This window comes from Monodelphis domestica, chromosome 3, assembly GCF_027887165.1.
Source record: "Monodelphis domestica isolate mMonDom1 chromosome 3, mMonDom1.pri, whole genome shotgun sequence".
Lineage (NCBI taxonomy): Eukaryota > Metazoa > Chordata > Mammalia > Didelphimorphia > Didelphidae > Monodelphis > Monodelphis domestica.
The window spans coordinates 385,927,383-385,995,248 of NC_077229.1; the positions used below are offsets into that span (position 1 = coordinate 385,927,383).

At 35.0% G+C, this 67,866-nt stretch overlaps 2 protein-coding genes across 5 annotated transcripts; one reads left to right on the forward strand and one right to left on the reverse strand.

Annotated features, from left to right (window-relative positions):
• Nucleotides 1-3,911: 3,911 nt before the first annotated feature.
• On the reverse strand, nt 3,912-45,667 carry MTRR (5-methyltetrahydrofolate-homocysteine methyltransferase reductase). Of its 3 annotated transcripts, none has more exons than XM_001363740.4 (15): nt 45,553-45,667; nt 40,735-40,891; nt 38,592-38,745; nt 35,224-35,341; nt 33,276-33,648; nt 31,681-31,803; nt 30,938-31,091; nt 29,389-29,477; nt 27,330-27,510; nt 24,947-24,989; nt 23,839-24,025; nt 16,601-16,719; nt 9,521-9,613; nt 9,233-9,415; nt 3,912-6,959 (listed from the first exon to the last, which is right to left on the reverse strand). In XM_001363740.4, the coding sequence occupies exons 2-15, from the start codon at nt 40,876-40,878 to the stop codon at nt 6,818-6,820; spliced, it is 2,103 nt and encodes a 700-aa protein (XP_001363777.3). In that variant the 5' UTR covers nt 40,879-40,891; nt 45,553-45,667; the 3' UTR covers nt 3,912-6,817. The 3 variants fall into 3 exon arrangements, with proteins under 3 accessions (XP_001363777.3, XP_007486865.2, XP_007486868.2); XM_007486803.3 differs by having other exon boundaries at nt 40,735-40,896; nt 45,553-45,666; XM_007486806.3 differs by having other exon boundaries at nt 45,548-45,650.
• Nucleotides 45,668-45,758: 91 nt separating this feature from the next.
• On the forward strand, nt 45,759-58,738 carry FASTKD3 (FAST kinase domains 3). Of its 2 annotated transcripts, none has more exons than XM_007486808.3 (7): nt 45,759-45,878; nt 48,663-50,138; nt 52,392-52,477; nt 53,772-53,946; nt 55,480-55,549; nt 56,541-56,655; nt 58,335-58,738. In XM_007486808.3, the coding sequence occupies exons 1-7, from the start codon at nt 45,839-45,841 to the stop codon at nt 58,422-58,424; spliced, it is 2,052 nt and encodes a 683-aa protein (XP_007486870.2). In that variant the 5' UTR covers nt 45,759-45,838; the 3' UTR covers nt 58,425-58,738. The 2 variants fall into 2 exon arrangements, with proteins under 2 accessions (XP_007486870.2, XP_056680292.1); XM_056824314.1 differs by lacking the exon at nt 45,759-45,878 and adding an exon at nt 46,158-47,028.
• The last annotated feature ends 9,128 nt before the right edge of the window (nt 58,739-67,866 follow it).

Consider the following 67,866-nt stretch of genomic DNA (forward strand, 5'->3'; position numbering starts at 1 on the left):
AGATTTGATATTTTTCCTTATTGTATTATTAGATTCACCCCTCTGAACTATCTAAACCTGTCTGCATCGTTGTAGCACCTGACTCTGTCACCCATGGTGCAGTCATCCTTCCTCACTTGGTACAATTTACAAATACAAGAATACAATGATGCAGATCCATCTATGCTTCTATCCAGAGATAAAATGCTATCACAGACCTAAGTACAGAGCCCGTACTGACCCTGAACTATTAATTACTCTACTTTGAGTCTGGTCAGGCAATACGATCTAAAGCTATGCAATTAATTTATTACTTAATTTATGTCTCTATTTTCTCCACAAGATCATCATAAGAGGCTTAGAATGCTGGAAATAGAGACAGGAAGCCCTGGGATGAGCTCATAAACTTCACAGCTGTGTGACTGTAGGCACATCACCCAAGCTTCTGGATCTTTGTTTCCTCCCCTGTAAAAGGAAGGGCTTGCTTGGGCTCTCTGGCCTCTAGAATCCATCCAGCTCTGCATTTATAAGGCAGGAATCTTCATATTGAGAGATTATATGAACCCAATTTTGAACAAAACACTTTTCACATAAAGAGGCATAAAAATGGAGAAATATTCATTACAGAAGGCTGCGACAATATAATAATTAAAAAAACAGTTCTGCATATGTTAACTTATTCTGTGCCCTACCAATCAATCTGAGATACCACTTCACAGCTATCAGATTGGCTAACATGGCAAAAAAGGAAAACGACAAATGCTGGGGGTAATGTGGAAAAATAGGGCCATTAATGCACTTCTATTAGAAAAAAAAACAAAACAACAACTTGGAACTATGCTCCCCAAACTCTAAAATTGGATATACTTTTGACTCAGTCATACTATTGAATCTGTATCCCAAAGAAATCAAAGGAAAAAATGACCTCTTTGTACAAAAATATTTCTAGCAGCTTTTGGTGGAGGCAAGTTGGAAATTGAAGGGATATCCATCAGTTGGGGAATGAATAAAATCGTGGTGTATGATTGGGATGGAATATTACTAGGCAATAAGAAATGACAAGTGGGAGGGTCTCAGAAAAAATCTAGGAAGACTTATATGAACTGATGCAAAGTGAAGTGAAGAGAATCAGAACACTGCAGAACAGTAACAGCAATATAGTGAAGATCCTCAATAATGAAGGTTTAGCCATTTGGCTGAAGGCAAAGATCCAAAACAATTCCAAAGGATCTATAATAAAAACAAACAATAAAAAACAAACACTATTGTCCTTCACAGTGAGGACTAAAGAACTCTTGAGTGCAGATTAGAACATACTTTTAAACTTTATTTTTATTGCTTTTTTTTTCCCCCAACAAGGCTAATGTGGAAATGTTTTATATGATTACATATATCTGCTATCTGCAAACTATGCAAGGAACTTTTACAAATATTATCTCATTTGATCCTCACAACAACTCTGCAAAATAGGTGCTATTATTCTCATTTTATAGTTGAGGAAAATGAAGCAAAGAGAAATTAAGTGACTTGCCTATGGTCACATAGCTAGTGGCTAAGATCACATTTAAGATCAGGTCTTCCTGACTCTAGGCCTAACACTTTATCTACTGTACCACCCAGCTACCTAAACAAGTTCTTAATTATTTTTGTGGACTCTCACCTTCGAGTGTCCAGGGAAGCCTATGGACTCCCCAGAATGTGTTTAAAAGTGCACAATACATAAAATTATGAAGGAAATAAATTTTGTTGAAATGAAATAATTTTATAAAAGCTTAAAACAAGTTAACAGGCCACAGGTTAAGAACTTTGCTCTATATTTGTGGAATAAAACTTTTTTTCTGATACAAAGTTCCACAAGAATTTTACAAATGTATATTACATTCATGAATAATGGTATAAAAGATATTTTAATAACTCTTTTCTCTAAATCTTATTACTATGTAATCATAATTAAAGAGATCCTAACAAATAACTTACAAGCCATTTATAATATCCAATATTTAACCATCACAAACTAATTAGAATCCTACTCGTTGATTTTGAGCTCTTCTCTGTGACAGAGGCTGGCACATATGAAAAGTGCCAGGCTGAAGAGTGTGTGCAACTGATCACCTCGATGGGGGAGGGGCCTGAGGAGGATGGAATCTTGAGGAGGAAACAGGAAGTTCCCTCAGAAGAGGAGTTGTTCTCTCAATCTGGAGAAGCTGGAGAGAGAAGGTGGAATGAGACTTTCTCCTGAGGGTTACCCAACTTTTTCCTGCTTGAGACTGAAAATCCTTCTCCCCAACATTTCCCAATTGAAGAGACTCACTGAAGAGAAACTTGAGAAAAGGCATTTTGAATCTCTGTTACACTTTACCTCAGCTCCTGTTGCTCTGGCTCTGAACTGTGGTCCAGGGATATAATGGTGAAAATGTGGTTTGCCAAGACTATGAATTGCCAAAACTGTAAAGGTTTCGGCCAAACTGTAAAGATAATTTTTAGTGTCTTGATTTAAAATCTAAAATTAAGTGGTCGCCATGGGAAAATTCCCAAATATGAAAATACCCAAGTCAGCTGGGTTTTATGGAGATTTTAATTGATACAAATGAAGGAATTAAGGGAAGGAGAAGAGAAAATAGTAGAAAGGGCCAAAGGGAGAGCGAGTCAGTCAAGCAAGCTCCAGTCCTCCAAACTCCAACTCCAACTAACTTCCAATCCAAAAACTCTCTCCAACTCACTCTTCCTTTTAAAGAAATTTTCTCTTATGTCACCTCCTCTAAATTTTCACGTCTACCAATCACAGTAGACGCTTTTCCCCAGGACTGCCCATTCTTATTTCTCATCTTTTGTTCTTACCTTCTCTGGTTAGATTATATCTTCTGAGTACTTCACACCTCTTTTGTTAAGCTTGCCTTTTGTAAGTTGCTTGACCTTTTAGGTACTAATTTAAGCTTTATAGGTACTTAGCACCCTTTTGTATTAGATCTAAAAATAGACCTAGCTTAAAGTTCTAGCTTCACTATAAGTATGAGTTAGGGACTTTTCATTGTTCATTCAGGAGTTTTCAACTTTATCTTCCCCTAAGGCACTTTCTGAGTAGGGTGGAGTAATTTTAAAAGTTCTCAATACATTCCTGACCAAGTACCTCCATTGTTAAAAATGGGGAATAGCTTAATCAAATCTTCTAAAGTATAGACTGAGTAATTTTAAGATTCACAGGGGCCAAACCCAGGGTCAGTCAGGGGGCTCAGGCTGCCAAAGTCTGAGTTTCCCCCAAACTCGAGGAGGGAGGGAAAAGGGTTTAGAGACAGGGACCCCATTTTCCCACTTTCCTTTCCCATTCTTTCCCCTGCTAGTTATTCCTTTGTATTATCATGATTTAATTGACATCAAAATAGTTATTTTTTTCCCCAAGCTGTGAATCAAGTGTGAGTGAACAGATCAAGGGGAGACCCTCTGATCTGGAGTAGTAGAGTGGGGACAAGAGGGACAAGAGCAAATCCATAGCTAAGGAGGGAAGACAGAAGAGGGAAAAATCTTCAAACCCTCTCTCCTCTCTCTGAGCCAACCCTAAACATCAGCTGTCCTCTCCTAGATCATGTTCCCTTTACTATCCCCAAACCTTTTCTCCATTACATCTGTTTTCCCTGAACCCCACTTTGAGAAGGGAGGTCTCCTCTCTTCTCCTCTCTCTCATTTTATTACAACTCTCAAACTCTTATGCAGAGAATAGAGCATGTTGGACCTTTCAAATAAAAAAGCAAAATTCTCTGTCACATTAACAGATCTTTACAACTATCAGTCCCCCTTGCCATCAAGTAGGGGTTCCAAACTTTTGTGTCACAGACCCCTTTGACTGTCTGGTGAAACCTATGGTCCCCTTTTTGGAATTTTTTTAGATACACAAGTAAAAAGCACAAGACAAGAAAGAGAACAAATTATAATGCAAGTTTTTTTTAAAATAAAATTTTATTTAATTTTTATATCAACTACATTTCCCAAGAAATGCTTCCTCCCTTTCCCTTCCAGATACCAAGTTCTTCAAGCAAAAAAGAGGAGAAATGATTGACCAACAACCAATGATATAAAAAAAAGTCTGACATACCATTCTTTTTATGGATCAAGCTTTTTAATTAAAAATTTGGATCACTTAATTTCGGTTGTTTTGTTGGTAGGTTTTTTTCCTCCCATTTACATTATTGTAGTCAGTGGGCATACTGTTTTCCTGGTTCTGCTTACTTTACTTTTAATCAGTTCATAAGGGTTCTTTCCATATTTCTTGGTATTCATCATTTCTTATACTACAGTAATATTACATTATTCACGTATAGTAATATGCTTATAGGGTCATAGATTTTGAGCCAGAATATATCATCGGCCATTAAATTCAACTTCTTATTTTACAATTTAGAAAATTAAGGCACAGGGAAGTTTTGACTTGCTCAGGGTCACCCAGTATCTGAGGCATGATTTGAACGCAGTTCTTTCTGAGGTCTATCTATGTCTAGGACTCTAACCGTTATCACAGGTCGACTTTCATCTAGCCACACCTAATTGATTGGCATCTACATCTATTCTAGTTCTTGAATAATATGGGGGGAAAATGCTACAATAAATATTTTGGTGGATATAGGACCTTTTTGTTACTGATTTTAGGTTAGATGTGTATCATTGGACTCTTTAGGTCAAAAGGTATATACATATTTTTGACGCTTTTCACCTAATTCCAAATTACACATTGTATTGATCAGTTCTTAGCTCTACCAACAAGTCATTAATATACTTGTCTTTCTATAACTATTCCAATAATCTTTTTTTTATTGCCTTTGACAATTTGATGAAGGTAAGGCAAAACTGAAGTTGTTCTGAGTTGCATTTCTCTTATTTTTAATGATTTGGAACATTCATTCAAACAGTTAATTTCAATCAAATAAATTCATGATTAGTTTATAATATTGTAATTAGTACAATATTATAATTAATAATTATATTAATTAGTATCATATATTAATATAATTAAATTAGTAGATTAAACTGACCTGATTAAAGTTAATTAAATTAAAGAACTTTAAATTCTTTTGAGAAGTGTGTTCATATTTATTTTGCCACCTATTTATGTGGGAATGACTAACTAGTTCTTTTACATGATGAAGTTATTTTAAAAAGTAATTAGTTTTTTTGGTGGATTGTACTACAGACCTAACTATTTTGTAAAATCAAAGCTATCCTATTTGCTTAGATAGAAACTGGTGATGTAACACCATGACTATGTTTTGATAAAAGAATGACTAGAGCAAGAAATTCTCTTTATCAATTACTCTATGGCAGAGGTTAATTAGATGACCCTTAAATTTTTTTTTTCTTGAGAATGGTATAATAGACATAATAAACAGAGTCAATTGTTTCCAAATTCAATTTGATTACAAGGCAATAGGAACTTGTGTTTTGAGCTCCATCTGTTTGGAAGGGAATTGATCAAAACTGACAGTTCTACTTAAGACCTCTGGTATTTGAGCTTTTACATCTTTATATTTTTAAAATGTCTCAAAAAGGTGCCAAAAATGAGAATAAAACATGCTAAATTTGTTAGTGACGTCAACAAATCTAAAGAGGATTGGTAAACATCAAGTTCAATCAAAAAAGATCTGTACCATATTCTTACTCCAATGAAACTATATTTTTAGAAAAAAAATCACAAAATATAACAGGCACAACTGACACAACTTCAAACATTCTTTGAAATACAACAATATACAATATATCACACACACAATACAAAAGTCTGACAAAGCATGATTGGCATATAACTTGGACATCAATTCTACCACTGATATAAATGATTAAAAAAAAAAACCCTTCCAAGGGATCTTTTTGAGGCATTTTACACAATATATATTATCATTATATATTATATATCTATACATATCTGTACAAAAAATATAAATGAATGCATACATAAATGATAAAAATGATTTTTTCTGTAAGTCTTTGGTAATGTTAGTCAAGTGATGAGTAAAATATATGGAAATGTAAATTTCTGCAATTAAAATACCAAACATTTCTAGAAATAAAAAGTATGAAGATTATCTTATACAAAAATCTAGAACTTATCAAAGAATGTAGGTAATATAAACTGACAAGAAAAAAAGGGAAGATTAATTCAACATTAATGCCAAATCTAAAGTGACTACCCTGCTCATTTTAATACACAGTTTCTAGAAATCAAGAGGCAAAGGAAAGTATATTTATTTACAAACTGTTTGGGATAGTTGAAGAATTCCCCTTCAAAGCCTTCATTTCTCAAATGTTTATTTGGTTCTAATTGCATAAAGAGAAAGTCCTATTTGCATGCTAGTAGTCTTTTATTTTTCTTTAATACTTATAATACTAAATGCAAGTGAAGTTGGCAAGTAATGTCAATCATAGAAATGTCAAGCATGCATTCCACAACCCTCCAGAGTATAGCCTGAACCAGATTAAAATGCAATTGGGAAATAGTAAACCAAATAAAAAATATAGTAACATGGATAATATTACATTTTAAAAACTAAGTCAATATGAAACCCATAGGGAACTGTCTGAATACATTAGTGGTATGTATGGCCACCATTTCTATTTGAGTTTGATAATACAGCACCTGCAAAAAATATCCTAAAAGTATTAGAGTTGATAGGAAATTACTCAAAATATTAAATGAGAGTTTCCTGCAATAAGGTTTTATTGTAAAAGTCCCCCTCTGTCCTACACCCCCAGAAATGTAAAAAAAAAAAAAGCAAAGAATATAAAAATGAAAAAGTATTCTAGTATTTTCAGCTCAAAAGATCTGAGTTTTTCCAAACACAGATAAAATATCTTATCACCAAATATCTTGTAGATAGCGTTTTTCTTCTCGTAATGTAGCCAACATTTTCATTGCTTCCAATTTTTCAACCTTGGTCTCCTTGCTTAAGATCTCCACTAAAGCATCATTGACATCTTTTGCCATTCCTTTTGCATCTCTGGGAGAGAAGAACATTTTTATTTTGCTATAAAATATTACCAAGTAACTATAGCAAACTTAGTAGTAGTCTAAGCCAAAGGAATCTAAGCAGAATCTCAGCCAGAGCAGGGCAGGACCTCAGAATCACCTGAATAGAACATATCACTAAAGAACTCTTTCATAGATAACATTGACGCAAAGTTATTTAACCCCTATAGGTAGAAGTGAGCAACCAGTTATGTTAAAACACTTCCTGTAGAATTCAGGTGTCAAACTCATGGTCAGTGGCCCCACAAAACCCCTTAATGTAGCCCGAACCAGATTAAAATGTAATTCGGAAATGTTTAATAAAATTTTTAAAATCTTTAATAAATTAAAAAAAATTAACTTAAAAAGTTTAATAAAAATACTTATACAACAAAATAGATAATGTTAATTTGTAGTTTTCCAAGTCAATATGTGGCTGGCAGGGATCTGTTACTATTTTAGTTTATAGTTCATATTTCTCTACCTTATCTGCAAGGAGGCTATGAGCGATTTGTCATACTTTCTGATAAAATTGTATACATACTCTATATATATTTTCCCTGACCAACTGGTATAGTAACTCTACCAAAAACATTCTTTTATCCCATAATTTGGATCTGACCATTCTGTCGTGATTAAAATGAATAAGGGCATTTGTTAAAAGGGACAATCATAAGACAACTCCAACTGAGTATGTTTGAAATGGCTATTCCTAGCTTCCAGGCCCAATTGTGTGACCAGAGATAGTATCTAACCATTGGTGGTTAGAACGGAAGGAAAGGCTACCATTCTAAGAGTTTTTATACTGAATCACTTAGACCCACAGATGATGGTATTCCTACATTTATATAGTACTCAATGGTTACAAATTCTTCCTACATATTTTATCATTTGATGTCCATAACTGCCTGTGAAGCAGCAGAGTATGTACCACCTTGGACTTTACATTCTCATCTCCTCCTGAGGCCCAATCCATTGCCAAAGGCTGTTGGTTTTATTTTATAACGTCTTTTTGTACTTTCCCTGACATCGCTGCTCCAACCTTACTTGGATTATTGCAATAACATTCTGGTTGGTCCTCCTGCCACAAGGGACACCCTCCAACCAGCTATTAAAAAGATATTCTTAAAGTACAGATCTGACCTTGCCATTCCCATACTCAATCCATTCTAGTGGTTCCTTATCATCCCCAGGACCAAATAAAAAATCCTCGAAATCATTAGAAGGTTAATAGACCAGTCATACATATATAATGATGAAAACTTAAGTTTCTTTTATACAACAGTAGAAGTACTAAAATTACACATTAACATTCAGACAACACCTAAATTAAGATGTCCTAATCAGGAAAACTAAGGTGAAAATTAACCTCTGATAAAAGAAAATCAATTCTAGGTTAGTAGTTCTAATCACAAATACTCTGCTTTAAAAAGAGGAGGGGAAGAATATTTTCCCCTTGACATTAGCAATAATTCAACTAAAACATAAGACCACATAGATATTCCTTGGTTTAATGGCATGAGCAAGACTAATTTAGCAAAATTAATCTTTATCATCATTTTCCTGTCAAGGATATTTTATTTGTGAGATTCTACTAATATAGGTATATAATTGAAAATCTGTTACCCTAAAAAAGAACTACATTTCCCAGGGGCCCACTGACTTCCTGTCATTATGTACTTCTTGTAGACAGGGGATAAATTCAGTGGGCAGTCCTGCTCTGCCTCTTTTGCTTCCTGACAAAGGATGGTGGTGGTAAGCGGAAAGGGGGTTTAAACAGGCTGATGAGCCATGGGCATGTGGTTTTTATCTTGCATCCCTTTTATGCCTTTATTTCTAATGATCATTAAAAAGTCCCTTAAAATATATTTCTATTATTGAGACTAATTTTAATTTTTACATAGGGAACTTTTGGTTAGTAAATATCTTTACTAATGCATACTGGAACCTTTTTTGAAACTGAGTTTTAGCAAGGTGTCTGGTGCCCTAAAAGGGTAAATGGTTTATACATTGACAGGGACCAGACTTGAACCCAAAGCTTCCCAACTTCAAGACCAGCTCTCTCTCCCCACTATGCCACAATAGCTAAGTATCAAATTTAGGCATCAAAAGTATATGTAAATATAATTTCAATACTTCCATTTTTTGCACTTGAGAAAGTATTTTGTGATTACGTGACCAAATTAGTTAAATATGGAAAGCTATCTGTTCACAGAATTACTCATTTCTTTTTCTATTTAATGTATCAATATCAAATCCACTCACCCACACACATAGATATAACCCTTTTCCTGGAGAAGGATTCTTGTCACCTGCTGGGCATAAAGGCGAATATTATCTTGCACATATTTCGGAGGGGGATCTTCCTTATCCAAAGGAATATCTCTTGAGAAACAGACTTGCAGCTGAGTTAAAATTCCTTTCTTAACGAAATGGCTTAGGTCTTCTCTGAAATTTAGCATACAAATAAGGTTAGTTTTTAAACACTGTACATTAGGTGTTATGTAATCAATGATCAGATATAAAATACTAAAATACTAAATGATGAAATACCTGAATAAATAATCTCTATCTCTATGTCTGCAGCCAAAAAATAGCCACATGGCTCCAAAGCTTCCATCTGGATGTTGTTCCTGGATCTTTTCTCTAAATGAAAAAGAAAAAATAATGCAAAAGCCAATTTTTCTCTGTTAGGCAGTAATATAAGCAATGCTGGCTAGTTTTTAAATTACTTCTTTTCAAGTACATGTTTAATGTTATACCTTGAAGTTCAATCATTTAATTAACTTTTGAATGCCCACTGATTTATTCCTGATCACAAGAGCTGGTATGATAAAGCCTACAGAGAGCTTGTCACTTATCAAATGAAAAGAGTTATGTAAATCTAATTTTTTAAAATGTGTAACTATATAATTTCTAACCATACAATGGAAGGGCTCAGCTAGGTTACTAAACATAGTATATGGAAACAGTATGTGAAATAATACACTGTAAAATAACATTTCACACTCCCATCTCCTTAATGTTTGACAGCTTTGAGGAAACAATGACATTTCTAGTCATAATAACTTAGAAAAGGAAATATCTTAATATAAATTTTAGTAATTTTAATTATAAAAGCCAACTTTGAGTTTGTGCCTATCCTAGAAATGAAGATATAACAATAATATAATCAAAAAATGCTAAAATCAATCTATGAAATGCAAAACTCTTTATTAGTCTTGCAAAAGTGTGAGAAAGAAAAAACACTGGAAGGAAAAATACTCTCATTTAATTGGAAATCATAATTAGAAAATAAACCAGGATGTTAAAACACGGAAAATTACCACTTGTTAAGTCATCCCAGCTTATCAAAAATTACCCCAAAATAGTAACAAAATTAGTCCCAAAGGGTGGGATATGATACAATTACTAATAAATATCTCTTTTCCCTTCCTCCAATTTAGTCAATTCTTTCCCTAACAGGCAAGGAAGCAATCCCCAGTACTTGAGAAAGCTCAAGACTACAGGCTTTTGGTGGTGGCTTTCTAATTACCTAAGGATATAAAACGTTCAATGCAGAAGATATCTGGGTCCTTCAGATGAGGTATATGCCCTAAGGTTACATGAGTCATCACAGTTGATCTTATAGCCCAGAGTCCAACTAAATATGCTATGGCTAAGTAAACCTCCCTTCCTTGATTATTTTATTCTAACATTAAACCTAAACTAATAAGGAATGGCTTGAACCAAACCAGAGGAGAAATCTTTATCTCTAACATTTTCTTCAAAGGGGAAAAAACACAAATCAATGAACTGGACATATAACTTAAAAAAAAACATACACAAAAAAAAATCTTATAAAAGCAACAAATCCACCCTCCTAATTAAAAACTAAGGTAGACATTTTGTAAATAAAAATTTAAATTAATGAAATTGGGAAAACACTAATAATAATTGTAGTAATTAAAAAGAGAAAAAAAATCCAAATAGTTTGTCAAAAAAGATGAGAATTTAGAACAAATGAGAATAATAAACTAATAGACATTATCTTCTCAATTATATTTCCATAAAATTGAAATAAGATGAAATTGGTGAAATATAAAAAAGCAAAATATTGAGACTAACAAAAGAAATAAATTTAAATAGTCCCATGTCAGAAAAAGAAATTGACGGAGCCATGAATGAATGGTAAAGAAGAAACCGGAGGGTCAGAGGTATTTATGAGAATTGATTATATCAAATGTTCAAAGAACAATTAACTCCAATATCGCGCAAACTTTGTAAGAAAGAGACCCTTCCACATTTTTTCTATTAAATACAGAAACGATCTTGATTCCTAAACTAGTAAGAGTTAAAGCTGAGAAAAAAAATTGAGACTAATATTTTTAAAGAAAGTGGACACAAAAATATTTGCAAATAGGGGGCAGCTGGGTAGCTCAGTGGATTGAGAGCCAGACCTAGAGATGGGAGGTCCTAGGTTCAAATCTGGCCTCAGACACTTCCCCGCTGTGTGACCCTGGGCAAGTCACTTGACCCCCATTGCCTAGCCTTTACCACTCTTTTGCCTTGGAGCCAATATACAGTATTAACTCCAAGACAGAAGGTAAGGGTTTAAAAAAAAATTTTGCAAGTAGGATACAAAAACAATTTAAAAGATATTATAAACAAGTGGATTTATATGACGTATAGAGGCTGGGTTCAGTATAAGGAAAAACAAATACAGAAGATCATCTTAATAAAAATAATTTTAAAAATACATGATTATATCAATAGATGACAAATTGGATTTTAGCAAAATCCTATATTTTCTTCTGTTAAAAACACTAGAAAGCATAAGAATAAATAATATAGTAAAATATCAATAAGATAAAGCATACACATAAAGGAAAAGGTAGATTTTTCTAATAAAATTACCATTGCTATTTAACATAATACTAGAAAATGCCAGGTATAGCAATAATGCAAGGGAAAAAGTCAAGGGAATAAAACATCAGCAAAAAGTAAAAACAGATGATAGGATGGTTTTTCTAGATAACTATAGCAAGAGAGAAATTCAATTCTAAATAACTACATAAACTATACTATAAGACATACTCAGAAACTATATGAAAGCAATAACACTTTTTACAAAAATAAACAAACCTTAAAAACAAGAGATATGAATTGCTATTGGGCAAATCAAGCCAATGTTAATAAAATTAAATATTAATTTACTTAGTTTACTTATTCAATGCCAAATCAATTAAACTATTAATGGATTATGTCATCAATCTAGAAAAAAATCAATAATTTTCACTGACCACACTGTGGAAATATAATTACATGGATAGTTCACTCACTCACACACACACACACACACATCTCAGGAAGTCCTGAATCCAATTTGACTTTGGATACTTACTAGCTATGTAAACCTGGGGGAAATCATTTAACCTGCTTGCCTCAATTTCCTTTTCTATAAAATAAAGATAATAGTGCCTTCCTCCCAGGGTTCTTTTTAATAATAATCAAATGAGGAAATTTGTGAAAAGCATTTAGCATAGTATTTGACTGATTATCACCAGTTCTATTCAATATTGTTTTAGAAATACTAGCTATGAGTGAAGAAGAACTTAAGGACATTAGAATAGGCAATGAGGGGAAAAAAAAACAAACTATCATTCTTTGCAGATGATATGATGGTACACTTTGAGAACCCTAGAGAATCAACCAAAAAAAATGAAATAATTAAATCATTATTTCATGATTATTAGAACTACTATACTGGCACATATTCATATATATATATGTGTGTGTAACATAACACACACACAGACTTGCACATAGAAATGAACAGGAGAGTAGTTTGTATTGAATTGAGGAAACTGCTTACCCAGTCATTATAACTAAAAATTCCATGTTATCTAAAGAATTCATGATGAAAATCACACAAAGGGCAACAAACACATGCAAGATGGGTACAATTAAGCAATAGCATATTCATAACAAAAAATGTGCAGATGATATCACAGAATCTCACAGAAATGTCTTCTGGGAACCCACAGTCCAACTCACAGCTGAAGAAAATATGTTCTACATCCATCCCCCAAAGTTTTCATCCAATATGAGAAAACTCCATCTTCTCCAAAATGGCCATTTTATTTCCCAGGTGGTAGCCCACCTCCTACTTCTTCCTCTCTCGGCTGTGCAGAGATTTCTCTTATCCAGACTCTCATAACAGAATCTCATGCATAAAGGAACTTCCCTGATATAACCTGTACCTAAACACCAAGTTCTTAGGCATGGGGTAGTACTCAGACCTCATGTAAATTTCCTTTTCTACGCTGATGTTCTATTCATTTTGTTAAGCCCTCAATCCCTGAGGTAAGATTTCTCCATCTCTTATCTTCTCTATCTCCTCTGCTGAAGAGTTGTGAGCAACCCAACTGGCCCAGGAAAGAATCTTTAAAAAGTTGCTTATGATCCTATGAGAACACAAAATATTTGTCCTGTTGCCTCCAAGACAAAATATAAACTCTTTTGGTCAGTTCTGAGAGCCCTTCATTATATGGCCCCAAATAATCTTTTTAGTCTCACCCTGCCATTCTTTGTGATCTAGCTGAGCTGATCTTTTCTCTGCTTCTCATTCCACCGTTTTCTATTTGTGTGCCTTTGCCCAGCCCTATGGCCTCTTCCTTACATATCATATACCTGGAATCCACTCCTTCCTTATCTCCTTCTCAAAATTACTCTCTTCCTTTAAGAGCCAGTACTTTTATAAGCATCATCTTCTGCTTTTTTGATTCCTTCCAACTACCAGAGTCTCAAAATATTTAGTATTATAGGTATGCACACACACATACCCAATCTTTATAGATGTACTTTGTCTCCCACATTAGAATATATGTTCTGTTATCTGATTTGCATCACCTGAATAAGTACTGAGCATTTCAACCTGTTGGATTCTTTCTTTTAGTCACATTTGAACTTGGGACTCAGCCTTCAACTTGAGGTTGTTAGCCTGTAGCCATAGTTTAAGTTTGAATAACATGTATCCCACTCAAAGAAATGCAAAATATAATATCCATAGGAATTATTGTAAAGAAATCCTCTTATAGTATTTTACACCCCTACTTAAAATGAGGCAGAAAGGAAAAGGATTATATTTGTCTTTCAACTAAACTTTCTTATGCTCTCCCAAAGAATTATATAACTTCCTCCTCTTCTAGTCATTTCAAAAACATTTTTTTAACAGCCTTTTTGGTGGTATTTCTATGACAAGAAGGTATTTCTATTCTACAATGACAGTGATCCATGAAAAGAATTAGTATAAAAATAATTTTGTTGAAAATATTTCAGTATATGACTTCAGTTCATTATAAATAGAATTATTGATCATCACTGTTATAGTTCAGATGCACAATTATCTTCAAACTACTGAAGAGTATTAAACATTGAAATTATACATGGATCACAAATGGATGCATAATTTCCTTTCTTTTTTTTGCAAATTAAATTATTTATTAAAACAAACAAAGAAACAACCCTCTTACTTCTGTCCTAAAACCAATATTGATTCTAAGACAAAAGAGTACTAAAGGGCAAGGCAATGGGAGTTAAATGATTGACCCAGAATCACACACCTAGAAGTATCTAGGCCAGATTTGAAATGAGGACCTCCTGTCTCGAAGCCTAGTTCTCTATATGCTGAGCCACCTAGCTGTCCCCATAATTTCTATTTTATGGCTAAAAAATAAAGCTGTGTTCCAGACAGAGAATTAATACTGCTTATCTGCTGAACATAAATACCAAACTTCCAGGATTAGGCAGAAAATAATAAAGAAAAACAAATCACAGATTGTTAAGAGCCAGTAAAATATAATGAGTTTGAAGTTTTCTTCAATTTCTTTTGAAAAAAGAGAGAGAGAGAGAGAGAGAGAGAGAGAGAGAGGAAGATTTCTTGGAGAAACCAGAAAGGTAACAAAAAAATTAAGGCCATCGTGTGAAAGAAATTAAAAACAGGCTGCTTTCAACTTTGTAATTGTCTATTTTGAAAGCTGTGTAATGTCCATGATGGTCATGTGATGTCTAAGACACTGAAAACCACTATTTAATCTCAAATAAAATCAGAAATAGAATTCATTTTGAAAAAGGCCCAAGCATCATGTTTGCACAATAGCTCAATATAAAATATCATTACTTCCTGCCCAGTGTAAGTTCACCTAGAGGCATTAATTGATGGAATATGTTACAAGGGAATACAAGTGGAGTAAATTTTCAATTACTTATACCAATGGAATTAAAGGAACACTAGGATAGATAATCCAAAAAATGTATTGGCTTTGAAGTATATTTTGTACTTTGGTATTGGGGAAAAAGCAACAAGAAAAAGAGATAAATGTATTCTTCCTTTTTTTACTAGGAGTTACTTAGCTGAATATTAAAAGTATTTTCTATGTCTTTATATCCCCAATAATAGAATGAAGCAGTTAAAATGTTGGGGTGGCAGGAAGATCTTGTTCTGGCATTAAGAATTTGTTCAATATATGCTCTAAATGCAGAAAATCAAGAGTTTAGTATATCATAACTTAGACAAATGCAATTAAAAACACTTTACCAGTAGATTTGGTATTTCTGCATTCCTCTCTTAAAAAAAAAGAAAGCAGAGAATGGAGCATTAAAGTTCACAAAAATAGATAGGATCTGTGATTTGATTGATACTGAGAACTAACAGAAGAAGGAGGTCCCTATACCAGTGCAGATCAGTATATTTTCTGCAATTTGGTTGCCTAAAACAAGTGTCAGTCTCAGGGGCCCTAGAGTGCAGCCTAAACTAGATTAAAATGTAATAGGAAATGTTCAACAAAACAAATAAAAATGCAATACAACATACAATATTAGTTTATGGTTGTCTAGGTCAATTTGGACTGCAAGGGTTATTTCTGACTTTCCAAGGGACACAAAATCAGTATGTATTCAAGTAGAAATTAGCTCATATTTTCTGAGTTCCCAGGGCAGCTCTTTTCCCACTATGCCAAGTTACCTCAATTTTTAAAAGAAGACCACTCCATTTATATATGAGCTATACACAGAATACAAGTTATTGCAAAAAGAGTTACGCATTATTAGTAGTTCTTAAAATTATATAGTTCTGTTTGGATACTCTTACAAAACTGTTATGAATGATGGAGATATTTCTATATAGGGTTGCTGACAAAATGAGATCTCATCCAGATGTAATTTATAAATGGTGTTAGGGGGCCTACAGACAACTTCTTGAATTCTATAACATGAATACTATACTGTGGATGAATATCTGAAAAGGGTCATTGCTCAACACTTACACCAGAATAAAAAAACTGAAATGCAGGGACAAGACTAATATGTTGACAAAATATATCAACACTGCTCATTAATTAAACAAAATTCTATAATGCATATTCATGGCTGACATTTCTGTGAGGTATTCTGGAAAGTTGCTATCCTTTAAAATTATTAGCATTTACTAATCATAAAGCATTGGGGTAATGCTTTATGATTATCAAAAAATGTTTTTTCAAGAATTTTGAAGAAAAGTACAATCTCATAAAAATTGCTGAGAGAAGACATTAGTTTTCCTCATTAATTAAAAAACATGGTTTCTTTTAAAATATCAAATAAGACAAAACATACCTATGTTGTAGGAAACCAATAAAAGGTGCAATTCCAGTTCCTGGCCCAATCATTATGATAGGTACTGAAGGGTCATTGGGCAATCGGAAAGAATTTGTGGTATGAGGAAAAATGGAGATCTGTAAAGTCAAGAATCATAATTACAAGACTGAAAGAATATCTTTGGAGAGAAGGAGAGGAAGTCTAAAATAATAATACATGATGAAATCTTGAATATTAGAATCACCTCTGAAAAACAATAGCATCAACCTTAAAACCAAACTTTACCACAATTGAAAGAAAACAGAATTAAAAATGAAGCTGAAAGGCTTTTCTTTTTTTCTCTCTAAATTCCCAATTCTGTTTTTAAAATGAGAATAAGTTATATTTTTAAATACTGAAAAAGTACTAAAAGAAAAAAAATCATGTTTTCTTTTTGTCAGCTAGAGTACAAATATTTATTGGAGTAGGAAATCCAAGTTCACAAAGGAAATGTGGTTACATGAAACCACTATTATACTATGGTTGGGAAAAGGATCTGTAACAATTTATTAACTTTTTAACTTTCAATTATGTTTTGCCAGGAAGAAAATAAAAAGTAATCTGGATAAATTAAATTCTTTCAAATCACACAGAAAGTTCTACTTAGTGAATAGTTTTAATGGACTTAACTAACAAAAATGCTGAACAACTAGCAAAAGCAATCTTGTTTTTTTAAAAATGAAGATAATAAAAGGCTAAAATTCAGGGAGCAAACCAAAAATCAAGAGAAGAAAAGGTCTAGGATAATTAGTACATGAAAATATTGTAGATTGAATGATTTTCTTTTTCATTAGTGTTAAGAACATCGTTAGATGCTTCTGCCTAAAGCCATATGAAGCTGTCTTAGTGCTGTCCTTAAATCCAGATAAAATAATGTATTAAATTCATTATCAGTCAGTCCATTGCATTAGCAATGCAAAGTTGATACTGTCAAATCCATGCACTGAATTCTTATTTTAAAAATTGAAGCTAACTAAAGATAAATATTTTAGTATATACCAATGTCTATGTATTTTATAAGAAAAATTATCATGGTTGTTATATGCAAAAATTATAAACAGTAAATTGATACTTGGTTCACGTTGCATAAAAACATAAATTGTGGTTATTACAAGTAAAATTTGTAAAATGTCTACAAAAATTTCTTCCTTTTCTTCTCTGGATTACAGGGACAACCTGATAAAATAGCATGTCCTGCCAATTAATTTTTTCTATAGACTATCATGTTTGTTAGGCTATATGTGATTTATAATTCCTTATTCACTTTTATACTTGTATGGATGGATGGGTTTCAGGAATCAAAACTTTCAGGGTCAGTTCTACAATGATATCTTTTAGCAAAGGGAAAATAGATCCTCAGATTCTTATCATTTCATATCAGCCTAATAGTACACATAATGGAACAATTTCTTTGGGGAAAAAAAAAATTACATTGTAAAACTCCAATAAAAGCAGTATGTCCAGAAAATAGAAAGATGAAGGTGAAAGGCATTAGTGTGAATTTTAAAAGTCTCCATTTTGGTCTAGCACCCAAAAATTGTGCACACCCACACTACACGGGCATGCGCTAGTCAATGACAAATCAGAAATAACTAACTGCCCACCTGGGCTGTCCTAAGCCAAGCTAGAGCCAACCATTGGATTTGTGAGACACAGGAAGTGAGGTAGGGAACAGCCTCTGAGATTCGCGGAACTTCCTGTGGGGAGAGCTAGAGAGGAGTTGGTGTTAGGAGCTTGGAGAGGGAGGACGCCCGCAGACAGCTTTCCTTCAGATCGGTCACGTGAGTTAAGGACTGATTCTTTCCACCTGGGCCTTTGGGCCTAAAACTCCCCCTGCCTTGGTCAGAGGTTGAGTAGCCTCTTTCCCTTTTCTCTTCTCTCCTTCTCTCCCTAACCTTTTCCCTACTCCCAGTGTGATTAAACCTTCATAAACCTCATTCTGACTTGAGTGTTTCATTTTAGGAATTTCATAAGTAAATTCCTTGGCGGCCATTGTTAAATATTATATAAATCTTGTAGCCACATTTGTAACCATTACTATATTATAACCTTCTCCCAGAAGCCTTAAATTTCCCCATTACAGTTTTGGCGACCACGAAGGGACCTTCTCAGCGCCCAATTGCCTATTATTCTGCCCAACTAGACCCAGTAGCAGCAGGAGCACCACCATGCCTTAGAGGAGTAGCTGCTACAGCCTTACTAGTAACAAAAACCGTTGATTTAGTATTGGGATGTCCATTAACAATAATGTGCCCACATGAGATTGAAGCATTATTGGTAAAACATAGAACACAGGCATTCTCGGATCAGAGAATTACAAGGTATGAAATAACCTTATTAAATAGTGAAAATATTACCTTGAAACGCTGTTCAACTCTTAACCCTGCCACCTTGCTTCCAGATTTACCTACTTCAGGAGAACCACTACATAACTGTGAAACATTAGTGTCCATGGCAGAAAAGCCTCGAGATAATCTCTTGGACACTCCCTTAGACAATGCAGATCTGATTTTATTTACCGATGGTTCCTCTTTTATGAGGGATGGCATACGTTACACTGGAGCTGCCGTAGTCTCAGAATTTGCCACTGAATGGTCAGCTTCACTACCTTCTAACATTAGCGCTCAAGGAGCAGAGCTCATAGCTCTGAAACATGCCTGTATAATTGCCAAGGATAAAAAGGCAACAATTTATACGGATTCTAGATATGCTTTTGGCATTTGTCACTCAGTCGGGATGCTATGGCTCCAGAGAGGATTTTTAACCTCAGCTGGAAAATCCATAGCTAATGCAGAAATTATTAATGAAGTTCTTTCTGCTCTCAAACTGCCTAAAGCCCTAGCTGTAGTTCATTGCTCTGCCCATACAGGAGGCTCAGACCCTGTCTCTAGAGGAAATGACCGAGCAGATGCCGCTGCAAAACTAGCAGCCATAGAAGGACCTGGATTAATTTTAACATTAACAACCACTGATAATTTAAATTTATCACTCTCCTATAATGAAAAGGAAGTGGAAAAATGGAAACAAAAATTTAAAGCAAAACAAATTAATGGAGTATGGGTGTCATCTGAAGAAAAACCCCTGCTCCCTAGAAGTTTCTATAACCAAATTTGCCAATCTATTCATAAAAATGGTCATTTTGGTACCCAGGGCATCGTGGACTCTGTCAAGAGAGTATGGATAGCCCCTGGCATAACTACCATAGCCTCTAAAGTGTGTTCATCCTGCCCTACCTGCCAGGCATATAACCAACATGCCTTTCGTGGTAAAGCCTTTGGTGGACGTCCTCTGGCTTACACACCTTTTGAGCACCTGCAGATAGATTTTATAACGATGCCAAAGGCTGGACAATATAAATTTTGTTTGGTCATAGTAGACCAACTGACCAGATGGCCAGAAGCATTTCCTACAGCCCGAGCCACAGCAGCTTTTGTTGCTAAGGTGCTTTTAAAAGAAATTATTCCTCGCTTTGGCCTACCAGCACGTATTGACTCCGATAGAGGGAGTCATTTTACCGATTCTGTCTTAAACCAGATATATTCTTGCTTGGGGATAACTCCCAAATTCCATGTTCCATATCATCCCCAGAGTTCAGGCCAAGTTGAGAGGATGAACAAAGAACTTAAAACTATGATTGGAAAATTATGCACTGAGACCCATTTAAAATGGCCTGAAATTCTCCCTTTGGCCCTATTTTATCTTAGAAGCAGGCCTAGAGGAGACTTACATATTTCACCATTTGAGATGCTTTTTGGACATCCGCCTATACAGGCTAAGCCTTTCTCCCCGGCTTATACATCACTATTAGGGGGAGATACTACTATTGCTTCCTATATACAGGAATTACAGCACAAACTGCGTGAGCTACATGAATCCGGAGCTGCAGTACAAGCTGGACCACTAGACTTCTCCCTTCACGACCTGAACCCAGGAGACAACGTGTATATTAAGAATTTCAAGCGTACTGGAGCAACTGAACCTTCATGGGAAGGACCATTCCAAATATTGTTAACTACTCCAACATCTATAAAGGTTGGAGAAAAGGACTCTTGGATTCACTGTTCTCATGTAAAGAGAGCATCTTCTGTTGAGACTGATTGACTCTATCCTATACATGCATTGGAGATAACTATACATTGACAAGTGGAACTGTTTTTATTCTGCTTTTGACACATTGAATTCCTAAATTTAATTTTTTTCCTTTTTTCCTTTTTTTCTCTTTTCCTTATTTTATTATTATTATTATTTTTACATTATTTTATTTTTTTCCCTTTTTCTCATTTCTATGTACTTAAGGTACATATGATCAATATTAATTTTTATTCTACAATATTAGTTTAAATATATATATACTTGTTGTTATTATTAATACGCACCCAAACAGCTTTAGACTATGGGAACCTGCCATTTATTGATAATTGTTGTGGGACTATGATTAATGTTTATGTCTGATTCTAGATATGAGATCAAACAAGGAGCACAGATATAACCTGGATAATGCCAAAAGAGCTCACAGGTCTAAAAATCAAAAGATCAATCCAGGTAGGATTAATGCATTTCTAAGCCAATACTAAGGACTTGAACCTAGTGTGAGACTCGGGGTTGCGACACTTGACAGACGTTAAGATGTAGGCCTTCCCTGTATCCACACTCTTCGTGAAAATACCTACAGACAAGTACCTAAGGTTGGCTACCATCCTGGCTCCATCCATCCCTGAGAACGAAGGTAAAATCAGACGAGGGAATGACACTTCCCTAGATATAAAATAAGAATCTGGTCCTTTTTTTTCTCTCCTATAGTATGGCAACTTCCTGTAGCCTTGGCTGCAAATGGGGAAGTAAAATATGCTGCATTCTGTCCTACAGACTTGTGGGATTAGAAATTACTTAACTGGACCCTAATACAGGGGCCTGTGAAAAAAAAAATTTTTTTATTGCTTTCTCAAAATTTGTATACATAGATTTTTTTTTGAATTTTGATACTAATTTTGAATTCTTATTTAATATAGATATGCATATATAAAGGGTTTATATTTTTTCCCTTAATTTTTTCCCTTTTTTTCTTCTTCTGATTTTGAATTTTTATTTTATTTTCATTTTGTTTTGTTTTTCTTTTGAATTAACTCACACACCCCCACAACTAAAACTTGAATCCTCAGCTGGACTCAGTGTTTTTTCAACACTTTCTTCAGGGGGGATTGTATTTCATCAATTCCAAGATTTAAATTTTGTTCGAGAGAGAAATCTCCAGAGAAGAAGCTTGCTAACTAACTGAATCCAGAGAATGAACTGTTTGCAGAAAGATATCTAAACCTTTTCACTACAGGAAGATCCAGAATGAACCTTGGGGTGTGGTTGATTGAACATTCTTTGAATGTACACTCTTATGCCAAAGGGGACTGCCCCCTAATTGGCTTTTGTCAATGCGCCCAGCAAAACATTGGTTTGCTGTCTTTCTCTCTCCTCTATTTCCCCATATTTACAACTATTATAATTTTCCTCTTAGTGGGTAAAAAAATTTTTGTATACACATATAGTTAGAAATTTTTGGGGTGCAGTATGCTTATGTTTAGTGATCAATTGGGGAGACTAGTCTCCCAATCATCATCAGGGGGGATTGTGAATTTTAAAAGTCTCCATTTTGGTCTAGCACCCAAAAATTGTGCACACCCACACTACACGGGCATGCGCTAGTCAATGACAAATCAGAAATAACTAACTGCCCACCTGGGCTGTCCTAAGCCAAGCTAGAGCCAACCATTGGATTTGTGAGACACAGGAAGTGAGGTAGGGAACAGCCTCTGAGATTCGCGGAACTTCCTGTGGGGAGAGCTAGAGAGGAGTTGGTGTTAGGAGCTTGGAGAGGGAGGACGCCCGCAGACAGCTTTCCTTCAGATCGGTCACGTGAGTTAAGGACTGATTCTTTCCACCTGGGCCTTTGGGCCTAAAACTCCCCCTGCCTTGGTCAGAGGTTGAGTAGCCTCTTTCCCTTTTCTCTTCTCTCCTTCTCTCCCTAACCTTTTCCCTACTCCCAGTGTGATTAAACCTTCATAAACCTCATTCTGACTTGAGTGTTTCATTTTAGGAATTTCATAAGTAAATTCCTTGGCGGCCATTGTTAAATATTATATAAATCTTGTAGCCACATTTGTAACCATTACTATATTATAACCTTCTCCCAGAAGCCTTAAATTTCCCCATTACATTAGCCAACAGCTGTCATTCCCAAAGGTTCCCACTCTACATAAGTCTTTTAATTCTCCCTAGAGGCTAAGAACTTCCCAACTCAAGTACCTTACAGAAACTAAAAGTCATGAGATAAAATTAGAAAATCTATCTCCTAAGGACAAGAAATTATGATAAACCTGAGAAAAATTCCTTATTGCAATGACCATACCATAGAAGACATACTTAAGATTTTCCAAAGGGTCACATCAATACATATACACAATCACAAAAGCCAGAGAGCAGATATGAATGTAATTTGTGGATTAATGAAATAAATGAATTTATTTCATTCATTCATGAAATGAAATATTAATGAAATAAATTCTTCAGGAATTTCACTTCCTTACATCATAAATTTAACAGAAAAAGGATAGGATAAAAGAAGGAGTAAAAAACCACAGTGATCCTTGTCAGGACACTAGCTAGAGTTTACAGAAGAATGCCTTAAAAGTTTAGCATCAGTTATATTACAAAATTAAAACTTAAGTATATTAGTGGTAAGGAAATAGGGGGGAGAAAAGGTAGTGTCAGTAGTAGAGGCAAAAGGATAGAAGCCCTTAAATATTTTGTTATAGCAAATATTCTGCTCTTCCTAAAATAATTTTTTTTGATAGAAAAAAATCCAAACTCTTAGACTATAAAGAACAAAAGAAAGCAGACTAGCAAATCATATGTGCAAAGAATATACACAAAGATTTTGCTAAAAATCTTAATCATAAAAGGTTCATTACAGAAGAGAGAAAAATATGAAAAAATGTTCTCCTAGAAGAGCTGGTATTCAAATAAATGCATATTTTTTACTTCGCAATTTGATAACACTAAAGAAAACATATTTCAAATATATATTCTACAGTTTCATTACCAAGGTATTACATTAAAAGCATATATTTTCATATTCAGAACTTGACAATAACAATGTAGAATAAAAAAGGAATCTTTCCCCCTAGAGTAGAAATAATTTTTTAAATCTTAATAATATTTTAAAGTACCTTTGGAGACTCAGCTTCCTCATTATTTCCTTGTGAGATATTCCCATTTCTCTGAAGCATTGAGTCAACCATCATGGCCAGCCAGCCTGTACATATTCCTTTTCGCAAAATCACAGGTTCCACACTGGACAGGAACTCTACAATGTTAAATGCAAAATGAAGTTTCCCTGGGTGAAATAAACAGGAGCTGCAAGGATACAGATATAAGAAAATCATCAGTTCTGTATTTAGACACAACATAGTTTAATTTGGGGGGGTAATATTTCTTATGGTCTCTTATCTGTTTGCCCACTAAAAATGAAAATATATATTGGTTTCTTAGATGAGTTCCTCCCTATTGATAACATTGAGAAAGATTTCCAATTGTCTAGTTTTCATCATTAGATGTTTATGAAAATGCTTTAAAAAGAAATTACAAGAAAAATTATTCAGAATTTACTAATCATATTTTTAATATGTGAATTTTATGGGTCCTCATAAGAAACTGGACATGGCTTTCCATTTAATAAAGACTACTGATATCTGAAAAATAAATGAAAGCCAAAATGTTCATAGGGGAAAGACCAGAAAAAATCAGAAGTTTCTCTTCCACTTTATAGGTCAAAATAACTAAGATGAAATAGTCCCTTCATATAAAGCCAAAATAACTGCATGTTCCCTGAATTCTTTGTCCTTTCTCTCCTCAATTTAATATGACTCTGCCTCTCTTAGCTTCTTGTGGTATTTTAGAAGTCAAAGAAACAGGTGAGGAAAAAAATTATGTTCAATTAAATAGTTCCTATTGTTTACAAACTGCAAGAGATCATGTAGAGTCAGTCAAAAATTAGCAACTGGACAACAACAAAATAAACAAATGGGGATCAGGTTATAGAGTGAGAACTTTATGCTATTAATGAGGAGGTTCTTAGATATTTGAAACTAGACTGGGATTTATTTATTTTTTAATCCTTTTTATATCTTTTTCATACAACTGAGCACCAAATATATTCTCTAATAAAGAGCAAGCACTCAAAATCTGATAAATGAATTTAAATCTTTTTATCCATACATTTGAAGAATGTCATAAATTCTTTAGAAGAATAGTGCTATATTCTATAAAGTACAGTACCTTGCACAAGAATACGGTCTGGCTCGGAGCTTGGGAAGATGTTCTTTAAAAAACCAAACAAACACCAAGTTATTGATAATAAAATAATTTCTTCAATACTAAAAAGGAATATCAATATTTCCTGTTAGAAGACTATAATCTACAGGACAGGTACTTAAGAAATACTTGTTGACCAACTAATCTTATTTTTATAAAACTTTTATCTAAGCCCTTGAGAAATGACATTAAAAGTCCTTCAATTAAGAACTTATGTCATAGTGAAGCACTGTTGTCTCAGCCTGTAAAGACCACACACCTTTATGTTCCAAAGTTGGTTAGTCTTGGTAAGGGGAGGCTAGAGCTCCCCTGGATCCTTTGATATGCATCAACTTATTTCTGCTAAATTAATTCTCCAGAGTTTTACTGTTTCACTACAGTATAATCAATCAATAAATCAATCAATATTTATTAAATATCTATTATGTGCCATATGTTTTACTAAATGTTTAAATACAAATACAAAAAAAGAAACAATTTCTGTCCTTAAGGAGCTTGCATTCTATAAGTAGAGATAAGATGTACACATATAAATATATGTAGTAGTTGAATACAGAGGACTTAGGAAGGGGCAGTGCAGATTAGTAGAATCAGGAACGTTTTCATGAAGAAGGTGCTATTTGAATTTCATGCTGCAGGAGGTTAGCAGACCCTGTAAAGCAGAAATAAGGAAGAAGTATATTGTAGGCAGGAGGGGCAGATGGTCCAAATGTGCAAAGGTAGAAGACAGAGAGCCATGTGTGAGGGAAAGAAAGCAGGCCAGTTTGGCTGGACCATAGACTACAAGAAGAGAAGTAGTAATATATAATGAGAGGTAAGTGGAAATTTGATTGGTTTTAAAATTTATTTCTTTTTCTTTTTTTTTAATTTATTTTTCTAGAAGGAATAGAAAATCTTTGGATTATATTGAGTAGGGGAGTGACAAGATCAGATCTTCCACTAAGGAAAACCATTCTGGCATCTGGGTGGAGGATAAATTGGAGAGAGGAAGTTCTGGAGGCAGTAAAATCAGTATATTATTATAATAGGGTAGGAAAGAGATAATGAAGACTTGAAGGTGCTGGATGAGGAGTAGAGAGGAGCCAGATACAAGAGATGCTTCAATGGTAAACAGCAAGATGTGGCAACTTATTGAATGTGGAGGGTGAGGAAAACTGAGGCATTAAGGTTAATGATGAAGACATGAACTGAGAAAAAAAATGTTGACATTGAAACATTTCTCAAATATTAAAATGACATTTTCTTTTAAACATTAACAAAGGTGGTGATAGGTATATAGTTAAAGCTATACAAATAAAACAAAAATGGGAATGTCAGCACCCTACTAGAAGGGGGAGAGAAACTAGATCTTTTCTAAAGAAAGACAATGAACATAAGGGAAATAAAAACATTTTTATGGAATTGCCTGTATTATAATGGTGATTAGCTAGGTGACCCAGTGGATGACGTGCCAGGTATGGAGTCATCTTCATGAGCTGAAATCTAGCCTCAGATATTTACTAGCCGGGTGACACACTTAACCCTGCCTATCTCTGCTTCCTCATCAGCAAAAACTGAGCTGGAGAAGGAAATGGCAAACCATTCTAGCATCTTTGCCAAGAAAACTGCAAATGGAGTCACAGAGAGTTGGACAGAACTGAACAACAAAACTATTATGGTAACATTGTTGACTTCAAATATTATGATCTATCAATTTGTCAATAACTGAAATTCAAGTTTTTCTTAACTGATAGTAATGCTGAAAAAGCAATATAAATCAGAAGAGTTAACTGTAGAGAAACTATTTTTTAAAATATTTGTGTACAATTTCTTTTTTTTTGGTAGCAGTGATCATTTTAAATAAAGTTCTTCATGTATCAAATTGTTCATAAAGGAGGTGTTACTATGCACACATAAACATGATTTGAAAATAGCTTTAAAATAAATATCTGTCTATTTTTGCAAAGACTAACTGTTCAAATATTTTTGAAGATTTGTCTAAGAAAAAGTTCTTCATAGAAAATTGGTAAAATAGAAAGGGCTAAGAATATTTAACAATTCAGATTCATCAAAAATTGAAACTTAAAAGAATGGTTATGTTAAAATGGAAAAAAGAGGATTTTTTTTTCTTCTAAAGTCTTTTCAGTTTTAGAAGTCTATTTTTCCCTTGGGTACTAATGATAATTTTGAGATAAAAATATAAAGATCTTTTCCTGATGATGATAATTTCTAATATTGTCCAATTATAAATCTTGAAATTCTAAGGACTAAGAAATAACTACAGTAATTTTCCCTTTCTTCTAAAAGGATTCACCTATATTGTAGTCTTTCAGAAACATAAACCAATTAAACCAAAGTGACTACTTACCTAGGAGCAGACTAAGCGGTGGCTTGCAAGTTGGAAAAGCTTGGAGTAAGTCTAACAAGCTGACATAGGAATCTCGTATGAAATGATTATAGTCAGAGGCCCCTTGTTTGCTGCAAAGTTCTTGTAACCTTCTCTTTTCAGTACTATCACTGGTATATTCTACAAGGGCTCGCAAAAATGCCTATGGTAAGGGAAGAGAGATTTTAATGAAGGTGCCCTCTGTGGCTTAGATTGTCTTGGTAGCTTATTCATTACTTATCTGGAAGTGTGCTCAATTATCCAAAAATAAACTGGATAGCCAGTAGGAATGCCCAGAGGAGAATATAATTCACTCTCTGCTAGGGAAATCCAGTTTCTATCTTCTAAGTTTTGGCTATAGCCTGAAGTAAACTGTGACATTATAAAATCTGAGTGCAAAACACAATACAAGTTGTCCATCAAGTTATGATTTGAAAGCCCAGTGGATGACTCTGAATTAAATCTTTATTATTACTAATACCAGCTTCGGTATATACATGATAGACACACCTTATATTTGAGTTAATCCAACATCCACTTTAGGCCACTATATCTCAGTTGCCTCCAGAGTAAACTAGAGCATGGGACTTCTTATAAATGTCCAAGTTTAAACCCCTGTGGGTTGTATTAACAGTTTAGAGTTTCATTTAAATTCCATTCTTAAGCATCTTAACTAAGGATAAGGAAGGTTCCATCCAGATATATAACTTGGATTTTTTATTTAATTTCAAATTTTAATTTATTAGTGAGGTGAGAGAGGTATCACTCCAAAGAAGACTATCATTGAAATACTGTACTCGAGTCTGAAGCTTTCATTCAAGTCCATCATAAGGCTTTACAGCATCTTAGAATCAGGCTGAGCTAAGAAATAACTAGGAAATAGATATGTCGAAGACCTACAAGTGACAGGGCAGCTTGAGACTGGCAACATGGGCCATAAATGGGGAACATATTTTTGGTTTAAAAAGAGTATAACCATGACCAAAATGAGATTTGCATAAAGAAAAATATACTTTAAAGCATAATAATAATCACTCAACATTGGCCCCATATCCCCTCAAATAGGAGAAATGTTTCCAGTAGTATGCCCTCCTCTCTCTTTCTCTATGTCACACACAGACACTCAAGAGATTTCTGTATTGCAAGTGGTCTAATTTGGATCATCTTTTATATATGTATACACACACATGATTATATATTTATGTGTATGCATATGTGACATACATACACACATGTATTTATTTACTATAGCAATTATTATAATGAATAATTAATAGTAAGTGCCAGTTTCATTGCAGAGGAGAGGTAAAGTATAGGCAATTGGGAAAAAATGACTTGCCAGGGTCTCACAGCTAGGAAAGATCTTGAAGGTCATATTTGAACCCAGGACCTCCCATCTCCAGGTCTGCTTGGTGCTCTATTCACTGAACCACCTATCTGCCTCTCGTTTTATTTAATGATGGACGTACCAAGAACAGGGTGATTTGGACTAGTAAGTTACATAATATAAAATGATTAATATGGAAAGGACTATTAGTATTGGGGAATATTCAGTAACCATAGCATGATTTACTTATTCTTGTTATCAAGAGATATCTGGCAAAATGTAATTTGATAAGTAATATTAATACAACCACTTGAAGCAGGATTGGGAAGAGAAATTAAATTAAGAATAATCTTCCCAGGAAGAATATAGAATACTGACATCTAGTGGATCTTTCAACTTAAAAAACCTACATATTTTCTGCTAAAAATAAATCCAATTTTGTCTAATGTCAACATGTTTTCATAAGGCATTATATCTAAATGCTTAATGATAAATGTTTTGTATCTGAAAAATTGGTAAAAATATAGACTAAATTTCCAATTCATATGAAAAAATATTTTCCTTTATTGGATCAACAGAATAAATATTTCAAATTTAATATAGGTCATCATGAAGAAATGATTATGTTGTTCATATAGACCCTTTTCTACCCTTAATAGTGTCAAGGGGCATAGAATTAAATATTAAAGTATAAAGATAAGAGAAAGAAAATACCTTTTTAGGAATTGCTCTTATTTCAAGACACCAACTAAGAAGGTTCTGAAGAGAGACACCTTCAGGAATGTGCTGTGGTATGGTGGCTCCTTTGAGAATAAAGAATAGAAGGAGGAATCCCACAAGCATTAGAGACATAACATAACAAATAAGCAAATGAATATTGTCATTTCTAAATAAATAAATGAATACTATCTATACTTATAGATAATATCACTATTGTTATCCAAGTGTCTAATATCATGACTAAGGACATAAAATTATTTAGTCAGAAAACATCCCAATATGAATGGAATAGAGAGATAAAATTCATCAAACAGAAAAAACAAATTATAAACATTGAAAAACTTTGTTTCCTCTGAAGTACGCAATTCTTATGATCAATTTTTCGAAAAAAAAAAAGAGAGAGAGAAGTAAGATGGCTCAGTAGATTGAGAGCTAGGCCTATAGAAGAAAGGTTCTGGGCTCAAATGTGGCCTCAGGCACTTCTAAGCTGTGAGACCCTGGGCAAGTCCTTTAATCCCCATTGCCTACCCCTTACCACTCTTCTACTTTGGAATCAATACATTGTATTGTTTCTAAGCTGGGAAGTAAGGTTTAAAAAAAAAGCAATGGTACAAGTCTGTAGACATATAGAATTTAATATACAAAAAGCTGGCTCAATAGGCTAAGTCAAAATAAATATAAAGAAATGTAAAAAATAATTGAGCCAGTTTCTCAAAACTAATGTAATTGTAAACTTGTAATGTTCTGAAAGAAAATCTTGCAAGCTTGTAAAAAGAGACTTTTTCATTCTTTTAAGCTATGATATCAGGTGAAAAGAACTATATAAATATAGAGGGGGGGGAAAGTACGTTAGCCCAAATCTGCCAATAAAGGGAGAAAAATATAGAAAACAAAATCGACACCTGCTTCTACCAAACTAATCATTTTCATTCTTAGTCTTATCATTTTTATGTGATTCAAGTAAACAAATCTGTATTGAGTGCCATTATATTTAAGTTCTGCACTCTTTCACCAACAACCTTTGAAACTACGAACCAAAAATAGAATCACAATATTTCAATTCCTCTTCCTCCTCTGCCTCTATACTCACATAGAAATGCTGCCCAAACAGTAGAAGTCACAGAATAGGTAGCAAAAGCAGCAAGTGTCTGAATCAGACCAGAAAACCGGCTTCAATCAAGACTTATTCATCCATATCTGTATGAAAACTAACAACCTGGCAGTTATTTTTTAGTATACTAGTATGCCACGTTATTTTGAAGTACAAAGATATCTCAATAAAATAATCTCTCATTTCCAATAGAATAACAATAAAAGATTGAAGGCTGCAGTCACCAAGGTATCTATTCCCAGGTAACTAGTAAACTATTTGAACTTTGAACAGTAAAGGTGATTCAAAGGAGATGAGATCCAAAATGAACCTCCCATTTTTCATATTTTTTTCACAGAAAACTCAAAGAATTTAAGTTTCCATTTATTCTCTCACTTCTTTTTCCAGTGACTAAATAATATTTTAAATTCATAGTGAACAAAAGTCATGTACCTTTCTTTTTATTGTTTTCCTTAATTTTCAAGACAATACAATGTTCTCTTTTCTCTGAAAGCTGTAGTCTTTGAAGTAATTCTTTTACTTCTGAAGCATTATTAGGACAAACAATATTGAAGGAATCTCCAGGCTGGTAAGTATATGTTGTATTCTGGATAAATATAAAACCAATGAATTAAAGAGTTTTGTGATGGAATGCTAAGCATGCAATCTTTTTTATTTCATGAGATTAGAAGTGAAACAAACTTTTTTTTATTCTGCTAAAACCCTGTTAAAATTGTTGTAATATGCTCAGCTAAAAGATATTTTTAGTAGGCTTTGTAAAAAAAAGTTTGATCATATATTAGCTATACAAAATGCTTCTAAATTTAGGCAAACATAAAATTGGATGAAATAAAGGTTTTTCTAAATTTCCTCCATGGAAAATTAATTTAATGATGGAGAAAATAGGATTCAAGACTGTGTGACTTGTCCAAAGTGTCACAGCTAAAAAGTGACAAAGGAGGAACTGAAATCCTCCTCTTCTGACTTCACATCTCATGTTCATTACCCTGGGTTTTATTTTTTCCCCAATATCATCACAGACCTCCTCCTCATTCACTCCCTATACACAAAATGGAATAATATAAGACCACATAGCAAAAAAAAGCACCAGTTGATCACTTCATTGACTTCCCAGGCTATCTTTAATATGCAATTACCAGAATGATATGAAAAGGTAAGTAAGGTCATCAACTCACTGAAATGTCCAATTCTAAAAGGAGAGTGGTTTTTATGGCATCTTCCTTAGTAAGCCGAATGGCCTTTGAAATAGGGACCTGGAAAACTGTATCCACTGGAGTAAAAGACACTTGGCATCGCTCCTGGAAAGAGAGAATTTCTCTCTGATGAATTGCGACCAACAATGAAACTTAAAACAATATTATTCATTTATATAAGGACATTTTTCAAAATTATCTCAATGCTTTGCAGTCATTCTCTCATTTCTCTGAAGGGAAGAGATCACAAGTTATCATTCTATGCTTTAGAAACACTAATACCACGCTGTCATAGGTATTCTTTAAAAAAAAAAAGTCCCATACATTTTTGACTAAAGAAATCTATCTGGTAAACATTAGAAACTTTAGGTGACAAGCTTAAAACTCAGGAGGCTAGTATATATTTCTTAATAAACTGAAATAAAAAGTAAAATATTTTCTGAATTTGTTTCAAGTTTAAAGAAAAGCTAGGAAAGTCGGCTAACTGGTCTGCTAAGAGGAGGGGGTGATTATAATTTAAGATGACAAGAACTCCAAATATATGCGTAAAAGCAATTTCAAGTCTCCTTATTTCCCTAATGGTCCAATGTATGCATTTTATAAGTCCTCTGTACCTGTGACATCATAAAACTGACAAAAATCATAAAAGAAGAAATGTGTATTTCTGCCATTTATAATGTAGTCATTCGTTTTTTGGACTTTTTCTTGCCAGTTTATTATTATTTTTTCTCTCTCTCTATAATGATAACTGCCAGTCTGTAAAAAAGTAGAGTCAGAGAATGACTGATGAATCCTTGATATCAGCACTAATTACCAAAGGAAATATAGCAACTCCTCTATGCATCCTAATCTAGGACTCATGACTGTGTACTTAAAGGAATATAGAGTATGCTTATCCTAGATAAGTCAAGGTCCCATGTGGAGGGACCACAAGATCGTTCTGAAAATCAGAACAGATTTCATCAGTTCTTGGTTGGAACATATAAGGGCCAGGAAAACTGGCAAAGGGCAAAAGGAACCCAGGTAACTATAGATAGGTAGATAGCTAGAAAGTCAGACAGACAAGATAAATGGACACACATCCCTGTTCTCCCCTTTGTTTTATCATCATTTCAGAATTAGATCAGAATCAGAATCTGTTTGAACTTGGCAAATTCTCTCTGAGGATAAATATTTTTCTTTCCTTAAAATCTCAAAATTGATTGAAACACTGTCCAATACTAACTCTCACTTCAACTTCTTCATTTCACATACTTTTGGCCTAAATTCTCCCTTCTTCTAAATTTCCAACTTTTTTTAATGAGGGCACTACTACCCTTCTGACTTTAACTAATGAATAAATCTTACTACTGACATTTCTAGAAAGAATGTTTTCTACATTGCTTCACATATATAAAGTGTTTAAAATTAAAGAGTAATAAATGGACTTATATGATTTATATAGATGGTATATTAAATAAGACTACTATGTGTTCTTAAGGAATCTAATCCTATTAATACAACCAATTTAAAAATTAAGACCATCTACCCAACTAGAATTTTAAATTTGTAATGAATAATAGAGCTATACTTCTTACCTGGCCAAGAGGATCCAGAAAATGGACATCTAAATATTCTGGGGGTAATGCTGGAATGTTAAGAGCAGACTGTGAAAGGGGTGGTATTGATTGAGTAAGTGAGGGCTCAAAATCTTCAATCAAAGTGTCTGAATGAGTGCTGGTGATATTTTGTGAAGCCTCAGAAACTTTTCTCCCTGAAGCATCCAATTTGAGAAGTGCAATTTGTGAGTCAATGGGTAATACTTCTGGTTTAACTTGATCAATCTGTAAGGAGATGTCAGGTGTGGTACTGAAATCACTGGCCATATCTGCTTTTCCTTCACTTGATACAAACTGCTTGTTGAGGGCAGTCCAAAGTCCAGCAATCCACGGTTCAACAACAAGTTCTAAACTGAAAAAATTATTACAGGAAAAGAGACCCATCAAAAATAGGGATATTTTCACATTACAGTAAATTTGAACTAGGCATAACTAACATAACTTGATAAATATTATCAATGAGAATTTATTTACATTAACTCTTATGAAAGTCAAATTTCTTCTTGGTTATAGAGACATAATGGGAACCTAAGGGAGAAATGATTTAGAAAGTACAAGAATCCTTTAAGGGATGCAGAGTTAACTAAATAAAGGGTCTGGGATTTTGTCAGTGCAGGAACTACTTCCACTTACACAGATTTTATCCATCTAATTTATAGTCTTAGAAATTAAGCTTATGCTCAGAAAGGTAAAGGTGAATTGATTTCTCCATGGTGACCGGAGGACTAATAAGTGTCAGGGGGTGAAGTAAACATAGGGCTTCCTAAAGAAATTTGCCCAATTCACAATAATGACTTTATGAATCAACTATTACATTAAAAGAAAGTTAAGCTATGCATGGGTAACTCATTGCAAAAAGAATGCCTAGGTGTGCGCCCCCCCCCCCCCCAAGAATAACAATGTCAATACTTTAGAAATATCACTTCCAAAAGGTTTAGTAATATTTTAAAACAAGTAATAATATATAAAATAAGTGATGTTAATTGACTATGTGAGACTACTTCTTTAATCTGAAAACAGGTATATTTAAGACATTTGCCTTATCAATGATATATCTGATTATACATCACTTCTATCACTGAAGAGTCTTGGAAGGCAAGATGGGAAAACAACAACAACAAAAAAAACAGCTTCAGCAAATAAATAAATACCTAAACAGACACACAAGATCTCTTTAAACATGTATACAGAAATTTTGGAAACTTTGAAATTACGTGAAGTATCAGAAGCAAATTCTTTCAGATGTTTTAATTTTTCAGGAAAAGGGTAGAATGGCAATAAAATGGTTTAGGCTGAAAAGCTAAGGTTTGTAGGCTGCTGAAATCTATGGAAAAGAATGTTTATACTTAGATTTCTGGGCAAGGAAACAAGAGGGTTTTTGAGGAGTATGACATAAGCCAAGAGAAATGCATGATAGAATTGTTTTGGAAGCAGATTTAAGAAAAAAGAGGTTTATGTTGAAAATCCGGCATCAAAGTAGCAATTAAGTTTATGCAAAAATGATTACTTGAATTTAGACAGGCTTTTCAAGGCAGAACTGAATGGCAAAATACAAATCAAATACAAATATTTTAAAGAGAAAATGTGGTATGACTTTGGGGTAAACTTCCAGAGTATGAAGCCTAGCACATAGCAGGCACTTAAAAAATGTTTACTTATTGATTAAAACAGGTCAATAAAATTCAAGGAGTCAAAGTCAATATGAGGATAGAACAGAAGGGAAGAGAGATCACTTTAATGTTACATGGTTTGATGAATAAAAACATGAGTTATGACAGAAGAGTGGTTAATAGGGTTTCAGTAAATGGAGAAGTGTGATTCTATCTGATTTGATTGATGAATGAATCAGCATTAAACTATCTAATAACAATATTTTCTGCTGACATGTAATATTAAAATAAATGTGGACAGATGAAAATCATCTTACCCTACACAATCATCTGCATGCCCAGTCCTATAGAAATGGCGGGCACCAAGTTCTTGAAGACGTTTATCAATTATTTTTCCACCATTACAGAAGTAAGTATATTCTGAATCACCCAGACCTAAAGAACCAGAATAAATAATTAGCGTGAAAATTTAAAGAGTTTGCTATCCTCTAAATTTTTATATTTCTACCAAATGTTTAAATATAAAATAATACCTATGCTAATGAATTATTCTCAAATATTGAAAACAAAACAAAAACATTCTATCAGATTTCTTTGTGAGTTGAATATGGTTATGTCTAAACCAGGAAATGATGAAGCAGTTATTTCACTCATGAAGAGCCAAAATTTTAAATAAAAATCTTTTAAAATATATATCCAAAAAATTAAGTTGGATTTCTTAGGCAGAAGTGAGAAGGAAGCACATTTTGGAATACACAAGTATATTCCAAACTTTAAAAAAATTGAAAAAATTTAGGAGACAAAATGGCATATATGGGAAATTGGTAGGCCAGTTTGACTAAAAAAAAGAATTATGTTGAAAAGCGTTAAGACTAAAAATGTGGAAGGGATCCAGACCTTAGAGGATTTTACACACCAGGATGTTGAAGATTTTTTACTAGGGAAATAGAATGATCAGAGTTGTTTTAGGAATATTAATTTGACAGATGATGATCAATGAGTCATAAAGAAGCAGTAACAGTACTTCATAGGGGTCTTAACTAAGGGGTAGAGACTTGAATGGAGAAAAAAAATCAAAGGTGAGAAAAGTTATAGCGAGAATTTACAACTTTGGCAGAGATTTTACAATTGACTGAATTTAGGAGTTGGGAGTGAGAGAAAAGTCAATGATTAATGAAATAGTGCAAAACTAGGTGACTAGAAGAAGAAAAAAGTGATCTCAAGAGAAATGACTAAATTCAAGAATTTTTCAATTCAATTTTTCATTTTAAGTCCATTGGATTTAGCAATGAAGGGATCAAGGACTAGATTTCCTTCACAAATGAAAATTTCCCAGTCCTCACATTTCTTTTGTTTTACAATTTTACTAAACAGCTATAAGAGACATATGGGGGGTGGGAGGGAGACACAAATATTTTCTTAACCCTAGGGCTCCAAGGAAGCAGAGGATGTGAGATGAGAGGGAGAAGAGAAGAAGTACCTTTTACTCACTAATCAGAGTGGATTTTGTCTAGTTAGGGCAGAAAGGGAGAAGAGCTATCTCTTCCTCAGCTTTATCTGAATTCAATTATGATCAAAGCTGGCACTTTTCAAAGAAAGAGCAAAATGGGATAGAACTAAAAACCCTTCCAGATTCTACCAATAGCATCTGATGGGGACAAACTTTCCAATATATATTTAATACTAGGCTACTTGATTCTGTATCTAGAAAATGCAAAACTTGAAATCAGCTTTCAGGGAGATAAAAAAAGCTATAGATAGTTCTTTTTGGTTCAGTCTATTTATTTTCTAAATAATACTTGCATTGAAAAATAATCACTTGCAATCAAGAGAGGGATATTCGTGCTGAAAAAGCAGACAAGAATGCTTAGCGGCACTGCCTCTGGATTTCTGGGCAAGAAGGAAGACTAAAGGGACAGCACATATTTTTATATTTAATCAGAGGCTTAGAATCCAGAAACCAATGACTGGCACATAGTAGACACTTAATTAAGGTTTGTTGATTCTAATTATGCTTATCTTCTTGACACCTGGGATAGTAGGAGACACAAGTGTGATTCTGGAAGGAAAAGAAAAGTCCCTAACTCTAAAATAACTCCTTTACTTGGGGATCTCAGCTGGCTTTGGTCAGATGCTCTTATCTACAATGTGAAAACTAATGGACAAGAGAAAGCCTTCAGTAAAGGCCCAACTCATTCTCAGGAGGCCTATTTTTCAGTCTATTACACAGACCTAGTTAAGTAGACAGGAGTATCTAAGACAAGGAAGTGACTGAACTATGTCTTCTTAAATGCACATAAGCAGCTCACTGGAGCCTGTATCTACATCAATTATGTATACTTTCAAGTGAGTAAGGAAAGTGATAATGCAGAGGAATTATTGTGCAGAAGTAACTGTTTTAGTTCATAAACTCCCAGAAAGGTAACACAGTTATAAAGCTTGATTTGGTCAGTGCTTAGCACATTATCAAGCATGGCTTACTTAGTGCTTTTCAAAGATAACAGGAGCTAGGTTTGAAGCTCTCACTGAAGATTTGAAATCTTAAATTTGGAACCCAGAGAGCTAGAAATCTGTCTTGTGGAAAAAATCTGAAGAAAAGTGCCTGGATTTAGGCAAATTAGCATGAATAAAGTAAAATTTGTCTTTCCTACAAGTTCCTAACTAATATCAACTGCAAGTTTTAAAATGACTAGGATCTGTAAAAGGAAATTTTTTGTTCTCTCTGAGTTTACACTTATGAAAGGGAATCCTTTATTCCCCTATTTTGAATTAACACTTTGGTTAACAAGAACTTAAGTGCCCCTACTTAGTATCAGATTGTGAAGACAGGATTAACTCTCCTTTGTCTACTTTTGAATTGAATCAACAAAAGTTTGAACACCCTACTTAGCACTAGGTGAAGGAGCTCTCCACCTTTTCAACTCAATCAGTCAGGAAATGAGAATTCGCACCTCAATCAGCCAGGAATCCTTGCACTCTTTTAAGGAATTTACCTCTTGAGAAGGTGAGAAGTAGTAGTTCCCATTTGCAGGGGCAAGAAGCCAATGTAAAAGACCCTGAATTTATGGGGCTAGGGAAGTTCACTTCAAGAAAAAGGAAGTCAACTTCAAGAAGGTCTACTCAAAAAAGAAAGTCAGCCTTAGGAATCACCTTCAGCTTGAGTCATCATCTTGACCTGCCTCTTGGAGGGATTAGCATTAAAAAAATGAATAAATAAATAAAGCTAAACAAAAATAAATGAATAAGTGAATAAGTAAATAAAATTTAAAAAACACTTTTAAAGGCATGTAATCCAAGATCTTAAAATTTTTTGACTTTAAGTATAAATTTTAATCTGTACCACATCTCAAAATAAAACTATATAGTATTGCTATCTCCCTTTTAGGAAAACTTTTATTTATGTAAAAAAAAAAACATGTGGTAATGTTTTAGTAATAATTAACACTAAAACACAAGTTCTTTATTACAATTTTATATTAAATATTTTAGAGTACATTAAGCCCATATACTTTCAATTGTTGCTTCAAATGTAAAGAAAACATTAATTTAGCTTAACTAGAAAAATATATTTTCTTTAATTTTTGTGTTCAACCTTTTTAAAACACAGAATTATGGCCTTTGCTTTTACACTTGTCTTGAAGCTAGTGTTAGTACAATAAATCAAGAGGAAATTATTTTCCATTACCCAGTAATCCATACCGCAGGTGAGAAAGGAAATCGGGTGGCAGAGTTTTGTCTTTAATTTTCTTAACAAACTTGACTGCTGTCTCTGGTGGATCTCCAGTACCAGTGGTAGAAACTATGACAACCAATGGATCTGTTTCTGTTTTTAAATCATACTAAAAACACAAAGATATTCTCTTAGTAAAATGTCTTACCTTGTCAGACTTTTTATTTGACATACTTGAAGGTACCAGTCATACCTTCTGTAAAATTGATAATGCATGGGATGATGCTTTATTAAATGAGGGCACTCAGTAACAATTATAAGGTTAATATATTAAATACGTTTTTCCTATTGTTTTATGTTTTAGGGACTTTTCTATGTTACAAGGCTCAAACATTTAAATAATATTTTCAAATGTATTTTCTAATAGCACAACCTTTTTCATAAGATAGAATTCAATTTAAGAATAGATCTATTAAATATATAACAAGTCAAGGTAGGGGCCAGCTAGGTAGTTCAATAGACTGAGAGCCAGGCCTAGGGACTGGAAACCCTCAGTTCAAATCTTACCCCAGACAATGTCTAGCTGTGTCAGCTTTGGCAAGTCACTTGATTATCCCTGATCATTTTTCTGCCCTGAGACCAATACAGTATTGATTATAAGATGGAAAGTAAGCTTTAAAAGAAAAAGTCAAGGGAGGCTAAAAGAATGAATAGACTTTCAGTCAGTTCAGGATCATCATGATTTTCCCAAACTTAATCACAAAAAATAATTCCCTTCTCTGAGTTTCTCAAATACCCTAAGCCAAAAAATATCAATAATACATTTGTTTACATTTCTCATTCATGTACATTTTTTCCCACTAGCAGTGCCACATAAAACTTTCTAGGGGGATTATTCAATCACACCCATGACAACAGGTGGATTGGATTCTCCTAACATTTAGGAAGCACTTACTATGTATAAAGCCAGAAGGCATGGCCCTTGTCCTCATGTAGCTTAGAATGTAGCTGAGGAGACATGACACAAACATAAAACATGCTTATGCAGACTAGAACATGAAGGTCCAAGGAAAGAAAGATCATTTCTAAAGTTAGCAAGACAGATAACAGAAAAGCTCTCAGGATAAGAAGCTGCAATGGGGAAATGGGGAGGGGGAAGGGAAAGACAAGAGTCACTTGCTGAAACATTGCAATAGTCCTTAAAAACACAGAGCATTTCTACCATGTAGTTGGCTTGGGGGATTTCAATCCAGTGCTAATGAAGGCACAAGAAGGCAAGGAAGACTACAAGTTATTTTTGAAATAATTACATTAAAAGAGAGAAAAACTTAAGTAAAAGTTCTAACCAGTTATTGAAGAAACTTGACTATTCAGAAGAACATATCTAAGAGCTATGATAGCCAAATTTTTCCTATTTTAAAGGTTGTTTTTTTTTTAGGTCCATTTTTTTTAAAGGTCCATTTAAAGGTTTTAGGCAAATTACTTTTACTTTCAATTAAACTTAACTTACATAATAGAATAAAGTTTTTAACAGTTAATACCTATACTATGAACAGGAAAATTTAACAAAGCTCAAAATTCAGTATTTACTCACTTTATAAGAGCAGAATCCATTAAGTTTTCATCTGTTAAAAATTCTTAGGAAGCTATATATTATAAAAGGTACAATCCATTGTTTCTAGTTATTTCAAACTGTCTCTAAGAACTCTTTTGTTCATTAATATCATTTTATTTGACATTAAAGAATTTAAGAAATTATAGCTTTTACTCTGTCTACCTACATAGTACATATATAGAATTTTCTTCCTCCAGCAAGTACATTTATTGTTATTGAAACACTTTAATACTTAGTAAAAAAATACTTTCGAAGTTTTTTGAAAAGCAATAAATGGAAATTAATTACCTTCCATTTACATCTGGATGAAAAACAATAAGCAATTTTTTTAAAAGCTAATTATTTTTTTAACAAAGCATATTCATTCTGACAATAATATTCTAAAACTTTTTGGGAATGCAACCTTTTAAAATATCAATTTATGATATAAAAGTCAAGACACATACAGTAGATTGATAAAACACCTTGAGAAAATCAGTATACTTGAGTTTTTCCTTACTCAGATAGTTATTCTCCAATTCAACAGTTACCTGATGATCTCACCTTGTCAGATTCACTTAAACAGTGAAGATCAGCAAAAAATCCATTTGCACCAGCTCTCTCACTTATTTCCTCTGCTATGGCTTTTGCCTGTCCATGCTGCGTAGCATAAAGCAACAAAAACCTCTTCATTGTTTCACAGCACATGTTAACATGTCAACTGTAATGAAGAAAGGAAAAATAAATTAGATTCATTTTTCCCATAAACTAAGAGCAGTTGACAAATGACTTAAAGTCTATGTTTGTCAAGAAGTACAAAAACATTCACATGTAATAAAAAAAATTTAAATTCAAATGGTTTATATTTGCATGGATTTTTGGGGAATCATGAAGTTTTGGCTTAGCAGTTGCCTTCAGAAATCATTCCATCTAATATCTCATTTTATAGAAGAAAAATTAAAACAAAATGAAGTCAAGAGGTTGAAGTTGTAAAGGTTAAATTTAATGGTTGGACTTAAATTATATGAACTATCAAGGTTGCCAAAATTATTATATCTCAAGTTGAAAGTTTGTTTTCCAAAACATAGATGAAATAATAAAGTAGAGATATGTGAATGAGGTTAGAGAAAATACCTATATTAGTCCTCAACCAGGAGGGTCAGTAGTGAATAACCACACTGCCTCCTCCAAGATGGAAGCTAGTCTCTTAAGAAACTAGGAAAGGAACAAGTCCTTTTCACTCACCCAATCAAGTAGCCCAGGAGTCAGAGCCTAAGTTGAAGTCAAGATACCAGCCACAGTCTCCAGAGACGTTCTTTGGATGACTATCTCCAGGTGACTCAACTACTGGAGAATGCTCCAGTATAAGGATTTCGTGGCTTTTATGGTGGTTTCCTGTTACTGTCCTTCATAGGGGCCAATCACAGTTTCCAAATTGGCCAGCATTGCCTAGGGGTAGTGTCTGTGGGATTGACTTGTCACCTCTCAAGGTGTTAACTCTCCTCCTAGGATTCACACATTTCTGAGTTATCACCCAGTTTAGCAAGTGGGTTGCAGACTTCCCCCCACTTAAGGTTAAGTATAGTATCTTCCTTTTGGAGGTATAAACTTCTGTAGTAAGAGTTTGTAGACTTCCCTTACTTTAGGATTAAGTGTGGGTGTATTCCCTTTTGTTGATTAATTCAAAAGTAGACAAAGGAGAGTTAATCCTGCCCTCACAATTTAGTGAGGTACTAAGTAGGGGTATGTAAATTATTGTTAACCAAAGTTTTAACTCCAACTAGGCAAAGAAAATAAAGGATTCCCTTTTCAAAAGTGTAAAACTCAGAATAGACAAAGAGAACCAAAATTTTCCTTTCACAAAGTGACTTTTCCAACACCATAGAAGTAGAAAAGAGAACCCAGTGTTGTTGGGTTTTTTTTTTTACTCCAAATCCAGTACTTTTTCCAAGATTACTACTACATTGCCTCCTATAGAATCTCCTAAAACCTTCCAGGCCCAACAAAAGGATTCTACAGTTTATAGACCAAGATTTTCAAGGACAGAAAGTAGTATACCTAGTCAAAGAAGTATGCATCAAAGAAGTCTTTTTTTTGCCCTAACCTTCCCTTCCCCATCCCCACTAAACTGAAATAATCATTGATTCTATTAAACTTCTAATTAATCTTTAAAAGTTGCCTTCTGATCTTCTCATCCTCCAATTAAAACCATATTCTTTTTTTTTAAACCCTTACCTTCTATCTTATAATCATTACTGTGCATTGGTTCTAAGGCAGAAGAGTGGTAAGGGGTAGGCAAGGGGGATTAAGTGACTTGCCCAGAGTCATACAGCTAGAAAGTGTCTGAGGCCAGATTTGGACCTCTAGGTCTCTAGGCGTGACTCTCAATCCACTGTGACACCCAGCTGCCCTCTAAAACTGCATTCTTAAGCACTAGTATACAAGATAAACTGGTTCTTATTCAATTTTCTGAGCAAAATTTTCTCGATATATTATATATGTATATATAAATAATATATGTTTGTGTTTCATGCTATTTAAAAACCATAAGTCCACAGCATTGTTTGTAAAACTAAAAATGGATTAATACAATTTCTGCAGGAATCTAATTTCCAAACACCATTGTTTCTATGGATAAGCCAATTAACATTTATTGTCTACTATGGTATGGGCCAGGTATTGTGTTAAGTGCTAGGGATACAAAGAGAGGCAAAAGACATTCTCAGCACTCAAAGAACTCAGTTTACTGGAGGGGACAATATAAAAAACAACTGTACAAATAAAATACCGACAGAATAAACTAGAGATAATCAATAAAGGAAAGTAATTCTAATTAACAGGGATCAAGATAGGTCTTCTGCAGAAAGTGTGATTTTAGCTGGGATTCAAAGTCAAGAAATACAGAAAAAGGAGAGGAGGAGGGAGATGAGTCTGGGAGCTATGAGGGACATTCAGTAAAAATTTTAAGAGATAAGGTCTTGTGAAAGCAAGAAGGTCACTGTCACTTGATCAAGTACATGGGAGTAAGTTGTAAGAAGACAGAAATGGAGTAGTAAGGGGGAAGGCAGATTATGAAGAGAGATGAACATCAGAGGATTCCATATTTGATCCTAAAGGTGATGGGAAGCCAGGCCAGTAATGGATAACATATTCGGATAAGGAAGATCACTTTGGCAGCTGAGGGGAGGCTATGGCAGTAGTGCAGATGTGAGGCCATAAGGGCCCTGACGGTAGTGGCACTGTTAAAAGTAAAAAGGAAGAGTATTCAAGAGATGTCACTACAGTAAAACTAACAGGCTTGACAATACATTGGATATCAGGTGATGAGAAAAAAGTAAGGAACTAAGAATGACACCTAGGTTGTAAACCAGGTTAACTGGGAGGATTCCTGGTATCCATAATAGCAACAGCTTAGTGAAGAAAAGGGGAGGGGTTGGGGGAAGGGAAGGAAGATGAGTTCAGTTTGGGACATACTGAGTTCAAGATACCTGTGGAATATTTGGTTTCAGTTGTCTTACAGGCAAGTTGAGATGTGGGACTGGAGGTCAAAAGAAGGTGGGACAAATAGATCTGAGAATATGTGAATAAAGATGATCATTAAGCAAAATAGTATATATAGAGAGAAGAGGTCCCAGGATAAATCCTTTACAAGACAGTTAGCAGGCATGACCCAGATGAAGATCCAGCTTAAGAGGCTAAGGAATGTAGGTAGAAGAACCAGGATATAATGATATTAGGAAACCCTAGAAAGAAGAAAATATCAAGGAGAGGTGATTGGCATCATCAGAGTCTATAGAGGGTTCAAGAAGAATTATAATTAGGAAAAGATCATTAAATCTGGGGAGAGCAGTTCTGTTGAATGATGAAGTCAGAAGCCAGACAGGAATAGAGGAAAGGAAACAGAAGCACCTATTGTCCATGATCTCAAGGAGTTTAGCTCAAGAGAGGAAAGATAAAGCAACTGATAGCAGTGGAGTAGGGAACAAGTGAGAATAGATGGAGAAATGGCTGTGTCTATAGGCAGTAAAAGGGAATCAGTCAGAAGGCAGAGAAAGATTGAAGATAAAGAAGAAAATGACAATGACAGAGAGGACAATATGCTGAAAAAGAAAGGATGACAGAAAGGGATCACTTACACATGAAAGAGTTTGCCTTAGTAAAGAGAGAAGGGTAGAGCAATTCATTATGAGAGAAGGATGAAGAAAAAGACATTCTGAAAAACCCACAAAGATTTCAACTTTGCAACTGTATATTCTTTATTAAGAACTTCTGGAATACCACCTCCACCTCCCTCACACGTTCCCCAAATTAGGAGATGCTGCTCCAGGACTGATTATTCCTCTCGATAGAGATGCTACATCTATTTCCTGGTCTCACACAATATTGTTTATTTTCCCAGTGAAATATTCTTCAAGAGAATCCCATCAATTTGTTACAAGTAAAAAAATATATATTAATTTTCTCAGATTTTGTTCAGAGAATGGTTTTATATATGTATGTATATCTAGTTATCCATACAGATGTATCTCTACATCTATCTGCACCCATATAACCACCAATGTATCTTTCTAAAGAAAGCTTCCATTTATGGGCTTAGATACAAATCCTTACGTGCTGCCTTACTACCAGTGAGACCTTGGTCATATTTGCAGTCTCCGATTCTTCATCTAGAAAAAGGTCTCCCTGATATCTAGGGTTCCTTCCAGCATTAAGTATTTTGAGCCATTGCCTCCTCTTGCTTCCAGGGCTGGGATCACAGTAGGAAAGTTGTGGGAGACAGAGGTGAGAAAGAACAAGAAAGAATAAGGGGAAAATTAAGTAAAACTATGAAAAAAAAAGAAAATAAAGACGAAATATGAAGGGTTGGGTAAGATGAGGAGATTAAAAAAAAGTAAAGATATAAAAGTCAAAGTTCAGGGACACTGCAGTAGCCAAACTTGAAGTGGAGAGCACAGATGCGACACGGAAAACTACGTTTCCCACAAGGCCATGAGAGTCCCACAATGCCCCTGGATTACCCATTTCCAAAAGGGATCCTAGGGGTAGCAATGCCCTCCTTCCACATTGAGAATTTGGCTTGGGCTACTGGGGCATCTCTAGGGGACCAGATACTTGCCAGCCCAGCCTCCCAAACGACTACAGTAAGTATTGGTGCCCTCGCGTCTGCCGTAGCTATAGGGCCGGGGCCGGGCTGGAGCGCTCAGGCAGCAATGGGGTATACAGCACATGTCCGTTGAACCACCAGGAGGTCACGGGAATGGCCACTTTATAAAGTAGGTCTAATTCGCTCTTGACCCCTTCGGCCACAGCTCTGATCATCCTCTCCCCCACGTTTCCCCTTCAGGGAAAAAATTACCAGGTGTCCCAGGGCATCGACCTCACCTGGCTCCAGATTCCTTCCGTGCCTAGATTGCTGGAGCTAAGGAGGATGCTGGTAACTTTTGCCTTTGGAGACTCGATTTGGCGAGACTGAAGGGCCGTGTTTTAAGGGTAAATGACGGATGCACTATGGGACTTATAGACATTCTCATAGCCTTATGGGAAATGTAGTTTCAACCCTGCACACGTGCCAATCTCTAGACCACTGAAGCAAGGCTGGTCGGTACTCTGGGGAGGGGCCTGGCGGAAGTGGAATCATGGGGAGAGTGCGCGTGCGTGGGACTCTGCCATGCGCATGTGTACGTGGTTGCCTTCATTCTTTGATGCAGGTATGGATTTGGTGTCACATGTTTAACCTTATTGACTTTTTAAACCTCAGGAGACGGACTGACGTGGTGATGGAGGATGTTCTGCATAGGGACCCAGTAGGTCCTACCTGGAAGGAACCCTAAACTACTCAGCCATTCCTCCTTCCAACTAGGAAAGGCGTTTTTGCCCCTTCCTCCCGGCTCCCCCTGCCTCTATGGCCCGTTTTGGGCCATTCCATTTTGTCTTTTTGCTTACTCCTTCCACCCCCCCCCCCTTAATTTTCCTTTTCTTTCCCTCTTCCCATTTATCTCTACAGTCTGAATTAGATTAGTGCTAATGCTTCTTCACCAGTGGAAGAACACTTGAGCTGTTTATACATTCCTCGTGTTTTATATTTTACATTGATTTATCCAAAATTGGTTCACTTTACAGCCTATGAGAAGCTGGGGTGGAATTAATTCGTTTTCTTAGACAAACTGTACCTTTAATGTAGTGAATAGAGAGGTGGGCTAGGAATCGGGGAGACACGTTCAAATTATACCATTTGGTCAAAAAATATTAACCCAACTGACTAGGGAGGTTCTGGACTAGACAGTGGGAGTACAATGAATGAAATAATGCTTATTTCTCGCCACAATAGTTATGTGACCATGGACAAGCATTTTAGCTTCAGTTTTCTCAAGTAGTATTACTTGTTGATCTGGAGAAGGTAAACTGAGGGGGAACTTTTACTTCTTGAGATAGAGAGGACAAACTGAGGAAACTTTTACTGTTTGAGACTGGAGAGGACAAGCTGAGAGAAAAGTATTACTTCTTGAATTAGAGAGGATGAACTGAGGGGAACCTGTTTCTTCACCAATGGCTGTCGTTCTCTGGCTTTGACTACAGAGAGGATTGCTGCAGGAACCTAAAACTGCTGAGGGAATCTGAGGCTGCTTAATGGTAACGGAGGACAGAGAAATGCTACTGGGGGATATTACCACACACAGGGACACTGGTACACAAGGGACTACTCTGGGGGATCTGCCTGTGATCCCTAACAATGGCTGATCTATTTCCTAATCTCCTTCCTCTCTCACTCCCTCCTTCCTCCCTGCTCCAACTGCCACCCTTCTCCCAATTTTCCCTCCCCCTGAGTGAATTATAAAATATTCCAAGTTTCTTTCTCAGGTAAGGGGTTTATAACAGGGATAACAGGATGGGAAACTGAGGTAAGGGGGATGCAGAAGTCCCTAGTCTGAGGTAAAATTGAGAAAATAGTCCAGTCACAAACTGTGCGGATTAGACAGGGAGATGGAGGACAATGACTTTTCAAGATCTTCTTCTTCAGTTAGATTTCTCCTTCTTATCAATTTCAGCTCTCCAAAGTCATAGAACTTCAAGTAACCAAATCAGCTTCACAAAAGTCTCTCAGCCAGCTTCAAACTCCAGAAAGCAAATGTGTGTCCCCCAGTCAGAGACCCAGAGACCCAAAAAGCCTCTCTGGTCAACTCCAACTGCTCAGAGCCAGAGAGACAAAGTCCAAAAGCCAAGTTTCTCCTCCCAGAGTGTCCAGCCAAAGCCTCCAGGGAAAAAGTAACTTCAGTCCCTCCACAGAGACACCAAAAGCCCCCTCCCCCAGCTTCAATTGTCACCAACCCGGGGACATTCCGCTGGAATCCTGGCTTGACAGACATCTAGAGCTAGATGCATTTTGGTCCATAAGTCCTACAAAATTTTCTCTCATATTTCTACCACACTGTCTGATTGTGAAGCTTTTGCCTCAGGGCTATGTGCAGTAATGAACTGGCTTTGGAGACTAATATATATATATATACATAAATTAAAATAGTTTTATTAATATTATAGGATTTGTAAAAGGTATAAGGATATAAAAAGAAGGATTTTCTATCACTAAGGGCATTTCTATCTAATACAACCTACCATCTGACACAGGAAGGCAACACCAGTCCTGGAAACTCAGGTTACACTGATCTCCATATCCTAACTAAATGCAAATTCTTCTAATTAAATAACCTATAACTAATATCTTTATAAAAAAATATATATGTATATATATCTTCTTTAAATTAGGTGTTAGCCGGCCAGAATTTCCCTGAGGCTTGGCCTAAGGCCTACCCATAATCTGGGTTGTCAGAGGAAAAGATTTTTTTTTTTCTGTTATGTTTAACACTGATCATGAAGTCATTCCTCTATCCAAAAGCTGTCACTCCATGTTTTTCCAAAGGTTTTAGAGAAAAACTCAGAGGGGATTTGGAACAGCTCTGTCTTGGACCAAGTTTAGTCCCAAGACTACAGAGAAACTGCTCAGAATTTTCAGAGCTCAGTGGCAGTTAAAAAAACAAAAACAAAAAACCCACCTGAGGACTGCAGCAGGATCTCATTCTGATCTGGCATGAGACCTTAACAGAATTGTATCTTCTGCCACTCAGTTTATCAGAACTTATTACTTAATAATAATATTCCTAATAAAATAAAATGTGTAATATATTACTTTATGTGTATTTACATGTAGATATACTACCTATATCTACATATATGTGTTGTATATGCCACACCAGGTTGTCTTGAGGATCAAATGAGTTATGCTTGCAAGTGCTTTGTAAGAGTTAAAGTTCTATTAAGTCCATACTCTTAATATTTCATTTAGGCTGTATATTCAATTTTATTATGGCATAATTTCCCTTCTTAAAGAATCCTTATCATAAATATTGTACCATTTGTTTTGTGGTTATGTGGATGTTAATGTGAAAATAAAAGCAAGGTTTTTATAATGTGGCTTAATTTTCTTTTTTTTTTTCTAGGTTATGCTCAAGATGAGCAACTGATCCCATTCCCATCATTCCATATGGCCTTGATCACTTTACCCAAGTCCCATTTTTATTTATCCAGCCTTCCAACTTGCAGAATTTTGACTTGTCTGAGAAAATATTTGAGCCCTGATAACAAGAAAGGCAGGAAAATCATGTGTCAGGGATATTTTCCCCTGCAACAAAAGCAATTCAGAATCTACTTTCAGCATGCATACCATAAAAAACATCACTCAGAAAAAGGGAATAAACCTCACCCAATTGGACCTGTGCTTTTTCAAACAGCAACATGGGAAAGGTTTGAAAAAAGTGATGGTCTTGTGGATGATCAGAGAATTTATAAGAAGCTAAATAGTTTTACTTCATCTGAACAGGTGTTAAAATTTGTAAGCACACTGGAAACCTTGTCAGATACTATGGCAGCAACAGCTTTGTATCGGGTCTCTGAAATGGAACAGGATGAAGGTGGTCAAAAAGTTCCAAAAACAATCTTGGAGAATGAAATCTTCAGAGCATTATGCTTTCAGTTTGAATATGAATCCACAAATCTTTCAGACACTGGTCTGGTGACTGCTTTAAAAGCTTTGACAGGATTGCATGTGGATCCCCAGAGTAATTTACTAGTAAATCTGATGATGGAGTGCCAAAATCGACTTCTACAAGGTCACATGTCAGTTCACAATCTTTGTGTTCTTGGAGAAAGTATGATTAAACTCCAGAGCCCAAACTGCGCAGTACTAAAAGAGATAATACTTCAACTTCAAAGTCAAAAGTTGCAGGAATGTGAACCTGAGGATATAGTAGCAATTTATATGTTACTTCAAGCTGCTTTGGGAGAAGTGGTTCAGTACCAGGATTTTTTGGATCACTTAAACCACCTCTCTATTTCTTTAGTTTATAAATTCAATCCTAAATTCACAAGCCAAGTACTGAATGCCTTGGTGGTTCTTAACCAAACTCAAGCTTTTCCTTTGGTTGTAAAGCTTTGTATACATTCAGTAAGATTTGTCCCTCATTTTACCAGTGAAGAGCTAAGAAAAGTCTTAGAGGCTTTCATACACTTTGGTTACACTGATAAATTTTTCACAGAAGCCTTGGAACAGCATGTTTCCACAAGTTGTCTCACTATGCACCCTGAATGTGTCACTCAAGTCATGCAGTACTGCAGTAAAAAAATGATTCTTTCAAAACCTATCTTTGATGCAGTGGCAGAAAGTTTTGTTTACCAAGCTGAAATATTCTCCCCTGTCCAGATTTCTCAGTTGATTGTACCATTTGGGAAACTCAATTACCAGCCCCTAAATGCTCCACTTTTTTTTAGGAAGCTTGAAAATACAGTAAGAACTCAATTTAATTATTTTCCTCCTCAAGTCCTGTTGAATCTTCTCCATTCTTGCACCCTCATTGGACGCCACCCAGTCAATCATGTGGCAAAGTTATTTAGACCATATTTTCTTCAGAAATTACAAGGTAAGCTGTTTATAGATAATTTTTTCATCATGGAAAATCTATGTTTGCTTTTGGTGCAGAAAGGTATAGTTCAAAAACATTTTGATTTGAGCAAAGATTTTGATTTCCGGAGTTGATGGCACTTCAGATTCCATATGCATATTGCATTTTTCTATTGAGCCTTATTATTTGAGACATTTAGACTTTACTTTCATGGGATGATAGGTTTAGAGCTGAAAAGGACCTTAAAGGCCAGGGTTTTTTTGTTTTTGTTTTTGTTTTTTTTTGGTTGGTTTTTTTTTGACCTTTAAAAAGAAAGGTACTTTATTTAGTTGTTTGGCCTAATTTCCATCCCAAGTTGATGAGAATCCTTTCCAGCTACACTCCCCCGCCCACCCCCTGGCTTCTGGAATAAGGCACAAAACTCATAGCCTCTTGCTGTCCCTGACCTCATCCCATAAGCACCCAGTGACTTCCCCAGTACTGCTCAGTCCCTGAGAGTTTTCATTTTACAGAAGAGATGACTGAGCCCAAAAAGGTGTAATGATTTGCCATAGGTCACATAAGTAGTAAATGGCAGAGTCAACAAGTCAGTCAACTAATATTTATTAAGGATTTGATATGTGCCAAACACTGTACTAAGCACTGGGGTTACAAAGAAAGCCCCCAAAATGGATCTTATCCTCAAAGAGCTCTAAGAGGAGAAACAGCAAACAATGAAATGTATATAGAAGATATACAGTGCAAATGGAAAGTAATCTTAGGACACTAGGGTGGTAAAGAGGAGAACCAGGAAAGGCTTTCTGCACCTCAGATATGAACTAGTCTTAAATGAATTAAGGTGTCTGAGGTGAGGAAGGAGAACATCCTAGCCACAGGGAGAAAGAGCAAAAAGGCATTGACCGAAAATGGAATAGCTTATTACAAGGAACAGCACAAAAATATTCCCACATTCTAAATAAAATATAGAATGCCTATAATATTCCCAAGAAAAGTAATAACCACAGTAACAAATTTTTAAACTGTTGGATGAAGGAACAAGTTTTTCCTCTATAGATTTTATCATTTTACTTATGAGATGACTTCAGCAAACATTAAATGTTGGCTACAGTACAAGAGACTGTGCTAGGCACCAGGGATTCAAAGATTTTAAAATAACAAAGGTTTTAAAAGATTTCTGTTCTAATTTGGGTAAAGGAAGAAAGTTGTATGAAAGTGCCTAGTTAAGTATGTTATAAAATAGGGAGTAGCAGATGCAAAGAAAAGGTAAAGATCAAATGCCCAAAGCAATTGAGGTGGGATATACACAACAGGTGGGATCAGGGAAAAATTATGGAGGAGGGAGCCTCTGAGCTAAAAACCTTCAAGGAAAAATTATTTTGAAAAGTATGGATGAAAAAGGGAAGATTTTTGTAACAGAGAATGGCCTTCAAGAGTGCACAGATGTAAGTGATAGTGTATCAGGTTCAGGAAATAGCTCTTGAATCTGATTGGGCTGTAGTATTTTCTGGATTAAGGTGAACAATGTGAAATTAGTCTGGAAAGGTAACTTGAAGCCAGATAGGAAGATCTTAAATGGCAGGCTAAGTGAATTTTGCTTTGTCCTCTTTGTGATAAGGTAACCACGACATCTTTTTAATCAGGGGCAAAGTGAGTAATGCCTTTAGACCTACATACTACTATTATGTGGAAAACAACAAGGTACCATGTGAGTGGCAGCATGGTGTAGTGGAAAGAGTACTTACCCCAGAGTCAACAGAGATCCAGATCAGATTTCTGCTTTCAAGTTCACTAACTCCATAACCTTTGGGCAAGTCATTAACTGCTTGGAGAGTCAGTTTCCTCATCTGTAAAACAGGTATAACAGTACTTTTGTAATATATACTCACAGTTGCTTGAGGAAAGTGCTTTTCAAACTTTAAATAACTATATAGATATGAGTTGTGATTACAGGCATTTTCTTTTTGTGAAGTTGTGCAAATAGTACTCGGTAGTACAATTTTGAAAGTAATAAAAATTATCCATAGTAACATTAATTCTTTCATGACTTATTCAGAATAGATTTAAAGTTGGAAACTTATTGCTTTGAAATAACTGGATTGAAAGGACAGGATACATTCAGATGTTAGGCAATTCTCTGTTTAACCTCTTAAAATACACTAGTCATATATTATAATAAGTGATTGTATATTCCTTCATCACTCTCCATTTCTTAGTTTTGTCTGCATTGGAACTCTCAAAAATAACTTTGCTTTTTGATGATTTTCATTTCAGCTCAGAAATCAGGTTTAAATAGATCAATTCTGGCCCAGCTGACCCAGCTTTATTTAGCAACGGTTTTGGAGTGTCCCTTCTATAAGGTAGGAAATTTCACTTTTTCCCTTGGCAACCCATGCCAGTGTTTTAGTATTTTGTTTTCCTAGTGATTAAATTCTGCTCTTTTTTTTTTAATGTCTCCTGCAAAGTCTTTTTTGCTTTAAGTTCATTTCCATTTGCTTATTTGTATGTAGAAAAAGAGAAAAAGCTTAATATTTTCCTCATGAAAACCTTCGGTTACATTATTTGAAATCAGTAATTACTACTCCTAAGCCCTGTTCTTTTCTGAGCTAAACAGCCCTTTTTCTTTCACCGTATCTTTCAAAATTTCTTAGCTTAGTATTTCTCAATAAGCATAGAGATGACCAGTGGGTATTTTATGATTCTTTTATGTAACTCTTCTGACTAGTGCTGAATTCCTGGTATTTATTTGATATGTTACAAACTGTGTATTATATATATATATATATATAAACAAACATATCTACAATACTTCTGAATAAATATAGTTGTTAGTTTTCATAGACATATTTCAGACTGGCCTCTTTTTTATTTAGGAAGGTAACATAGATCCTGAGATGAGCAAAGAAGAAATGGTTAAAGAACCATTTCCTTTGAAAAAACAGCTCACAGAGCTGCCTAGGAAATGCTTAAATGTAGTAGCTTTTTAACACCAAAGCCTTTTTCATGAAAGCTCCCAAAGCTTTAAACTATTGCTTCTATTTTTACCTAGATCTCTTCTTTTTGCCTTCTTAACATGGCTGAAAGCTTTGGGGATCAGATGTGACTTTAGTTATTCACACCGACTTGAGGAAATATTAAGAGTTGTTTCTCTCACCCAATACAATGGAATGGATGTACCTATAAAAAGTGGCCATAAACTAGTGAAATTTATTTTTTTTGGCAAACTAGTGTTGACACTTTGGGAGACTTCTATACTTATCCAGCATTGTTTCTATTTTTAAAATTTTTGAGTCTTCAGTATTCTATAAGACAAAAGAAAATTAGTGCTATTAATTTGTAGTCATGCTAAAGTGAAATTTAATATTTAGACTCAGGCAGTACAAAAATAGAAATGAGAGTGTCTTCAAGGAGCTTGCATTCATTTGGGGATAAGCTTTACATCAAATTTAATGTTCCTCAACTATTACAATTGAATGAATATTTGTTAGGAACAATTGTGGTACTGTTTTTGGTAAGGCATTTCTGCAAGTGAGTATGATGCAGTCTAGAAAGTTCACTTCAGTTTTCAAAGGCAGCACACTATTCAAGTTCTTCCCTAATTTAAAAACTTTTTTTATATATTTCATTTGTTTTGTGTGTGTTTATAATTTATAGGGTCCTAAGCTGCTCCCCCAGTATCAAGTGAAATCATTTCTCATTCCCCATAATCTCCTGGAGACCCCTATGGATCTTCTACTTTATAAAACTATTAGAGTTGGACTAATTGACCTTTTAGGAGCAAGAATATATTTTGGTTCAAGAGTCTCAACTTCCTGTTGTTACACAGTAGGTAAGCTAAAAATCTGTTTATTAACCTGATATTCCAATATTCCTATTTTTTAAATAAAGACCATTTCTAGGACTATAATAAATTCAAACTCTCCTCAAGGAACTTATATTAGAGTGGTGAAAAATAAGCATTAAAATTTTAACCAAGAAAGGTTCTAAGAAAAGGAAAAGAAAAAATCAAGCTCAGGAAAAATGCTGTTATTCTGAGGGGCTCTTCTCTTAAAGCTCATCTTAGCCTACAGAAAGTAGTTTGTTTTACACTGTGAAATGGAATAGCAACGTGTATTACGCTATAAGGAGAGGGAATGTAGAAATCTTCAGTGTTGCCATGAAGTCAGAGGATCTCTGGTCAAGAAGAGAATTAAATCTACAAGTATAGTCCACAAAATGTGAGGGTATTATACGTAACATAAAAGGCTGCTTCTGCTTGTAGTTGACAGCATAAATGGGAGACTGAATGGTGTATTTTATAGTCACATTAGATTTGGGTGGCAGTATATTAATAACAATATTGGGACAACATTATTTGAAGTTTACCTATTGTCATAGCTCCCAAAAAGATTTAAAACTGGAAGTGGTCTTAGAAGTCATTGAACCCTACATCTCTTATTTACTAAAAGTTATGCTACAGTATAACTTTAGGAGCTTGTAAACATACTATGGGATGTGCCAGTCATAAGAAGTAGGCTACTCTGGTTTCTGTACATTTCTGTTGAATTATTTTTAAAATATTCATCCAAAATCTGAGGCTTTAGCATAGTGGATGGAGAGCTGGCCTTAGAATCAGGTAGATGATTAAACTGAAATATGTATTACTGGTTTCAGATTGCCACTCTACATTAATAGAATTGAGAGAATTTCTACCCTTGGATTTCTTTACACCAATGAATTTAAAGGTCAACACCACTCCCCTGCCTCCCCCACCTCTATTCCCTCATTGGACTTATTTGAATGTATCCTATTAAATTTGTAATGGGGGGATAAAATAAATTGTAGTTTAGATTTCACCAAAGTCCCCCACACCTACGATTCATACAACTTGCTTTAGTGTTGCTAAGACTCCTTAAACTAGAACAGATAACTTACCTACTAAAGCATTTTAATGTTTGCAAGAGTGTGAATGATTTGGCTAGGACCCAACAGCTAAGAAGTATCTGAGTTGGAATTCAAATCCAGTTTTTTCAACTCTAGCACTCCATTCACCATGACAAGCTTTCTCTTTGACTTCCAGAGAACCAGTTACGGTTTTAAAAAATGGACTTTCAGTAAAAAAGCACATTTCATTTCAAGAATATTGATACCCTTTTGTTAAATAGTAACCGAAGCTGGATTTTTTTTTCTTATACAGCCTATATAATTTTTGTAGAGTTGAATTATATGATCAATGTTATATTTAAACTTTAGTATTCATTGTTATGGTCTTAGCTTTTAAAACCTTTGGTAAATACAGTTTGGAAGCCTGCAAAAGCACAAATAAAAGATTATTTGTCATGCTACTCTATATATGAAGATGTTTTCCTTTTTCTTTCCCTAGATATTGAGATTAAACTAGATGAAGAAGGATTTGTATTACCATTTACAAGCTATGAAGATGCATTTAAAAGGTACAGAAGAGAATTATGTTGTTTACATTATCAGAATTAAAAAAGCCAAGTGCCCAAATATCTTTTTTCTTTTAGATTCTAATGCTAGTAGAATTGATGTCTTGAGCTTTATGTGAAATTTCCAGAAAATTGCTTAGCTCCCTATCATTATTTTCTTTCTCACTAGATGTTGGAGAATCTTTGTGGTAAATGGAATGTCAGAGGTCATATCTAGCCCAGCCCCTTCATTTTGTAGATATAGAAATAAAAGTTTGAAAGCTTAATTTACAGAAGGTCACAAAGCCTATTAATGATGAGCTAGAACCATAAGCCAAAACTCTTTACACTTCTTTCTTTTTTCTTCATACTTATTTAATAATTACCATATTTGAACCATCACAGTTAGGAAAAGTTACTACACATACAAAATATTGCTGAAAATCATCAATCATTAAATGTTAACAAAGCTGTGGAAAATTAAAGACAAAAATGGAACAGGCACTATCTTCAAGAAAATTGTATTCTGAGATCATAATTATGTGTTTTCAAAATACTGTTATTATAGTAACATTTAAATTCAAATATAAACTAGCAATTTAGTATGCTTAAATATCAAAGACTGATGACTTTCTGCTAAAAAGTTGGAAGATAACTAGGTTGCCCAGTAGATAGAGCACCAGGCCCAGAGTCTGGAAGAACTGAATTCAAAATTGGCCTCAGATACTTGGTAACTATGTGACCCTGGGCAAGTTGCTTTACCTCTATTTGCCTCAGTTTTAGCAGCTATAAATGAGGATAATAATAGCACCTACTTTCCAGGATGGTTCTAAGGAGCACATGAGATATATAAAGTGCTGAGTACTTTTGGTGGCATAAAATCTCACATAGCTTTTGATCTAATATTTCACCTCAGTTCTAAAATTACATACTTATTTAATTATAAGTAGAAATTTATAGTACTATAGAAATCAGCTGGCATATTAAAAAGATAATGGTCTTATTTGATTTATAGATTAGCACTTTGCATTGATGATCCAAAGAGATTTTGTTTGAATAGCCACAATTTATTAGGAAAAGAAGTTATTAAACAAAGACATCTACGATTACTTGGTTATGAAGTTATACAGGTATGATTTAACATTTTGCTGTTTTCATGTTCTTTCTCAACTTAAGATTATATTATTGACATATTAAATGGAATTCCCAAGTGGCTCAAGAAAGTCACTTCAAATAGTGAGACATTCAACTAGCATAAGTAATCAGTTTTAGTTAAATATAATTTTATTTGTGAGCAATGTACAAATTGAATTTTTGTTAAATTATGTTTTTCCCTTAAGTAATTTTATGGACATAATTTCCATTTCTGAATTACTTTTACTTGTGAAAAATTTGTTGATATAATATTTTATCTTTTCAACTGCATTTAAGTGTTGTAGTAGGAAATGAACCCTATATATAAACCTCGTATGATGTGAATAATCATCCCCAATTCATCATTTTCTTAAATGTTAGAATTTCCACATATAGTAGAGTTAATAATAGTATTCTCTATACTAGCATCTTATTCTACTTCAGATTTCAACTACAGAGTTTTTGAACACTATACAATACCATTTTTTTCCTGCAAATCCTTCTGAAATTAATTGGAACAAAGTAAAATGAGACTCATTAAAGCTATTAAACCTTACCCCCACTTAATATGCATGGCCATACTTATTTTTTCCAATATATTTTATTGTAAGAACAAGCCAATGATATCCTGAATGTCTAGTATATGGTCATTGTGAGAGTCAATCTATGGGGACTGAAATTTACACCAGGAGGTTTCTATAACATTTATAGAGCCTCCGAACTAGTTTTTCTACATCTCTTCATTCTAGTATGTCCTTGGTTCTTTAGGCAGCCACACCAGAATCTTCTTCATAAAATACTGCTCCATCATATAATGATTACTCATTGCCTATGGAAGAATAATAACGCCCATAATAAATCACATTTATATAGTGTGAAGTACTTTGCAAAAGATAACCAGATTGCTCAACAGGAAGCTCCACAGTCAGACCTTGACCTGACTTTTGGGTTCTACGCAGCACTACTGCTTTTTCCTTAACATCTCTTCCATTTTGACTTTACTTACTGTTCTCCCTAACAGTGGGCTGTCTTGAACTTCCAGGCTGCCTATGCCTAGAGTTTTCTCCTTACTCAACTACTTCATAGGACCCTAGCTTCTTTCAGAGGACAACTCAAGCCACTTCCTTTAAAAGACTTTTCTTGATCTCCAGGTGTTAGTGCTCTCCCCATCCCAAAATTACTTTTAATTATCTCCCAATAGTGAGTGAGTAAGTGTGTGTGTGTGTGTGTGTGTGTGTGTGTGTGTGTGTGTGTCTGTCCTTCCTCTGAGTCCATAAGGACTGTGTTTTTATGCTCAGCCTCAAATACATACTGACTGTGTGACCCCAGGCAAATAACTTACTTTTCTGTGCTCTGACTATTCTTTAAGACAATAAATTGCTGACCTCCATTGCTAGAGGGGCATTTCTTTATACTGATGGAACCAAACTACCGGCTCAGACCCTGTCCATATCTCAATCCCTATGACTTTGTCCTCTACAACAGAAAATAAATGCCTTGAGAAAAAGGAAGGTTGCTTTTTGTCTTTACATCCCAGATTTCCAGCAAATAGTAGTTGCTTTAAAAATGCAAATATTAGTTGTTGGCTAATGTCTAAAAGCATTGTTATTTGAATTCTGTCATTACATTCTTCAAATGGAATAATTTTTTTGACAAATATTTATTTTTCTAACAGATTCCATTTCATGAAGTTGACACTCTCCAGTCAAGATCCAAACTAGTGAATTATTTAAAGAAAAAATTATTCCCTCACAGCTATGAATAAAAGTAATAATGGCAAGATTGGAATATTGACTTTGTACTTGAAGTTATAAAAGAGTTTGCATTCTGGTGGTTAGCTGGTATGAACAAAAACTCCCTAATAATTTGTGAAATTTTGTGAGTCAGTTTATTCAAGTTTTATATTTATCAAAAGTTCACTAGCTCCTAAGGGTTCAGGACTTTTCTTTGTTGCCACAGTGTGGCTTGATAATCAATTTAGAATATTCTTTCTAATGCAAGCAGTGAGATCATGGATGTTCATTTTTTTGTACCATATTGGCTTAATTTTTAGAATAAAATAAAGATGTATAATTAAAATTGTGATCTGATTTTGTTTTTGCGGTAGGAGTACTAGGTTTCCTGATACTTAGATGGGACTAATTTTTCCTTAAAAGACAAGGAGTCTGTCTCTGAGGCCTAGAGTTATTTAAATGGTTTGCCAGTTGTTTGGGGCATAAAAGAGCTAGTCCACCAGGGGTTGATGCCTCTCCTATTTGATGGAAGTTCCTCTGCAGTGTATGACAACACAGCCTTTTGCCTGGAAGCAGTTCTTATAGAGAAAAGAGGATTATGTATGCTTGAACCAGTACTTTATCCTTGCTGAGTAGCCATTCTATGCTATGATCTAGAATAAGTCTATGGTATTTCTTCTGATAGGAGAGAATATTTAATCATCTTTAAGTCTTTAGGTTTTTTCATTTTCCACTCACTAATATACTGATCCAGGATGAGAACTGAAAAAAAACATCAGATTTGGCAATTGAGGGACTGTAACTTTACAGTGACAGTTGAGTGATGAGGTTAGAAGTCAAAGTACAAAAGGCTAAGATATAAGGAAGAGGAAAGAAAGGGTAGGCATTGGTAATTCTTTCAAGGGAAGAGATTTAAGATGATAGTTTGAGGACATGGTACCGTTTAGTAAAGGGTTGTTTTAGAATGAGAGAGGGAGCATTTTTTTGGAAACTGTAGGTAATAAATAGCTGATGTTAGATTTAAATGAAAAACTCCAGGGACTTTTTTCCATAGAGTTTATTAATAATCACTTGAAATAGAGAAAGCAGATAGGCATAGATTTAAAGTCTCTTTTCTACTCTGTCTGACCACATGTAGATCATCCCACATGATTCTCCATCTGTCTCCCCTGCCACATTCAGGGAAGTCAAGAGCCCAGGTGTGCTTGCTCCACACCTTTAATCCTTTCTTTTGAATCCAGGACTCACAACCTTTAGTTCCGGGTCATGCTCCTAGGGCTCTTCACCTGTGACCTGTTTGGAGCATTCACATGACATCCAGCCACACAGCAAGGTGAGGACCAGCTGGGAGAGGAGCAGATTCTATCTACACATTGAGGAGGTATTTTGGGGGGATGATAGAAGATACAGTGAACTGAAGAGAATGAGAAACAATGGGATCAAGTACCCATGTTTAGCCTAGAAAAGGAGGTTACCACTTCTTTGACAGAAACTGAAATAAAAGAGAGAGTAGAGGATTGAAGCCAAAGTTGGTTTTGACATGAAAATGGAAGAAGAAAGACTACAAGAGAGAAGAGGTTTGGAATGGTTTCTCTGAGGCTAATCAGTTAGAAGGACTTTCGCTGTGCTAAGGGACTTGTTGGGGATGGATAACACGAACATGTAACAAACCTAGTCAGCACAGTTGTGGGATTTCCTCTCTGAACTTTGCTTATTATAAGTGGAACCTGAGGAGACAGATGGTGGGAATAATGCAGAGCTGAGGTTTGGCAGATCAACAGTGACAGGGCATGGGGGTGAGACATTCAAGAGCAAGGACAGCATAGACTTGAAATGACTAACTGCTGAGAGTGAGGGGAGAGGCAAAGAAAGTTAGAACCATACCCATGGTTCACTACTTGTGTTCAATAAGGGATGTTATATACAAATGTTATATTTGTCATATATGTTATATATGAAATGATAAAATATAACTTTCTTTTCAGGAGAAGAAAAATGAATAATTTTGGTAATATCTGACTGCGGTTGAATAGTTTAATAGATACTGGATATTAGGAAAGTGGGGAGTTGGTTTGAGGGTATTTGGGTCCCTATTTTTCTAAATCCCACAAGGTCCTCTGTTCTGCCAACTATCTTAGGCTAAATCAAATACAAAAAGGGATCAAGGCAAGAGTAGAGCAGATGCAATAAGGCTGATAGGGGATCCAGCTCTTGGGCCATGAGTCCGAGGACCCCCACAGGTCCGACGAAACCAAAATCTCTTTATAGGTGTTGTTAGAGATATTAAGATGTAGTATCACTCTTCTGGAGAAGTCCCAGGGCTAGTCACTTGAAAATCCTTCAATTGGCTCTTGACAAGATCTCTAGTAAGGTAAGACACTTCCTCCCACCTTGAGATCCCAACACAAAAGCCCAGAGTTCCTCTCAGAGCTCTCCCAGGTCCTTCTCCCATGATCCTCTGTTACCAACGGTCTTTTCCCTTCAATCATGTCTTCTTCCAGTGTTCCATCCTTACCTTTCCATACTGCTCTTACAAAAGTTATATTTTTATTTATCATTTCATATATAGCAATATAATGAAAACATCTCTATAATACATACTAATTATAAATATATAATAAATAAGCTTTCCCAAGAGAAACAAATTTTCACATTAACTATTTCCAAAAATCTTTCATTTTTTTCTTTTCCTTCATCTCCTCCCACCCCTCTCCCTCAGGAAGCAGGTAATATGATATAGGTTGTACATATATTATCATATAATACTTATTTCCCAGTTTGTCATGTTATGAAACAAGACACATTATTTATAGTAGAGAAAAATTATGAAAGAAAGTGAAGAATGGCATGTTTCTATCTGCTTTCAGACTCCATCTGTTCCTTCTATGGTAGGGGATTGCCTTTTTGTCCACAAGTCCCTTGTAGTTGTCCTGGATCCTTACCTGTTGAAAATAGTTGTCATTCACAGTTGATCATTTATTGATACATTATTGTCCCTGTGAACACATATTGCCACAATTTGTTCAGCCATTTCCCAATTGATGGACATCCCTACAGTTTCCAGTTTTTTGCCACTGAAGAGAATGGTAATCCTTGACCCCCTAACTCTTTTAAAATAAGATCCCAGTTATCAAAACCAATCATATATAGCCAAAGGAAGTACTTAATCTGGGACTATGATTAATTGGTGAGTAACAGAATTATAGTAGGATTAATAGAATTCCATTTTATAAGGAAAAATTTAAAACTATGCTGTAAATCTAGCTACTTCCTCTTTTTACTGTAACTATCAACCATATAAGGCCATGTTGGCAAACCTATGGCATGTGTGCTGGAGCATGCTGGAGGGAGCTGCTCTTCTCCCCCTCTCTTTGCATACCTGAGTACATTTCTCACTTCACCCACCACTCTGCCCAGCAGCCCAATGGGAGTGCCTCCTCCCTCCTTTGTCTGGGGTAAGGAGAGGCTCACCTGCAGCATGAGGGTTGCGATTTGGATACTTGGTCTCTGAAAGGTTCACCATCACTCATAAGGCATGTCAGGATGAGTGGTGTAGGTCTTGGAAATAGCCATGTAGGGCACATCTGGAGGAATGAGGGTCTTTGGACCTCTTGGGACTATGAGGAAGTGACCCAATATATCGGCTTGAAGACCATCTAACCAACCAGGGCTCAATAAGTAGCTGAGGCAAGATAGCAGTCAATCATTACTAGAAAATAAACCTACCCATTCATTCTAAAGGTACCTTCTGCCCATCCAACCTGAATGAACCTCTTGTCAATTGAGACCTAGGATTGGTGGTTGAATATGAGGATGGGGCCTTAAATGATATAATAGTGTTTAAAACAAGGGAGAAAAACTCATTCAATTGTCTTAGGTGAGAGGAAACCTAATGATCCAGCTTTACTGAAAGCTACCCAGTCTCTCTATAAACCTGTTATTGGCTCCGAGCTATGCCTCTTTGTTTTCTTTCAGATTGATTGAAATATTGACTATGCCACCACAAAAAGAGCAGCTATAAATATTTTAGAACATATATAATTTCATTTTTCCTTGATCACCTTAGGAAATAAACCTAAAAAAATAAATACTTTAAACATGAATCATAAGTTAAGATATTCAACAAATGGGACTTATGTATTCATTAGTTAATGGTATATTTAATACCTCAGTCTTAAAAATAAATGAAGAAAAGCAAGATATGCATACAACTGATAAAAACTAAGCCCCACTAGACTGAAGCATCTGAGAGAAACTATAGATTCTTTCAAAACACTTAGCAAGTTAAAGCATCCCATTTTTCTTTGTAAACAGCAGGTGGAGCTGTTGTTTAAAAATTGGTCTACCAAATATTATAATTTTACTGTATCAGATCAGCCACCAAAATATTACAGATACATTTTTTTTAAACCAGATCCCATTTTTCCCATTGCTTTGATTCAAAATTTTTAGAGCTTTGTTCTTATTGTTTCACACATTTCAAGATGGAGGTTAATCTACTTAGGTATAAATTGGTTCTTTCTATCCCTTTTAACCCTTTCAGATGTCAAATTTTAAATTTATTTAACATTAGTTAATAGTCTACATATACACAAGCATAACCCTGGATTCCATATTTTAGGAAGGATTTTGACAAGCTGGAGTAAGTCCAGAGGAAAGAACCAGGATGGCTAAGGCCTCAAAAACAATCTCAAGTCTAATTTTACAGATGAGAAAGCTGAAACTGAGAAGTAAAATTGTTGACTCAAGATTATAGAACTCTCAGAGATAGGGTTTGAATTTAGGTCTTCTGACCCAACATACGACTATATTTCCTACCACATAATAATGAATGTAACCAACATTTGTTGAAAGAACTCAAAATATTTGCCCTTTAGAAAACTTGGGAGGAATGTGACAGCCAAATTCATAGTCTTCATCTCTTCAGTCAGAATTAACCACTAAGTCACTAGTTGCACTTTTCCCCCTTCTTATGCAGAATCACACTTTTTGCATTATATTTAAGCTGCTGAGGAGCCAAGGGAATAGAATCCAAGACTTCAAGTCAAGAAGATCCTCAGACATTATCTTTGTGACTTTGGACAACCTCTCAGCCTTAGTTCCCTCCTCTGTATAGTGAGGATGATAATAATAGCACCTACCTCACAGGGTTGTTGTAAGGAACAAAAAGCACTTTGAAAGCATTAAATCACTATACAACTGCTAGTTATTTGCTTGTGTACTGGTCATTTCTCCTAAATTACAAGGACTTCTAGGTAGAATCTGAATTGTCTTCATCTTTGTAGTTCCTCTCAGTATCACACAAGAATGCCTTGCACTTAGATGGTGCATAATGGTACTTAAATGACTAAATGAAACAAGCTAAACCCTTAAATAGTTGAAAAAAAATCTCAATACTCTAAACTGTTTGTTTTTTTAACTGCAATTTATTTCCAATCTTTTATATAGCAATTTCAACTGGGATGAAACTTTCTTTGTCACTAACACACTCTTGCTGGGACACATTCTCTCTGCTCCTGAATGAAATAGTAAGAAGCTGTCAAGATTTCATATGTCACTGAAAACTTGAGCAAATCTAACACATTATGGTTATTTATGCAAATAACATGCATTTCCTTTAAGTCTTTTTTACCTATCAAAAATAAGTTCCAGTGCCAAAATTATCATTATCCAGGATTTGAGTAGAGTGAAACATGAATAAATGGAAAGAAAAGACTAATCAATGCAACCCTTTTGAGCTTCAAAATCTTTTTACCAAATAAATTGTCTGAGAAGGGTATTAAATTATGCATTCTAGATAATGCACATTCATGTAAGCATTTTGTAAAACTGAGAATTCTTTGTTACTTGAAACCTTTTACGTTAAATCAAAATGTCTTTTTAAAAAATGATCCTGAGGTTTCTATCACTTTATACATATATACATATACATATATATTTGTGTATGGCACCAATAAATAAATTATTATTGATTGGTTGACTGGTTTCACCTCTTTCTCCACCTGCCTTCCCCCACCCCCCCAAAATGAGTCAAAATGATAAAAGATGAGAGAGTCAAATTTGGGCAGGTTGGAGGGCTTATAGAAAAGATAGGCATACTAATGAATTATTGGTAGAATCATGAATTGGAACAATACTGCAAATCAGTTTGGAATTTTGCAAAGTAAAAAATATCTGTGCTTGAAGATTCAGAGGTTCTATATACATTAAAGAAGTCATTAACAAAAAAAGATCATTCTATAAACACCAAAATATCAAAATATTTTTAATAGAAGTTTTGTGGGAGAAAAGCACTGGAAACAAAGTAGATATCTGCCCATCAGTCGAGAAGTGGCTAAACACATTGTATGTAGAGGAATGGTATGGAATATTAGTGTGCTGTAAAAAATTATAAACATGAAGAATACAGAAAAGCATAGACTTATGTGAACTTATGGAATATGAAGTAAGATGAGACAGAACAATGTAGAAAGTGTTATATTTAAAATAGTTGAGGTCATAAAATGTGATTAAAAGAGTGGATGCCTTAAACTGTAAGAGTTAAAATGGTTGAGGTCATAAATTGTGATAGATATAAGAGTGGGTGAGTAAATTTGACCGCAGAAAATATGTTTTCACTACAGTGTCTTGTTTAAAATCAAATATAAGGTGGTCTCCAGGGAAATATTCCCAATTATGAATATACCCAAGTCAACTAGGTTTTATAGAGATTTTAATTAATAATACAATGAGGAATTAAAGAAAAGAGAGAAAAAGGAAATAAGTATGAAGGGCCTTAAGCCAACATGGCCTAGACCTGAGTCTTAAGAGAGAGAGATCAGTCAGTCTTTTATCACTCACCACAAGGTCTGTCTAAGCAAGGATTCTAGTGACAGAGTCTCCTCAGAGAGAGTTCAGCCAGAGTCCTCCTCAAAGAGCCTTCCAGCCAGAGACTGTTTCAAAGGGCCTCTCTCAAGAGCCTCCAGAGGGACAGAGTCCCCTCAGAGGAGCTCCAGCCAGACCTCCTTAGAGATTGTCCTCCAAGAGCTTCCCTTCTCCAGAGCCTCTCCTCAAGTGATCCTCCAAAAGGATTTTTTTCCAAGAGATTCTGGTTTTTCTTATATAGGGGGTTTTCTCCTATGTCACCTCCCCTAAGTTCTTCCATCTACCAATCACAGTAGACGTTTTCCAAAGGACAACCCATTCTGAATTCACTGCTGGGTCAACTAATCCCTTTAGTAAGTTTGAACCAGAAAAAACTTCTGAATAAGTTTTCACCTCTTTGCTCCTGGCAAGTTTACAAGTTGCCTGACCTTTAATAGGTACTTAGCACCTCATTGTATTAATTCTAAAAATAGGCATGGCTTAAAGAACTTTTTGCCTCATTATAAGTATGGGTTTAAGTACTTTCATTGTTTAGCAAGGAGTTTTCTCCCCTAAAGCAGTCTTAAGTAGGGGTGGAGCAGAGGTCCTCCCATTTCTGATACAAGTAGAGTTCTCACATCCAAATGTGGAATGTTCCCAGTAGGGAATTGTTCCAATTGAGAATTCCCCATGGGGAAATTTTTAACATTCACAAGTCTGAGAAATTTCAAGATTTACAAAAGTGAGGACAATATTGTAGATGAGAAACACAACCAATGCAAAAAAGGTGAAATTAAATACTGTGAAATTATGAAAAACCAAGTTGGCTTCAAAGAAGAAATCTAAGCTCCAGCTAATTTGCAGAGATATGGCTATCAGTGGGATTGGATTCACATAAACACACACACACATGAAATATAGCAACATAACTTTTTTAACATTTGGTTGTGTTGAATTCTTTTATTCTTGTCTTCTAAAAACATTAAAAAAAATTTTATATAAAAGATGGCCTTCCTGGAGGGTCAAGGGAAGATGCCAATAAAATTTATTATTGATATTGATGGCATATTTCATGTGTTGCAATTTAAGATGACAACTATAGATTGACCATAGACTGCGTTTTAACTACAAGTAGATCTACAAGTAGCTTCTCTGTGAATCTACTCAGCTTAGGAGGGAAGGGTCTAAGTCATCTTGAAAATTATCTTGATATACTCAAGTTGCCTTTCTATGTGGGCAATGATGATGCATGACTGACTCTATTTACCTGGGACCAAAGTAACTTGAAGAAACTGACTGTCTTTGGGATCCAGAGTAAGAGAAGGACGACCAAGATTAAACGAAGTCGAAGTGATTGTGAAAACCTGGGAAGGGATACTTAGCTTTAGGTCTCAGGTTCTGGTGAGAAGACTGTTTACCTGGGGCTTTAATGATGGGCCACCTAGCCCTAAGACTAAATGGGTCATTGTTCCACTGAAACCTCAAGACTGGGTTATTCCATACTCTTATCTTTTGTCAGAAATTTGTACCAGAGATGTCTTTGCTCCCCCTTGTAACTGGCAATATGTCACCCCTGTTCCTGGGAACACTCTAGCCACATCACCCCAGATCTCTCCCTGATTGAATCCTTCTCTGCATCCCTTTGCTAAAAATTATAAGTATAGCTGTTAGCTCTCTAAACTTTGAGCTTTTTGGTACTGGACCAATTTTCTCCCAATTACATGCATGTCCTTGATTAATAAAGACTGTTTTTAATCTGAGGCACTTGGCTATCTCTTGTTTTCCTTCCTGTTTAGGGAAAGTGAGATGGAGGACTCAGGGGAATCCTGTGCTTGTCACAGTGCCCTGGGATGTAGCTCTCCATAAGGGAAGAGACCTAAATTCCAGAGAGTCTGGGCCTCAGTTTACATTTTTGGTAATGAGGATGGAATTCATTTTCAGGTCTTGGGGACCACCCCTATGGCCTTGGAGAAGAGCAAGCCTACCAGCTTGAGATCCTTTGAGCCTCGTTTTTTCCATGGCTTTGGTAAGGTCAGGAATTTTGCTATAAATTATATGACTCATGTATTTGCATTCTTAAGAACTGTTTTTTTGTCCTTCCTTCAAAGGCAAGAGATCTGTTTAAGTAAGCAACTGGAACTACATGTGATATTTACTTGGGAAACTTCTTTGTATTATTTACATGAACACAGCACTTTCACTTAATGCTTGTTTTGCAAGGATCTTAATAGTTTTTGAAGGATTTTTAGATTTACTAGAAAACATCTTAAAGGACGTTTGGTGCATCCATCTTTCAAGGTATAGTAGAATTGGCAATAATTCAAAGGTTAATAGTAGGTATTTGCACCTTGAGAATGCAAGTTTTAAAGTTAATGATTTTGTTAGGCAGGAATTGTGTATGCTAAAGATTGACCACTATCCATTAGTTTGAAATGCTACTATTAGCATAAATATTATTTGAAGGAGCATGTTTGTGGATAATTTTACCTTTAGGCTTAATGGGAATTTATGTTTTTGTTTTCCTTTGTGTACTATAATAAAAATATATTGCAGTTTGATTTGAAGGTTTCAAAAAAGGAAACTATAGTGAGTTAGGGGTACCCTGAAAGCCAAGTGTTTTGTAGTAGTTTA

Excerpts from the sequence above, each read along its gene's own strand:
- MTRR (XM_001363740.4), bottom strand. The coding sequence starts at position 40,878 with ATGTGCTGTGAAACAATGAAGAGGTTTTTGTTGCTTTATGCTACGCAG. Across the intron at positions 35,342-38,591 it reads CCTGCGGTATGGATTACTGG|GTCTGGGTGATTCAGAATAT; the intron begins GTAATGGAAAAT and ends CTGGTTCTTTAG. Across the intron at positions 27,511-29,388 it reads TAAGAGCAATTCCTAAAAAG|GCATTTTTGCGAGCCCTTGT; the intron begins GTATTTTCTTTC and ends CCCTTACCATAG.
- FASTKD3 (XM_007486808.3), top strand. The coding sequence starts at position 45,839 with ATGCGCATGTGTACGTGGTTGCCTTCATTCTTTGATGCAG. Across the intron at positions 45,879-48,662 it reads GCCTTCATTCTTTGATGCAG|GTTATGCTCAAGATGAGCAA; the intron begins GTATGGATTTGG and ends TTTTTTTTCTAG. Across the intron at positions 56,656-58,334 it reads TTGGTTATGAAGTTATACAG|ATTCCATTTCATGAAGTTGA; the intron begins GTATGATTTAAC and ends TTTTTCTAACAG.